The 68,208-nt window shown below is 51.4% G+C and overlaps 5 protein-coding genes and 1 long non-coding RNA gene across 7 annotated transcripts in view; 2 read left to right on the top strand and 4 right to left on the bottom strand.

Moving 5' to 3' along the window:
• Positions 1–2,791: 2,791 nt before the first annotated feature.
• LOC115385598 (uncharacterized) lies at positions 2,792–4,601 on the bottom strand. The gene is made up of 5 exons (XM_030087663.1): positions 4,467–4,601; positions 4,271–4,384; positions 4,038–4,196; positions 3,842–3,958; positions 2,792–3,764 (listed from the first exon to the last, which is right to left on the bottom strand). The coding sequence occupies exons 1-5, from the start codon at positions 4,513–4,515 to the stop codon at positions 2,974–2,976; spliced, it is 1,230 nt and encodes a 409-aa protein (XP_029943523.1). The 5' UTR covers positions 4,516–4,601; the 3' UTR covers positions 2,792–2,973.
• A 4,063-nt stretch (positions 4,602–8,664) lies between these two features.
• Positions 8,665–14,149, bottom strand: LOC115385599 (uncharacterized). The gene is made up of 5 exons (XM_030087665.1): positions 13,067–14,149; positions 12,790–12,923; positions 9,713–9,857; positions 9,312–9,611; positions 8,665–9,241 (listed from the first exon to the last, which is right to left on the bottom strand). The coding sequence occupies exons 1-5, from the start codon at positions 14,147–14,149 to the stop codon at positions 9,062–9,064; spliced, it is 1,842 nt and encodes a 613-aa protein (XP_029943525.1). The 3' UTR covers positions 8,665–9,061.
• Positions 14,150–19,511: 5,362 nt separating this feature from the next.
• On the top strand, positions 19,512–47,341 carry szt2 (SZT2 subunit of KICSTOR complex). 2 transcript variants are annotated; one of them, XM_030087644.1, is made up of 53 exons: positions 19,512–19,637; positions 19,769–19,894; positions 19,987–20,190; positions 21,286–21,456; positions 21,530–21,791; positions 22,362–22,679; positions 22,755–22,925; positions 23,026–23,257; positions 23,350–23,479; positions 23,546–23,679; positions 23,767–23,919; positions 24,687–24,801; positions 24,883–25,088; positions 25,336–25,545; positions 25,618–25,957; positions 26,034–26,151; positions 27,177–27,467; positions 27,582–27,652; positions 29,041–29,449; positions 29,575–29,749; positions 31,930–31,999; positions 32,110–32,199; positions 32,285–32,360; positions 32,444–32,707; positions 32,781–32,916; positions 32,991–33,126; positions 33,212–33,620; positions 34,773–34,832; positions 34,903–35,141; positions 35,236–35,356; positions 35,425–35,577; positions 35,655–35,939; positions 36,012–36,295; positions 36,373–36,457; positions 36,558–37,063; positions 40,568–40,829; positions 40,914–41,037; positions 41,105–41,235; positions 41,308–41,355; positions 41,439–41,596; positions 41,677–41,862; positions 42,311–42,566; positions 42,647–42,726; positions 42,806–42,922; positions 43,012–43,308; positions 43,444–43,524; positions 44,526–44,600; positions 45,367–45,432; positions 45,765–45,990; positions 46,071–46,744; positions 46,815–46,928; positions 47,005–47,073; positions 47,143–47,341. In XM_030087644.1, exons 1-53 carry the CDS (start codon positions 19,614–19,616, stop codon positions 47,287–47,289), a joined length of 9,885 nt encoding a protein of 3,294 aa, XP_029943504.1. In that variant the 5' UTR covers positions 19,512–19,613; the 3' UTR covers positions 47,290–47,341. The 2 variants fall into 2 exon arrangements, with proteins under 2 accessions (XP_029943504.1, XP_029943505.1); XM_030087645.1 differs by lacking the exon at positions 45,367–45,432.
• On the bottom strand, positions 26,391–26,792 carry LOC115385585 (uncharacterized). Its single transcript, XR_003931153.1, has 3 exons — positions 26,546–26,792; positions 26,455–26,487; positions 26,391–26,401 (listed from the first exon to the last, which is right to left on the bottom strand). It is a non-coding gene; the product is annotated as an uncharacterized LOC115385585 (long non-coding RNA).
• Positions 47,342–47,370: 29 nt separating the features above from the next.
• On the bottom strand, positions 47,371–48,900 carry hyi (hydroxypyruvate isomerase). Its single transcript, XM_030087647.1, has 8 exons — positions 48,625–48,900; positions 48,428–48,539; positions 48,218–48,332; positions 48,065–48,143; positions 47,944–47,993; positions 47,782–47,851; positions 47,560–47,694; positions 47,371–47,486 (listed from the first exon to the last, which is right to left on the bottom strand). The coding sequence occupies exons 1-8, from the start codon at positions 48,821–48,823 to the stop codon at positions 47,440–47,442; spliced, it is 807 nt and encodes a 268-aa protein (XP_029943507.1). The 5' UTR covers positions 48,824–48,900; the 3' UTR covers positions 47,371–47,439.
• A 2,083-nt stretch (positions 48,901–50,983) lies between these two features.
• ptprfa (protein tyrosine phosphatase receptor type Fa) overlaps positions 50,984–68,208 on the top strand; it is a 20,744-nt gene continuing 3,519 nt past the window's right edge. Inside the window, exons 1-22 of the mRNA XM_030087646.1 lie at positions 50,984–51,107; positions 56,503–56,655; positions 56,732–56,877; positions 56,949–57,096; positions 57,171–57,359; positions 57,814–57,924; positions 61,297–61,566; positions 61,665–62,246; positions 63,094–63,230; positions 63,301–63,445; positions 63,516–63,827; positions 64,059–64,640; positions 64,713–65,067; positions 65,164–65,233; positions 65,447–65,629; positions 65,853–66,016; positions 66,185–66,196; positions 66,477–66,586; positions 66,661–66,758; positions 66,819–66,942; positions 67,021–67,196; positions 67,284–67,403. Of these exons, the coding sequence (XP_029943506.1) occupies positions 56,577–56,655; positions 56,732–56,877; positions 56,949–57,096; positions 57,171–57,359; positions 57,814–57,924; positions 61,297–61,566; positions 61,665–62,246; positions 63,094–63,230; positions 63,301–63,445; positions 63,516–63,827; positions 64,059–64,640; positions 64,713–65,067; positions 65,164–65,233; positions 65,447–65,629; positions 65,853–66,016; positions 66,185–66,196; positions 66,477–66,586; positions 66,661–66,758; positions 66,819–66,942; positions 67,021–67,196; positions 67,284–67,403 (4,113 nt within the window). The 5' untranslated portion in view covers positions 50,984–51,107; positions 56,503–56,576. The remainder of the gene's footprint in view (positions 51,108–56,502; positions 56,656–56,731; positions 56,878–56,948; positions 57,097–57,170; positions 57,360–57,813; positions 57,925–61,296; positions 61,567–61,664; positions 62,247–63,093; positions 63,231–63,300; positions 63,446–63,515; positions 63,828–64,058; positions 64,641–64,712; positions 65,068–65,163; positions 65,234–65,446; positions 65,630–65,852; positions 66,017–66,184; positions 66,197–66,476; positions 66,587–66,660; positions 66,759–66,818; positions 66,943–67,020; positions 67,197–67,283; positions 67,404–68,208) is intronic.

Raw genomic sequence — 68,208 nt, 5'->3', positions numbered from 1 at the left:
CATTCAATGATTTAGAGCTCATCATTCATGCTTTTGTCTCATCCCGCTTAGACTACTGCAACAGCCTGTTCTCATGCATAAATAAGAAGGAGCTTTCGAGGCTGCAACTTGTGCAAAACTCTGCAGCAAGAATCTTGACCCGCACAAACAGATGGACCCGCATGTCTCCCAGTCTGAAGGAGCTTCACTGGAATTTATAGAGTCAACTTTAAGATTTTGGTTTTAACCTTTCGGGCCTTGCACAACCAAGCTCCTTCTTATATTGGCGACCTGCTCCAGCCCTACTCCCCTGTGAGGGCTTTAAGGTCTGCGGACCAGAATCTCTTAAAGGTGCCGCGTACCCGGTTCAGGACCAGAGGGGTCCGATCATTCCAGGCCGTTGCTCCCAGGCTCTGGAACGATCTCCCGCTCTCTCTCCGTTCAGTTGTGACTGTTGACACTTTTAAGACTCAACTCAAAACCTTTTTATTCTCTCAAGCATTTGCTTAGTTTTTCGGGCCTGTTTTGATCTCATTTTTAGTGTTGCTTATTTATCTATGTGTATTTAATTGTTGTCTTATTTATGTATGCTGTGAAGCACTTTGTGGCTTTTTGTCTGTGAAAGGTGCTGTATAAATAAACTTTACTTGCTTTACTTACTTATGGATGGATGGATGGATGTAATGATGGTCTTACCAAAACTTTCACCCATCCATCCATCCATCCATTTTCTACCTCTTATCTGGGACCGGGGCATGGGGGCAGCAGCCTCAGTAGGGATGCCCAGACTTCCTGTCTCCAGACTTCTCTGTGCCCAGACACTTCCTCCAGCTCTACCAGGAGGATTCCAAGGCGTTCCCAGGCCAGCCAAGAGACACAGTCTGTCTAGCATGTCCTGGGTCTTCCTCGGGTTCTCCTACCTTTGTGCGACATGCCAAAAACAGAGACGAAATCCTGTGGCTACCATCCCGACCCCATTCTGGCTCCTGGCTGCACCTAGAAATTCTGTCCATAAAGATTATGAACAGAACCGGTGTGAAAGGGCAGCCCTGCCAGAGTCCAACATGCACCGGGAACAGGTCTGACTAACTGCCAGCAGTGCAGACCAGACTCCTACTTCGGTCATACAGAGACCGGACGGCCCTTAACAAGGGGCCCCGGACTCCGTACTTACAAAGCCCCCCCACAAGATACCATGAGGGATGAGGTTGAACACCTTCTCCAAATCCACAAAACACATGTGGACTACTCAGCTCCCACGAACCCTCGAACACCCTATGGACAGTTAGGCCTTTTTCTGAGGGAAGGCTGATTTTCAATTTGCGGCACCTTAATTCCCAGGCCATCCACCAGGGGGCAGAGCGCCAGGTAGCCCCTTTCTGTAGCTTCATCTGCCGTAAAGGCGTGAATAGAGGCGTCTTCAGCAGGCCGTAAGGGGGCGTGATGTCCCATACTATATGTGTTGTACCGAGTGAATCGACTGAAAGGGAACCTTTGTGCAACAGGTGCTTCAAGCGCGATTGGTCAAATCTTGGTCAAATACTGGAACTACCTCCAGAAAGGACAGAAGTCAAGATCGCCACATTCTGAAATTCTCAAGACCATTCCTCCAGGAGAACTGGCTCATTTTCAAAGTTTTCCCAGCAGCCAGCCTGGTTACTACTCGGAAGACATGATAGAGCGGTTGTGAATGGAAATGCAATAAATCCAAAAGAGCTTGGTCAAACATACAAACAAACACTGCTTTCACTCTATACATCTTCATGACAGCAGTCAAACTGTAAACACACAGATGATGCTTCTGACTCATACTGAGATGAAATTCTGTCTCCTCAAATTCTGTTAAATTATCTGTCGACTGTGAGGCTCGGTTCTGGTCAGGGAGGGGGTTCCAGACCAGGGAAATGTCTTGATGGTGGTTCTACAGGAAGAACAGCCTTCACAAGAGGTGATGTTGTTGCAGTTTTGGGCCACTGGTGGGCGCTGTTGGCTCGCAGGTGGAGTTGAGAGAAGAAGAGTGGAAGACAATCCTTTTTGTGCTCATATGTCTCAGTGTGATTGATTGTTTTAAGGAACACAGGAATGATTTCATCCAATAGAATTCATTCATTTCTTTTAATTAAAAAGTTTAGACATTTCAAATTGCCTATCAACATTAGTTATTGATAATTCCCTGTTGTGATTTTAAGTCCTTTAAAGGTGCATTGAGGAGTTTTTCAACTTTAAAAATACTTATTTCCCACCATAAATATGTTACACATTTTTAATGATGTGTACAATGTGCCCTGACATATTCATTACAAGTACCTCTTAACAGCGGTAAATTGTCACTTGAAAGTTGCAGTGCCGGTCCGGTACAATTTGAAAGGAATGAAGTAATGCGCGCTCCGGCTGGCCTGATTTAGTTAGGTTTCATTTTGTCCGCCATTACTCCGCCAGATGCTTAGTGAGCAACAACTGAGCAGGATCTTCCAGAAAGTCAGAACAGACTGGCTTCTAGCACTGCAGCTCCACACAGACTCCACCAGGTAACAGAAACTTAGATCTTACTCGAGCGCTACTAAAAGTGCGAGGAAGGAGTTTCTCTCTTCCGTGCACGCGAGCCACAGGCACGAGTTTTTTACTAAGCTGCATTACGCCCAAGGCCTGCAGGGGGCGCTGTTTCACATAAAACGTGCAAACTCCTTAAGGCACCTTTAAAGGAACAACTGCTGTGTTTAAAACTATGAAAAATCCGCTTGTCTGGATCAGTATTGTAATTTATTGGACTTTATGATGAACGTGACGAGGAAAGAGACAGAAAAACATCAGGAGCAGTTTAATTTGCAGATGTAGATTTATTGATGAGTGGAATAAAAGACAGCAGCAGGTAGATGAAGGGATTGAGTGAAGTTGATTAGTTTCCCTCTGGAGTTAAATTTGACTCAAAGACACTGAAAGAAGGCTGATGATTGAAAACATTGTGATTACGGTTCTCTAACATTTGGAAGATGTCTACCCTTCCCCCACCACAGGTGTGGTGGTGGTGGGTTCCTCGGGGGTGGGTTTCCCGGGGGTGGGTGCCTCGGTGGTGGGTTCCTCGGGGGTGGTGGCGGAAACTGGTTGGGGGGCTTGATTGTAATAGTAGTGCATCAGGTAACCGTAGTAGTGGGGCAGTATGTGGCCGTGGTGATAGTGCAGCAGCTGTTGTAGCTGGTGGACATACACTTGCTGGTAGTAGAGGAGCTGCAGGAGGTGTTGCTGCCCGCTGAGAGACAGGTGGAGCTGATGGAGCAGCAGCTGGTGGTGGCTGACCAGCAGGCATTGCTGGTAGTACAGAGGCAGTTGGTGGTAGTGGTCGATGGGCAGCCCTTCCTGTTGGCTCAGCAGTTGCTGCTGGTAGTCCAGCAGCTGCAGATGCAGTTGGAAGAGCACCAGCTGGTGTTGCTGGAGCAGCTGGGCCAGCTGCAGCTTGATTGCAGCCGACAGAAGCTTCAGTTTAACCACCAGAAATTTGAATTTGGCCAAGAACGCCTTGGGGTCTTTTGGCATGTCGGTTGCAGGCGGCACATCGGTGGGTGGAGGCATCCCAAAAGTGGGTGGCTCAGTTGTTGGAGGAGTAGTTGAAGTTGTAGTCGGAGGAGTAGTTGTAGTTGTAGTTGTAGTTGTAGTTGTTATTGCGGTACACACCACATCGACACGGACAGCTCCCTCGATAAACGGCACCTGTTCGAGTTCGTTTGCACTGTCGCACACGTCGGAGCTTCCACATCCACCAATAGTCACGAGGGCTCCATTCCGTATAGCTGGGGATGAAAAGTTGGAGGTTTTCGGTCAAATCATGTCTCCATTAGTCGAGATGCTGGTGAGTTTGAGCACTGACCTTGTCCCAGAAAGCAGGTGTCCTGATTTCCTCGACACTGCACCACATCAGTGAAGGTGGCATCAGGAGGAGTCGTACCAGGACACGTTTTTCCATTTGGTTGCGGAGGATCGGGGACTGAAAACGACAAGAAAGCACTCAGTGACTTTTTCACAGTGTCTTTTCTTCACAACCGCTCTGATCCTGATATACTTACAGGTAAGATTGCCTCCATTGCAGTTATCTGAATCACAGCATTCCCGAAATGCAGCGACGGCCACCGCACCCACACTGGCTTCAACTAAAGTCTGGCCAAGATCTGGGCACAGTCCGGGTCCAGCACACCTCCTGAAGATCCTCTCATTTCCATCTTGATCTGTGGTCCAAACAAAGATTTTCAACTCTGAAGGAAGCCACAGCTCTGACGAGACGAGGGCAAGACGGCCATACCTGTGACGAATGCGTTGATGCACGCCGTTTCAGACCCCGTGCAGGTTTCAGTGGAAGGCAGCAGGCAGGTGGGGTTACTGGAGCTGGTGCACTGCAAGCACGTGAGAGCTCCGGCTGGAACGGCAAGAGACATGATGAAGAACGCGCCGGCAGCGGAACCTCCCGAGAGCCTGAAGCCAGAGCAGACTTTGGTTACCTGTGGCGGAGAGCGTGCAGAGCGCCAGGAGAGAGAGGAGCAGCTTCATCTTGACCAGGAGGCGACGGATGGAGGCTGTGTGACTGCTGCGTCCGACTCCCTCCTCTTTATATCCACACTGAGGCAACGTGTTAATTACAGGGTGGCTGTTCCTTCAGGGGGACACTCCCCCTCTGATCGCTGACACCATCTTTATAAAAATAGCAGGATTGTGAACTTACCTGTTCTTCTGGGAGCCGACTGGAGTCTATCAGGAGGACGACACGAAGACAGGTGTGGCAGCTCTCCATCTCTTCTGTTCCTCCACCCACACCTTGAATATCTCACATTTTTCAGCTGAAGACGACAACGTGATGCTGGCTGATCTGCTGGCTTCTCCACGGAACATTTACGTAACATCTGACCTGACGGTTCCGTCGTCCACGTAACGAGTCCAAAACACCGGCTCCCAACTGGAGGCCCAACTTACTGCACCAGTACCGGACAGGTTGAGAACAGTTCGACCATTGAGTGGAGCAGATAATGGAAAAATTGTGCAACTCATGACACAGCATGACATTTTGCCTGATTGTTCTTTGGGGCTGATCTGTCCTATTGGCCTCCAAAAAAATCCAGGAGGCCGGCCATTTTTCAAGATAGCCGCAATCTGACCTGCCGAAGTCACCTTTGGGCTCCGAAATGCAAGTATTTTAAAAAATTGGAATGGTCTTGGGGTCAGTTTGTCAAAAATCAAACATGCTAGAACAATTTGGCAATAGTTTACAGGGTTATAGGGTTGTGAAATGGCCTATTGAATGGAAAAACAACCAAGAACACCACTGATGAGTGGAACTTATCATCAGATTTCTCATTTTTAAAAAGATCTCAACATTACAGTACTAGAATGGAATCAATGATAAAAAAAAACAATAATAATATAGTTTTAACACTGAGCAGGAAAATATCTATCTTTAAGTCTGGGGATGGCAGGTTCTCCAAGGACTGCTGGTCTTGGTGTAACGGTGCTGTTTGACCTTTGTTTGGAAGTAAGTCTGGTTCCCTTCACTTAACGGCCAGTACAGTCATAACTTCAACAACCTCGTAATGACTGTTGTGTAAACTTGTAAATTGATCATTTCTAAACTTTATTCCTGTGATTATTCCAAATGACCATCTGTGTCGTTGGCCTTTATGATCTGTAATGGATTGTGTAAGAGCCTCCATTAGCCTTTGTTTGTTCCTCCATGTTCTCAGGATGACTGTTCAGACACTCCCTTCCCATTCTGTACAAACTTTATTAGTTGTTTTACATACTTGTTGACTCTGAACAATGACCGAAGAACAATCAACTCAGCTGACCTTTAAGGTGACAATAGAACCGGTGTTTGGACAGCTGAAGCAGACACTCCCTTGTTTACAGTGAAACCAGCGTTCTTCCTCATGGCTGGAATTTAACAGAAAAACGCTCAATTTGTGGGGCTCGGATCTGATCTGCTACGGTAGACTGATCTGCTACGGTAGACTCTCCATACCTTTATGGTTCTACGATCTGATCTGCTACAGTAGACCCTCCAGATCGCTATGGTTTTAGGATCTGTTCCGCTACGGTAGACCCTCCAGGCCTCTATGGTTTTAGGATCTGATCTGCTATGGCAGACTCTCCAAACCTATATGGTTCTACGATCTGATCTGCTGTGGTAGACCCTCCAGACCTCTGTTGTTCTACGATCTGATCTGCTATGGTAGACCCTCCAGACCTATATAATTCTACAATCTGATCCGCTGTGTGAGAGCCCTGTGCAGCAGTGGCAACTGTCCAGACCAGTCTGATTTGACGAGCTCATACTCAGCAGTGTTCAATTAGTTCGAGCCTGCCTCACTTCCGTCCCTCACAGACATTGTAAACGGTATGAGGACCACTAACTGCTCTTTAGACATCTTTCCAACCAAACTGCTGAAGGAGGTTTTTAACATTGTGGGGCCCTCCTTCTTGATCTTAATCAATACTTCTCTCAACTCTGGATGTGTCCCTGATGCTTTTAAGCATGCTGTTGTCCGACCTCTGCTAAAAAAGCCTCAGCTTGATTCTAGTATCTTATCTAATTTTAGACCAGTATCAAATTCGTCTTTTATTTCAAAGGTTCTTGAGAAAGTTGTTTTTACACAGCTCCATGTGTTTCTAGATCGTAATTCTATTCTCGAGAAATTCCAGTCTGGTTTTAGGTCAAGACACAGCACAGAGTCTGCCCTGTTGAAGGTTCACAATGATATCGCCCTCCCTGTTGACGCTAAAAGTCCTGTTGCTTTAGTACTCTCAGATCTAACGGCAGCATTTGACACTATTGATCACAGTATTCTTTTGTCACGCCTTGAGATGGTCGGCATTTGTGGTACTGTGTTGAAATGGTTTAAATCCTACTTATCAGACAGAAGTTTCTCTGTTAGGATCGGCAATTTGTCCTCTTCTGTTGCCCCTTCAACCTGTGGAGTGCCTCAGGGCTCTATTTTGGGTCCTATTTTGTTCTCTGTCTACATGCTGCCTTTGGGATCAATAATTGTGCATCACAAATGATCATTTCACTGTTATGCAGATGACCTGCAAATCTATTTGCCTGTGTCATCACGTACGAGTGATGCTGTCAAACAAGTAATGGGCTGCATATCTGACATTAAACAGTGGTTATGTCAGAATGTCCTTCATCTTAATGAAGCAAAAACAGACTGCATCTTATTTGGCGACTCCTTGCCTGGAGACTTTGGTGTGATGTCTGATCATTTTAAACCCACTGTAAGAAATCTCGGTGTTCTTCTTGACAGTGATTTTAGATTTGACAAACAGATTGACAGTGTGGTCCGAGCGAGTTTTTATCAGTTGCGTCTCCTGGCCAAGGTGAAGCCATTTTTAAACCGCTCTGACCTGGAAAAGACAATCCCTGCTTCTATCAGCTCCAGAATAGACTATTGTAACGCCCTTTACATCGGAGCATCCCAGTCTCGCCTGAATCGCCTCCAGCTGGTGCAAAACGCTGCAGCTCGCTTCCTAACAAACACGCCTCGCCGTGAGCGCTTTACCCCGGTTCTTCTATCACTGCATTGGCTTCCAGTTTCTTTCAGAGTCGATTTTAAACTCTTACTTTTTGTTTTTAAAGCACTTAATGGCCTTGCTCCCCCATACCTTACAGAGCTTCTCAAAGTTGGCAGTTCAAACAGGGCTTTGAGGTCATCAAACCAGCTCTTGCTGGAAGTCCCTAGAGCCCGATATAAACATTGGGGAGATCGGGCGTTTTCTGTTGCTGGGCCCAGACTTTGGAACAAACTGCCCCCCAACATGCCAACCATCACTGACCTGGGCCTTTTGAAATCCAGGCTTAAAACTCATCTATTCAGGCTGGCATTTAACTCTCAGCAGCACAGTGGCACTTTGGTTTAATTGTATTTTATTTGTTTTTATTTTCATAGCTCCTTTTAATTGATCATGGACAAAATTTCAATTTGTAAAGCACTTTTGTCACTGTTTGTGTGTAAATGGCTATACAAATCAAATTTGATTGATTGATTGATTGATAGTGGTAGACCCTCCAGACCTCTATGGTTCTAGGATCTGAGCTGCTACGGTACACCCTCCAGAGCCCTAGGGTTCTAGGATCTGATCTAGTACAGCAGACTCTCCAGACCTCTATTGTTCTAGGATTTGATCTGCTTACAGTAGACTCTCCAGACCTATATGGTCCTAGAATCAGATGTACTTTGGAAGTGTTTTGGTTCCCATGGAAATCAGCTACCATGATAACCGCCATATTTGGACAGCATCCTTCACGTTTTCGGTGTATTCTCTGCAGAACGTGTGTGTGTTTCTGTCACAATAAACGTCTCCAGACTGTTTCTAAAAGTGCGTGTGTTCATTCCAGGTTGCTCGGGGTTCTCCGTCACAGCATGACACAGCACGCATTCCAAACCTCGACAATGGAGCCTCAAACTAATCCGACCTGAACATGTTCTGTCACACCCGCTCTCTGTTCTCCCACACCCAAACATCAACAATGGCTTTCTAAATCAGGTCGCAATAAGCCACAGTCGTTGGTATGCTGACATATAAACACCTGTGCGTCTGGTTCTGCAGGGTTCTCCTCCTCTGAGTCTTGTTCTACCGAAAGCAACACGCTGAACAATCCAAACATTTAAAGATTCCTTTATTCGGTTTATAAAAGCTTCCGTGCAATTGATGCATTCAGTAGAATGAAAGGTGAAGGTTCCATTGTCGTGGCTTCCAACAATCAGAAACAACAGCCGGACCTGTTCTGCCTCATGTTATGCATCAATGTGATGAAGAAGAGTCAGTCGAACTGCTCCTGCTCAGGCCTCAGTTCAGCCGCCGTGTTTTCAAGTGAAAACACAAAACCACACGGAGAACGTTTAGAGAACGCTCCGACTCCGTCTCCATGGAAACGGGTGAAAACGCAACTTTTTCAATCATGGTCCTGGTCCTACTCATACTCCTGCTCCTACTCCTGGTCCTGATCTTACTCCTACTCCTGCTCCCGGGCTTGGTCCTGGTCCTACCCTTACTGCTGGTCGTGGTCTGACTCCAACTCCTGGCCTTGGTCCTGGTCCTACTCCTAGTCCTGCTCCTGGTCTTGGTCCTGCTCCTGGTCCAGAAGCCAGTGTTTGAGGGGACTGACTGAGGGGCAGCCCCCGCCGTCCCTCCGGAGAACGTAGTGACTGAAGTGAGATGAGTCTACGCCGCCGCCACAGGAGCCCGTGATCCAGAATCCTTTCTGCTGGAACCGCTCCAACACCTGCAGGAACATGGAGAGGAGACGTGAGAACCAGCCGGCAGGAAGCCAGCTTGTGGCATGAGGCGGTTACCTGGACCGAGCTCAGCTGGCAGTACGCGCTGAGAGGGAACCGGACCGCGTAGGCCGAGTCCTGGTTCTGAGAATCCAACATGGCGTCCCTCACCCTCACTTCTGGAAACACCTCCTCCATCACCGCCTGCTGGGTGCTCACGCTGATTCTCTCGCCCGGCTCCGGAACCACGTGGACAAGAACACACTGACAGTCGGAGACCGGCGGCTCGGGAACTCGCCGGGTTCTCCAGCGCTCCAGCTCGGCCTGCAGAGGAGCCAGCTGGAAGAACGAGGCCTCTTCGTACAGCAGGGAGTACTCCTGAGGGAACCAGGAAGAGGAGAACATGTTCCCCTCAGGAACCATATACATGAGATCAGGTTCCAATCAGGAACCACGTACGTTTGAAGGAGTTCCCAGACCTGGAAGTCGTCGGGGATGAGCAGCCTGGACGTCCTCAGGAAGTTGAGGATGTATCTGAACATGGGTCCGTCTCTGTTGATGAAGTAGTGCTGCTTCAGAGTGTCCAGCACGATGGGTTCCGTCCCGCAAAACAGTCGGCCGATCCTGTGTCGACAACAACCCAACCCGTCAACTATCCACAGCAACAATCCAACCCATCAACCATCCACAGCAACAATCCAACCCATCAACCACCCAAAGCATCAACCCAACCCATCAACCATCCACAGCAACAATCCAACCCGTCAACCGATTCTATCTACAACAACCAAACCCATCAACCATCCACACCAACAACCCAACCTGTCAACCGATTCTATCTACAACAACCAAACCCGTCAGCCATCCACACCAACAACCCAACCCATCAACCATCCACAGCAACAATCCAACCCATCAACCGATTTCATATACAACAACAATCCAACCCATCAACAACCCAAAGCATCAACCCAACCCATCAACCATCCACAGCAACAATCCAACCCATCAACCAATTCTATCTACAACAACCCAACCCGTCAACCATCCACAGCAACAACCCCACCCATCAACCATCCACAGCAACAACCCAACCCGTCAACCATCCACAGCAACAACCCAACCCGTCAGCCATCCATAGCAACAAACCAACCCGTCAACCGATTCCATCTACAACAACCCAACCCGTCAACCATCCACACCAACAACCCAACCTGTCAACCGATTCTATCTACAACAACCAAACCCGTCAGCCATCCACACCAACAACCCAACCTGTCAACCGATTCTATCTACAACAACCAAACCCGTCAACCATCCACACCAACAACCCAACCTGTCAACCGATTCTATCTACAACAACCAAACCCGTCAGCCATCCACACCAACAACCCAACCTGTCAACCGATTCTATCTACAACAACCAAACCCGTCAGCCATCCACACCAACAACCCAACCTGTCAACCGATTCTATCTACAACAACCAAACCCGTCAACCATCCACACCAACAACCCAACCTGTCAACCGATTCTATCTACAACAACCAAACCCGTCAACCATCCACACCAACAACCCATCAACCATCCACACCAACAACCCAACCCATCAACCATACACAGCAACAACCCAACCCATCAACCATACACAGCAACAACCCAACCTGTCAACCGCTTCATCTACAATGACAACCCAACCTGTCAACCATCTACAACACAACACAACCCATCAACCATCTACAACAACAACCCAACCTGTCAAGCGCTTCCATCAACAACAACCCAACCCTTTAACCATCTACAACAACAACCCAACCCGTCAAGCGCTTCCATCTACAACAACAATGCAACCCGTTGTTGGGACCTCAGAATTGAGCAGAAACATTTTGGTTATTTCGGCCTGCTTCACACCAGCAGTCCACCACCATCAGGACTCAGACCGGCTTCTGATTGGCTGAGCGACCGCCACTCAAAAATTGAGATCCCGGCCTTCATCTTCAGTCTACGGCCGACATCTATCGAGAGGACGCTGACCAACTGCGTCTCCTAACGGATTAAAACAGGCCTCAAAGCATCTTGCCGCTCCACCATACATACATACACACACACACACACACACACACACACACACACACACACACACAGATGTTTGCAATCTTTGAATATGTCCTGTTTTGTCATTAGATGTGTTGATTGGTCATAGACATTGTTAATACAATAAACGCTCATTAACTGAACTGGATGATTCATTCTTGTGTTTTTGGTGGTCTTGTGACTAAGTTCCTGGTTGTAACAGTCTGTGCTCGATCACACCCTTCTCTGATAATTTATCAGTTGTTTATCCAAAGATGAACAATTAACTAAATTTATGGATTAAATTTAAATTAATTCAATAAATCATAGGTTAATTCAATGCTTAATTTACAACTTCTCTCGGCTCATTTTCTGTAATTTACCCATTTCCAGGAATTGGTCATTTGTGGCATTATTGATTATTTAATAACACCTTGTTAATCAATGATTTGATGGTTACATCACTCTGTGGTCTACTCCATTCCCAAATAGCTGATTATTTAACATTATTAATGAATAAATAACCATTTATTCTGATTAATAATAATTGATGTTGGGTTACATTACTTGGTGCTTCACTTTAAACAGTTTATTATGCTGTAATTGATTGTTATTATTGATCCACTGTTAATGACCATCAATTATGAATTGGTAAATCACAATTTACACAAATTAATAAGTAACTAAATTACTTAAAGTAATCAATTACTCCCGGAAATCAATATTTTAGTAATTTATTGATAAACCGCAACGCTGTCAAACATGTATAACAGGGATGGGCAACATAAACAATGGAGAGGGCCACCATTTTTTTATCAGCACTACCAGAGGACCGCATCAGACCACACACTGAATCAGATCTGATAAAATTGCCATTTTACATGTTCGTATAATATATGTTTACTGGCCCAACACACAGTACAATAACTGCACATTTTCACGCTGAAATGCATGTATAAAAGTTGTAATCACCGTGACAAGTCTTTGTTTACCCCCACAGGGATTCGGAAAAACATTTATTGAGGTAAAAAAGTTGCGCGATTCTTCTTCAAGGGCCGTACGGAGTGAGGGTGTGGGCCGTATGCAGCCCACGGGCCGCCAGTTGCCCATCCCTGATCTATAACAACAAGCCAACCCGTCAATTCCACAATTCCACAATTCCACAATTTCATTTAGCGGACGCGTTTTCAACTTGTTGTTTATCCTCGTTGCCATGGAGATGGAGTCACTGTGTTTTCGAAAAGTCGCATTTCCTCCTGCTTCCATGAAGATGTAGTGTTAAAAAAAAAAAAAAGGTGTTTGCCCGTTACCATGGAGACAGAATCAGAGCATTTCCCCATTTCCATGGAGATGGAATGCTTTCAATCACTTGGCTGTGAGCCCCGTTGTCATGGAAACGGGTCCTCTGATTGATAAACCCCTCTTAAAATGTGATCTCAGGACAGTGTGTGTGTGTGTGTGTGTGTGTGTGTGTGTGTGTGTCACCTGGACTCGGGGTACTTGGTGAGCGTTGCCAAGCTGCTGGTGTACACGTGCCCCCCCACGTCGATGTGCACCGGGGCGTTGGCCTTGGTGAGCCTCGCCGGCGCCGGGACGCCGCACGGAGACGGCGAGGGGACCTGCTCACACACACACACACACACACACTTTTTTCACATTCCATTTGAACTCCAAGTCAAAATTCTGACTTTTGCATAAAGTTTAAAATAAACATCCTCCTCTCGTCCTTCCTCCCTCCTTTTCTTCCTTCCTTCCTTCCCACCTGTGCTGGACCTGACACCGGGGACCGGGACCGGGACCGGGACCGGGGGTCCTCCTTCTCCTCCACCTGCCCCCCTCCCGGGACGTCAGTCGCGGAGCCCTCGCGCACGCGGCGCAGGAGGCGTGTCCGCGTCCTGGCGGCGCCTCCCACCACGCCGTTGAGCGTTGCTATGGAGACGGCGCCGATGCAGTGGTTGGTGTAGGTCTTGGAGAGCTTGGCGGCGCGCGACAGCATCTGCATCCGCGTGCCCAGCAGGTTCTTCCCGATGGCTTTGTTCTCGAACCAGGTGGCGTCGCGCGCGCAGCAGTGGTCCCGCGGCCGCTGGAAGAAGGCCGCGCACAGCCGGTTCCGCTTGGACACGTAGCGCACGAAGCTGGCGTACGGACACCGATCCGTGCCCGTCTCGTACATGCGCGGCGGCGCGTCCTCGTCCGCGTCCGGACTCCTCCTGGCCCAGGCGGGGGAGCGCGACTTGTGGCGGTCCGGCCCGAGCGCCTTCAAGTACACGAACCTCCTCCCGCGCGCGTCCGCGGCCAGGCCGAACGAGTCCTCCTCCAACTCGCGCTGGTTCTCCCTCCCCCGCGTGCAGAAGTACATGCAGGTCTCGAACCAGACCTTGTTGAGCAGCCCGAACGGCGTGTCGGTGCCGAACACCGGGGACTCGTAGAGCCTGCGCAGGTCCGAGCGCGCGATGGCCTGCTTCTGCACCACGGGACCGGCGCCCTGCTCCTCCAGCCGGCGGATGACCGCGGCCAGGGCCAGGTTGGCGCTGCGCAGCTCCGGGTCCTTGGTGAGGTCCAGGGTGCGGCAGAACGGCGGCTCGTTCAGGTACCGGTTGAGGGAGCTGCGGATGCTGATGAGGGACGACTTGCTGTACAGCTGGCCGCTCTTGGAGCGCGCCTCCGCGTAAAAGGAGCGCAGCAGCGCGCACAGCGCGTCCTTGTCCAGAGTTTCGAAGTCCGGGCTCTGGGCTCTGTCGCTCAGGTACTCCCTGAAGATCCGGACCGCGTAGCGGGTCGCCAGCCGGGTGTTCTCACTCAGCCGGGCCCGCTGCAGGTCCGCCTGGAGCGGCTCCTTCCTCATGATGCTCCGGGACCCCCACTCCCCCCCCTCCCCTTCCTCCTCCCCCCCCTCCCCCTCCCCCTCCCCCTCCTCCACCTGCTCCCACTCTGCGCAGCCAGGCGCCCTCGCCATATTGCGGGTTTTATGAAGCTGCGCATGCGCACGAAAGCCTTTGATTTTTAAGTGACCTTCAGCCGCGCGCGAGGTTATTTTTTTGATTTTTTTATTTTTTTTCCAAAAGGTAAATATGGATGCAACCCCGTCTGTGTTGTGGTAAAGAAGCAACCCGAAGCGTGACTTTGTAAAAAAAAAAAAAGAAATAAAAAAATAATTTAAAAAAATAATTAATAATTATTTTGTTGATAAATGCGGCGGCTGAATTTGATCGTCATGTTACGCCCTGAAATATTCACTTTTCTGAAGCCCCGCCGCTGCTATGAAACCGGGAGGAATCTGTCTACAAGCCTGTCACTTACCTGTCAATCAAAAAAAAAAAAAAAAAAAAAAAAAAAAAAGGAAAGGGGCGGGGCTACAATAGCGCAACAACCAGTGAAAAAGACGCATTGTTATCACGTGAGTCTGCTGGAGAGGAGCGGCTTGGGGCCGATTTGACTGTGTCCCATGAATGAATGCCATTGATGTTTTTTTTGTTTGTTTGTTTATTTATTTAATTTGAAAGTCAATGTTGCAATCAAGCTTAGTTTGTTCCATCTTGTTTGAACTCCTTTGGGTCCAGTTTTTCAATAAATATCACTGTTGGCCCGCAACATTGTCTCAGTTTAAAGTTTTGGCCCACTGTGTATTTGAGTTTGACACCCTGCTGTAGTCTGTCACTACTTCCTGGTTCCTGTAGTCTGTCACTACTTCCTGGTTCTGGTTCCTGTAGTCTGACACTACTCCCTGGTTCTGGTTCCTGTATACTGTCACTACTTCCTGGTTCCTGTAGTCTGTCACTACTTTGTGGTTCCTGTAGTCTGTCACTAGTTCCTGGTTCTGGTTCCTGCAGTCTGTCACTACTTCCTGGTTCTGGTTCCTGTAGACTGTCACTACTTCCTGGTTCCTGTAGTCTGTCACTAGTTCCTGGTTCTGGTTCCTGCAGTCTGTCACTACTTCCTGGTTCTGGTTCCTGTAGACTGTCACTAATTCCTGGTTCCTGTAGTCTGTCACTAGTTCCTGGTTCTGGTTCCTGCAGTCTGTCACTACTTCCTGGTTCTGGTTCCTGTAGACTGTCACTAATTCCTGGTTCCTGCAGTCTGTCACTAGTTCCTGGTTCTGGTTCCTGTAGTCTGTCACTCCTTCCTGGTTCCTGTAGTCCATCACTACTTCCTGGTTCTGGTTCCTGTAGTCTGTCACTCCTTCCTGGTTCCTGTAGTCTGTCACTACTTCCTGATTCTGGTTCCTGTAGTCTGTCACTACTTCCTGGTTCTTGTAGTCTGTCACTACTTCCTGGTTCTGGTTCCTGTAGTCTGTAACTACTCCCTGGTTCTTGTAGTCTGTCACTACTTTGTGGTCCCTGTAGTCTGTCACTAGTTCCTGGTTCTTGTAGTCTGTAACTACTTCCTGGTTCCTGTAGTCCATTACTACTTCCTGGTTCCTGTAGTCCATTACTACTTCCTGGTTTTGTTCCTGTAGTCTGTCACTACTTCCTGGTTTTGTTCCTGTAGTCTGTCACTACTTCCTGGTTCTGGTTACTGTAGACTGTCACTACTTCCTGGTTCCTGTAGTCTGTCACTAGTTCCTGGTTCCTGTAGTCTGTCACTACTTCGTGGTTCTGCTTCCTGTAGTTTTTCACTACTTCCTGGTTCTGGTTCCTGCAGTCTGTCACTACTTTGTGGTTCCTGTAGTCTGTCACGAATTTGTGGTTCTGGTTCCTGTAGTCTGTCACTACTTCCTGGTTCTGGTTCCTGCAGTCTGTCACTACTTTGTGGTTCCTGTAGTCTGTCACTAGTTCCTGGTTCTTGTAGTCTGTAACTACTTCCTGGTTCCTGTAGTCCATCACTACTTCCTGGTTCTGGTTCCTGTAGTCTGTCACTCCTTCCTGGTTCCTGTAGTCTGTCACTACTTCCTGGTTCTGGTTCCTGTAGTCTGTAACTACTCCCTGGTTCTTGTAGTCTGTCACTACTTCCTGGTTCTGGTTCCTGTAGTCTGTAACTACTCCCTGGTTCTTGTAGTCTGTCACTACTTCCTGGTTCTGGTTCCTGTAGTCTGTAACTACTCCCTGGTTCTTGTAGTCTGTCACTACTTTGTGGTCCCTGTAGTCTGTCACTAGTTCCTGGTTCTTGTAGTCTGTAACTACTTCCTGGTTCCTGTAGTCCATTACTACTTCCTGGTTTTGTTCCTGTAGTCTGTCACTACTTCCTGGTTTTGTTCCTGTAGTCTGTCACTACTTCCTGGTTCTGGTTACTGTAGACTGTCACTACTTCCTGGTTCCTGTAGTCTGTCACTACTTCGTGGTTCTGCTTCCTGTACTTTGTCACTACTTCCTGTACTCCGTCACTACTTCCTGGTTCCTGTAGTCTGTCACGAATTTGTGGTTCTGGTTACTGTAGTCTGTCACTACTTCCTGGTTCTGGTTCCTGTAGTCTGTCACTACTTTGTGGTTCCTGTAGTCTGTCACTAGTTCCTGGTTCTTGTAGTCTGTAACTACTTCCTGGTTCCTGTAGTCCATCACTACTTCCTGGTTCTGGTTCCTGTAGTCTGTCACTCCTTCCTGGTTCCTGTAGTCCATCACTACTTCCTGGTTCTGGTTCCTGTATTCTGTCACTCCTTCCTGGTTCCTGTAGTCCATCACTACTTCCTGGTTCTGGTTCCTGTAGTCTGTCACTCCTTCCTGGTTCCTGTAGTCTGTCACTACTTCCTGATTCTGGTTCCTGTAGTCTGTCACTACTTCCTGGTTCTTGTAGTCTGTCACTACTTCCTGGTTCTGGTTCCTGTAGTCTGTCATTACTTTGTGGTCCCTGTAGTCTATCACTAGTTCCTGGCTCTTGTAGTCTGTAACTACTTCCTGGTTCCTGTAGTCCATTACTACTTCCTGGTTTTGTTCCTGTAGTCTGTCACTACTTCCTGGTTTTGTTCCTGTAGTCTGTCACTACTTCCTGGTTCTGGTTCCTGTACACTGTCACCACTTCCTGGTTCCTGTAGTCTGTCACTCCTTCCTGGTTCCTGCAGTCTGTCACTACTTCCTGGTCCTGGTTTCTGTAGTCTGTAACTACTTCCTGGTTCCTGTAGTCCATCACTACTTCCTGGTTTTGTTCCTGTAGTCTGTCACTACTTCCTGGTTCTGGTTCCTGTACACTGTCACCACTTCCTGGTTCTTGTAGTCTGTCACTACTTCCTGGTTCCTGTAGTCTGTCACTACTTCCTGGTTCCTGTAGCCCATCACTTTTTTTTTTTTAACTTTTATTTAACACAACCTCTGGTAGAGGACGGTAAACAAGAACAAAAAACAAACGCTAGGGGGCGTCACAACACAATAGATGAAATAATATACAGCAAGAGAAAAGATGAGAAGGCGGGAGCATACATATTAAATGATTAAATGATTTCTGGAGATCTGACTGCTGATGATCTGAGCATTTTTCCAGTCCTTAGGCGTCTCCAGGGAGCTATAATACAATTTGAAATCATTCAGAAATCATAAGATGGTTGCAAAAGGCACATGGGTCAACATTACTGTAAATTTAAACCTTCTTTCAAGAAACTGTCCAACAGGATAGATACTATTTATGATTTTGAAATGAGTCTCCTTCACTTTTGGAGAGATTGTCCATTTCATAAATTTGGAGTGAGCTTTGATTCGTAATGTCCTATCAATTGAAAAATCCAATCTCCTGAAAGAAGTTCTAGATAATATTCTTCATCCCTTCATTTATGAACTTATTGTTGCATTTATAGCTAATTAAGTCACATCCATTAATCTGTAGTTTGGGTCGGGAAATCGACAGATTGGAATACAAAAGTGTATTTTGAATTAATTGTATCAATGACTGTGGGATCGATCTACACACCTTGTTAAAAACTTTTTCTTCACATTCAAAATGATATTTTTCCACAAAAGATGCCAGATTAAAAAACATTACCATTTATATCCAATAAGTCATTCACAAATACAACTCCACTTTCGAACCAGTTTTGCATAAATATTGACCTTCTTTTTGACAGAATCGTTCTATTGTTCCACAGAGTTGAGTTATGTGGTGTAAAGTTATGGTTAAATATCATTTTCCAGAAATGAAGTATTTGTTTGTGGTAGTTCGATAGATTAAGTGGTATTTTGGCAACCTCAAAATCACAACAGAGCAGAAATTCTATTCCTCATAATATTTTTAAACAATGAATTCGGGATGTGGAACCACGTAGACCATCACCTGTTAAAAGACAGACAGAGACACCTGGTGGGTCTCTCTGGTACTGTTCTTAACTGGTTCAGTTCTTATCTCACAGATCCATGTTTTTATGCAAGGATGGACACATGGTCCTCAGGAACCCTTGAAATTAGGTATGGGATTCCCCAAGGCTCAATCTGAGGCCCCTTTCCTGTTAACCTTTACATCAGGGGTCTCAAAATCAGATCCTGGAGGGCCACAGCCCTCCTTAAATCACTTTATGTTGCTTTTATTACATTAAAAGGGCTTTATAAATGAAGGTTGATTTGATTAATTAAAAGAAAGTTCAATAAATAAATATCACAATGTAATAAAAAAAATTCAGAAAATAAACATAAACAAATAATACAGAAACAGTCTATAAATAATGAAAATCACTAAATATGAAAACAATAAAAATAAATAATGTCATCATCAAAGCTTTCTACGAAAGATAATAATAATGAACATTTCAGAGTAAAAGTGGCAATCAAGAAGCAGCGCTGAATGTGCTGAAGTAATCTTTTCTAAAGAAAGCAGGAAAGATTCCCTCAAAAAAGCGCTGTGTGCCGATTTAACTAAATTTGTCTATGTCTATCAGTCTACTGATGTACGCTTATTGTTCTTTTCTTTCGAATGTATACATGTCAACTGATGTATTCCTTTATTTCTACTTGTATATCAAGAGTTGATGTTATACCTACACACACTTTTTTGTTGTTTGTTTCTTCCGGACTACAATCAGAGACGGACATACTTCCGGATCCTATCTGGCGGAAGCTGAGTGAGATGCTCTTCAAAACAAATAACCTCAAATGTTAAACCAAAACGGTGTGTTCCAAAACAACCCACCAAAATAATGTTTCATCAGCCACAACTTTATTTTCAACATCTGGATCGATCCGAACCGGAAGTTCCGGATCACGGGATTGTTCCCGCCGGTGAAATAAAGGGTGGGATTATACTTTGAAAGGCGGAAGCGGAACTGTGTCGCGGTCTGCAGCTGGATATACTTCTTCGACTCGCGAGCAGCACAGAGAGAACCAGCTGGTTCTGCTGGTTCTGTCGGACCCCCACGGCGGTCCCGCGAGCCCCCCCCCACCCCCCACCCCCCCTTCAGCATGGCGGAGCGGCAGGACCACGAGGTGAGTGTGACTTTAAAACCTGGACGTACTGGACCCTAAAACCGAAACCGACATCCTTCCTTAGTGTTTTTTTCTTTACTGAAATGTGATCCGAGCTGGCTGACCCCGCCCCTAACCCCGCCCCCTCGCAGGTGGAGGAGGCGGACCACGTGTACCTGCTGATGAAGGAGGACTACCGGATCTCCAGGAACGTCCGTCTGGCCTGGTTCCTCAGTCGGCTCAACCAGGTGGTGTGTCCGGCCTCCGGGCCCCAAGTGGTGAGCGTTCAGACCGGGGGTCTCCCAGAACCAGAACCGGGACCGGGTTTCCATGGAAACGGAGTCACCATCACCTGTCCTTCTTCCCCCAGCTGACCTCGGAAAACGAGCTGGACCTGCTGAGCGTCTTACCCAAAGGATGGCAGGCGGAACTGCCCTCCTGCCCGGCCCCGCCCCCAGCCCCGGCCCCGCCCCCGCCCCCCTGCAGACTGACGCCGTCCACCCGAGCCACCTTCCTGGCCCGGCGGTACCGCTTCATCATCGAGCTGGACCTGAGCCCCTCCACAGGGATCGTGGTGGGTCCCCCCAGCGACAAGCTAAAGCTAACATGTAGCTACCAGCTAATGCTAACATGTAGCTACCAGCTAATGCTAACATGTAGCCACCGGCTAATGCCAACATGAAGCCACGGGTTAGTACTAACATGTAGCCTCCAGGCAGTGCTAATGCTGTAGCTTTAACAACTAAAGCTAACATGTAGCTACCAGCTAATGCTAACATGTAGCTACAAGCTAATGCTAACATGTAGCCACCAGCTAATGCTAACATGTAGCCACCGGCTAATGCCAACATAAAGCCACGGGTTAGTACTAACATGTAGCCTCCAGGCAGTGCTAATGCTGTAGCTTCAACAACTAATGCTAACATGTAGCCACCAGCTAATGCTAACATGTAGCTACAAGCTAATGCTAACATGTAGCCACCGACTAATGCCAACATGAAGCCACGGGTTAGTACTAACATGTAGCCTCCAGGCAGTGCTAATGCTGTAGCTTCAACAACTAATGCTAACATGTAGCCACCAGCTAATGCTAAACATCTCTCCTTCACCTCACACTAACATGTAGCCTCCACCTACCAATGACATGAAACCACCAGCTAATGCTAACATATAGCCACCAGCTAATGCTAACAAGTAGCGTTAACAGCTAATGTTAACATTTGGCCTCCAGCTAACAATAACATGTAGCCACCAACTAGCTTCCACCTAAAGCTAACATGTAGCCATCAGTTAATGCTACCGTATAGCTTTAACAGCTCATGCTAACATGTAGCCAGCAGCTGATGCTAGCATGTAGCTTCCAGGCAACTGTGTAGATTTAACAATTAATGCTAACATGTAGCCACCAGCTCGTGCTGAACATCTTGCCTTCACCTCACGCTAACATGTCGCCTCCAGCTAATGCTAACATGTAGCTTCCACCTATCACTAACATGTAGCCACTAGCTAACGTCGACCTGTGTCCACCTACCAGTGATAACTTGTAGCCTCCACCTAACTAACACGTAGACACCAGCTGATGCTAGCTTGTTGCCTCCTCTGAACACTAACATGTAGCTACCAGTTGATGCTAACGGTTACTCCCCCCCCCCCCCCCCTCCCCCACCAGGACGACAGCACTGGGGAGATGATCTTTGACGAGGTGTTCCACGCCCTGTCCCGGTGCCTCTCCGGCCTGGCCCAGCCGTTTCAGGTCCCCGGAACTGATCAGCTGTTCAAGCCCAAGATCTTCATCACCATCCTGGCGTACTCGTCCATCATCGGCCTCGCCTCTCACCAGGTGAGCGGCCGCGCGTTCCCCCGCCGAGTCCGGTCGGGTTCTGCCGTGGTTCACCTTCTGGTTTGTGGCCCAGGTTCTGGTCCAAGGGTGTCAGCTGGACCGGACGGACCTGGACGAGTTCCTGCTGCACATCTACCAGCAGCTCAAGGCTCTGGAGAGCAACATCGCCGACGTCCTCCACCAACAGCGCGAGCACGCCGCCCCCGCCAACGCCGACGACCCGCCGCCGCACAGGAGGCAAGGCGTCGCCATGGTACCCGCCGACATGGGGCTCGTCAGCATGGTCCGACAGGGGATCCTCGCCCTGCAGCTGCTGCCCCCCAACTCCAGCGCAGGTACCCCAAATTAGCTTGTAGCAATATGTTTAGCATTAGCTTGTCACTACAAGTTTATTGTTGACTCATAGCTACATGTTAGCATCAGCTTGTAGCTGCATGTTTAGCATTAGCTTGTGACTACACGTTTATTGTTAGCTCATAGCTACATGTTAGCGTCAGCCTATAGCTATATCTTAACATCAGCTTGTAGCTACATGTTTAACATTAGCTTGATGCTACATATTTATTGTTAGCGCATAGCTACATGTTAGCGCCAGCTTATAGCTATATCTTAACATCAGCTTGTAGCTACATGTTTAGCATTAGCTTGATGCTACATATTTATTGTTAGCACATAGCTACATGTTAGCGTCAGCCTATAGCTTTATCTTAACATCAGCTTGTAGCTACATGTTTAGCATTAGCTTGATGCTACATATTTATTGTTAGCGCATAGCTACATGTTAGCGTCAGCCTATAGCTTTATCTTAACATCATGTAGCCATGTGTTAGCATCAGCTTGTAGCTACCTATTAGCAGTAGTCGGTGGCTACATGTTAGCGTTCCCTAACGCTCCGTGTCCTCCAGGCGTCATCATCATCACCGACGGCGTGACGAGCGTCCCCGACGTGGCCGTTTGCGAGGCCCTGCTCAACCAGCTCCGGAGTGGAACCATCGCCTGCTCGTTCGTGCAGGTGGGCGGAGCCTACTCCTACGACTGCAGCTTCGGCTACATCCCCAACGTGGAGCTGATGAAGTTCATCTCGCTGGCCACCTTCGGCTCGTACCTGGCCAGCTGCCCCGCGGTGGCGCCGGGCAGCCGCGACATGAACGCCTACCACCGGGCCTTCCTCACCTACTCCTTCCTGAAGACCCCCGAGTCGCTCAACGCCGAGTACTTCTGCGGTGAGCGGCCCGCCGCCGCCAGCTCACGCTAACAGGGAGCCGGCAGCTGACGCTAAACATATATATCCCCAACAGTCCCCCAGCACAGGCTGTTCAACGAGCACCTGGTCTCGGCCAGCGGGAACCCGGCGCTGGTCATGAGGCGGAAGAAGCACACGGAGAAGGAGGTCCACGCCCACCTGGTCAGCGTGGTGTCGGTGCGCCTGAGGGAGGGCTACACCATCAGGGAGATCAGCCTGGCCAAAGGTAACCGCTAACATGTAGCTTCCAGCTAAAACTAAAGGGGGGTACCTGTTGTGGAGTGTCGGCGGTGACCACGGAGACGCCTTGCTTCCCGTCCTGGCAGGCGGGACCCAGCTGGAGGTGAAGCTGGTGCTGCTCTGGAAGCACAACATGCACATCGAGTACCTGGCGGCGGCGCCGTGGCCGCTGGACGGCGGCCAGCGCAGCACGCGGGTGGAGGTGACCATGGAGGGCAGCTACGACATCCTGCACGACATCAGCTGCACCCAGCGCAAGCCCATCACCAGCCCCTACCGCACCTCGGTCATCCGCCGCTTCTGGAACACGCTGCAGAGGTGACCCCAACCCGACACCGGATCCTACACCCCCACCATAGATCAGATGCTGACACCCCCCAACCCCCTCCCCCCCCCCCCACCCCCCCCAGTATAAACCAGACGGACCAGATGCTGGTCCACCTCCAGTCCTTCAACTCGGCTCCAGAGAACTACACCCTCCCCGAGAGCACCAAGAATGGCGTCCCGCTCTTCTACATCCCCCCCGGCTCCACCACCCCGGTGGGTATCCCTCCGGCTGCCTCGTGTAGCCCCACCCCCTCCCTGACCTCTCCACCCCCCCCTCAGGTGCCGTCCCTGCAGCACAGCGGCTCCCAGTCCCAGTTCTCGTCCTACTGGAAGCCCATCCTGTCCATGGACGCCACCTTCTGGCAGCGCTGGCTGCACATGCACCGGCTGGCCCTCATCCTGGAGCACGACACGTGAGGGGAACCCCCGCCCGAGCAGCACCGCCCCACACCTCCCCCCCCACCCCCCCCTCCTCACCGTGTGCCTCTCTGCCCCGGCAGGCCCGTCCCCAAGCACCTCCACACGCCGGGGAACAACGGGCGCTACGGCACCATCCAGTGCCGCATCGCCCACTCCGCCCTGACGTCGCTGCTGAGGGACTGCAGCAGCTTCGTGCTGGTGGAGGGCTACGCCTACGTCACGCTCATCTGCAGGTGCAGCGCCGCTCAGAGCGCTCAGGACGAACACTGAGAACCCAGACATGCTACATGTTAGCATGAGCTTTTAAACCTATGTGTTAGCATTAGAGGTTAAAGTTACACGTTAGCATTCATTTTTAAACCTATGTGTTAGCATTAGAGGTTAAAACTACATGTTAGCATTAGCTTTTAAACCTATGTGTTAGCATTAGCTGTCGAACCTATGTTAGCTTTAGTGGTTAAAGCTACATGTTGGCATTAGCTGTTAAACCTATGTGTTAGGACTAGCGTTTGAAGCTATATGTTAGTATTAGCTTTTAAATCTATGGGTTAGTATTAGTAGTTAAAGCTACGTGTTAGCATTATTAGTTCAAGCTACATGTTAGCATTAGTAGTTAAAGTTACATGTTAGCATTTTTAGTTCAAGCTACATGTTAGCATCAGTTTTTAGACCTTTATTATAGCACTAGCACATGAAGCTACATGTTGGCATTAGCTGTTAAACCTATATGTTAGCACTAGCGGTTGAAGCGACATGTTAGTATTAACTTTTCAACCTATGTGTTAGCATTAGTAGTTAAAGTTACATGTTAGCATTATTAGTTAAAGCTGCATGTTAGCATTAGTAGTTAAAGCTACATGTTAGCATTAGTTGTTAAAACCGCTTGCAGTAGTGGATAAAGTTAAACGTTAGCATTAGCTCTTGAAACTATATGTTAGCACTAGCGGTTAAAGCTACATGTTAGCATTAGCTGATCATCTGTCCTTGCCTCCGCCCCCAGCTCCCCAGATCAGCCCCCCAGCTCCTTCTACCTGGTCCGCCTCATCTCCAAGACCCCCTGCATGGTTCTCCGCCTTGGGTTCCCCATCGGAACGCCGGCCCACATCAGGAACAAGGCAGGTTCTCCACCCTGCTTCGTCCGCAGCGGCTCCCAGCTAACTCTACAGCTAACTCCTGCCCCCTCCCCCTCCCCCCAGATCGTGGACGGGCTCCGGGAGCAGATCCTCCAGCTGCGCTTCCCCCACCGCGTCCAGAGCAAAGAGGCCACGCCCAAAACCAAGAGGAGGGCGGGGCCCCAGCCCTCCCCCTCCAGGTCCCCCTCCGCCCCCCCCCTCAAGCCGCCGCTGTCCGACCGGCCCTGTGTGGTGGTCCTCAACAAGCCCCTGGAGAAGCTGCTCATCAGGTCAGCCCCCTGTTAGCGTTAGCTGGGGGCTATGCTCGCATTCCCCTGGAGTTACGTATTAGCATCTAGCTAGATCTATGCTAGCACTAGTCATAGCGCCATGTTATCATTAGCCGTAGCTCCATGTTAGCATTAGCCATAGCTCCATGTTAGCATTCACCGCTAACTCCATGTTAGCATTCACCGCTAACTCCATGTTAGCATTAGCCTTATGGCGATGTTGGCGTTAGCATGCTGCTGTCTCCAGGTACGAGAAGCTCCCGGCGGACTTCCGGACGCCGTCCCTCTTCAGCGCGGACAGCTGCCCCGCCCCCTCCGGCCGCGCCGCCTCCTCCACCCTGGCGTCGCTGTCGCGCTACTTCCTCCACCGGCGGTGGGTGTGGGCGGCGCCCAGCGGGCCCGGCCCGGCCGCCGCCCACGTGCACGCCGCCGCCCACGTGCTCGCCATGCTGTCCGAGTGAGTGGCGGGACCGACGCCGGTAGCGCCGTATCGGTACAGGTATCGGTACCACCGTGACCTCTGTTGCAGGATCCGCCTGTCGGAGGGATTCCACTTCGCCTCCAGCGCCGAGGGAATCATCAACATGGTGATGGAGCTGCCCATGGAGGCCGACGCCTCCACCCGGCCCGCTCCCGCACCCCTCCCGGACCGGGAGCAGCACCTGTGCACCGTGCAGTACGTCCTGTTCCCGCCGCACGCCGCCTCCACCAAGGACAGCTTCTCCACCGACGAGGACGACGGCGGCGAGGCGGACGCCGCCGACGAGCTCAGCCTGGTGACGGAGTGCTGGGTGGAGCCGCAGAGCGGGACGGCCACCGACCGCCACCGCCACCTGGAGGGCCTGGAGTACCACCAGATCCCCGATGCGGTTTGTTGTTTTCGGGGGGGGGGATTCTTTCTCTAGGGGGGGTTCTGTGGGACTGACGGGGGCTGTCCGGTTCCAGATCTTTCCCAGAGACCTGGTCTGCATGTCGACCCTGATGACTTTCGAGTACCTGAGCCAGATGTGTCACTTTAAGGATCACAGCTGTGCTCCGCCCACAAGGGTCAAGATGACTTCAGGTCAGTCCCCCAGCATCCAGGGCTCCGTCTCCACGGCAACCCAGAGGGAAGACGCATCTACGATGTACTGGCCTTTAGCTATGAACATACCGATACCAAGTACCAATACCCTTACAGCTACCTACTGATACTGAGCACCGACACCAGTACTAACCTTTAGCTACCTGCTGATACTGAGCACCGACACCAGTACTAACCTTTAGCTACCTGCTGATACTGAGCACCGACACCAGTACTAACCTTTAGCTACCTGCTGATACTGAGCACCGATACCAGTACTAACCTTTAGCTACCTAATGATACTAAGCACCGATACCAGTACTAACCTTTAGCTACCTAATGATACTAAGCACCGATACCAGTACTAACCAGTAGCTACCTACTGATGCTGAACACCGATACCAGTACTAACCTTTAACTACCTGATACTGTGCACCGATACCAGTACTAACCTTTAGGTACCTACTGATACTAAGCACCGATACCAGTACTAACCTTTTGCTACCTAATGATACCGAATACCGATACCAGTACTTACCTGTGGCTACCTACTGATACTGAGCACCGATACCAGTACTAACCTTTAGCTACCTACTGATACTGAGCACCGATACCAGTACTAACCTTTAGCTACCTACTGATGCTGAACACCGACACCGGTACTAACCTTTAACTACCTGATACTGAGCACCAATACCGGTACTAACTTTTAACTACCTGATACTGAGCACCGATACCAGTACTAACCTTTAGCTACCTACTGATGCTGAACACCGACACCGGTACTAACCTTTAACTACCTGATACTGAGCACCAATACCGGTACTAACTTTTAACTACCTGATACTGAGCACCGATACCAGTACTAACCTTTAGCTACCTACTGATACTGAGCACTGATACCAGTACTAACCTTTAGCTACCTACTGATACCGAATACTGATACCAGTACTGGCCTTTCCATGGAGACAGAGTTGGAGGGTTTTCCATGAGTCGTCTTGGCAACCCCATTCTCCCCCTCCCAGACTCCGCCCACCCAGACGACAGCATCCACACGGTGCCGTTCCAGTTCAACCTGATGCAGCTGCTGCCCAGATGTCAGCAGGCGGAGCTCCTCTTCGCCACCTTTGGCCCGCCGTCGGATGGCGGCGAGCCCCCGCCCGCCGAGCCCAACGAGCTCCTGCTGGCGCTGTTCCACGGCAGCGTGGAGCGCGAGCTGAGCGACCGCCGCGTGCCGCTGGCGGACGGCGATCACGCCGCCCTGGTGCGCCACATCGTGGAGCGGGAGCGGGACGGCCACGCGCCGCCGTTCGGAGGTCAGTCCCCCCCCCCCCCCCCCCCCCCCCCCCCCCCAAAAAAAAAAAAGAACGCGCCCCCCCCAACCCCCCACCAGGTCAGACGGTCCTCATCTCTGATTGGTCTGTTGGCAGACGACGCCGTGATGTCATTCCACACCGCAGGAAGCTGTAAAGAGGTCATGGGGTCAACCAGCACGCTGCAGGTAAAGCAAGCTGTCAGCTAGCGGCTAATGCTAACAGGCGCTCTTTAGCAAATTCGAATATGTAGTCTTTGGCTTACGTTAACACGTAGCCCCCAGTTAATACTAACATGTAGCCTCTTGGCTACTGCTGACAAATAGCTTTTAGCTAATGCTAACATGCGTCCAATAGCTAATGCTGACATCTAGCCTTTAGCTAATGGTAATATGTTACCTGTAGCTAATGGTAACATGTAACTTTTAGCACATTCAAATATGGACCCTTTGATTGTTGTTAACATGTAGCCTTTAACTCATGCTAGCATTTATCCACTAGCTAATGCTGACATGTAGCCTTAAGCTAATGCTATTATGCAACATTGAGGTAATTCTAACATCTGTCCACCAGCTTTTAGAAAATTTTATTATGTAACCTTTAGCTAATGTTAACATGTAGCCTCTTAGCTAATGCTAACGAAAAACCTTCAGCTAATGCTAACGTCTGTCCACCAGCTAACGCTAACATGTAGCTTTTAGCAAATTCTAATATGGACCCTGACTATTGTTGACATGTAGCCTTTAGCTATGGCTAATATGTAACCTTTAGCTAATGCTAATATGTAGCTTTTAGCAAATTCTAATATGGACCCTGACTATCGTTGACATGTAGCCTTTAGCTATGGCTAATATGTAACCTTTAGCTAACGCTAACATGTAGCTTTTAGCAAATTCTAATATGGACCCTGACTATCGTTGACATGTAGCCTTTAGCTATGGCTAATATGTAACCTTTAGCTAACGCTAACATGTAGCTTTTAGCAAATTCTAATATGGACCCTGACTATTGTTGACATGTAGCCTTTAGCTATGGCTAATATGTAACCTTTAGCTAATGCTAATATGTAGCTTTTAGCAAATTCTAATATGGACCCTGACTATCGTTGACATGTAGCCTTTAGCTATGGCTAATATGTAACCTTTAGCTAACGCTAACATGTAGCTTTTAGCAAATTCTAATATGGACCCTGACTATTGTTGACATGTAGCCTTTAGCTATGGCTAATATGTAACCTTTAGCTAATGCTAATATGTAGCTTTTAGCAAATTCTAATATGGACCCTGACTATCGTTGACATGTAGCCTTTAGCTATGGCTAATATGTAACCTTTAGCTAACGCTAACATGTAGCTTTTAGCAAATTCTAATATGGACCCTGACTATCGTTGACATGTAGCCTTTAGCTATGGCTAATATGTAACCTTTAGCTAACGCTAACATGTAGCTTTTAGCAAAATCTAATATGGACCCTGACTATCGTTGACATGTAGCATTTAGCTAATGCCGACTTGTATCCACCAGCTAATGCTAACATGTAGCCTTTCGCTAATGCTAACACGTAGCTTTTCCTTCAGAGTTGCAGCGATGGCGTCCGGCTGGAGGAGGAGACCGGCTGCCCCGCCCCTCAGTGGCGGTGCTACGTCAGGGCGGTGGGCCCCCAGCAGCTCCTGCTCACCTTCCTGCCCTCCACCTTTGCGGACGTGGTGGCGCTGGCGGAGTCCCGGCCGGAAGCGGAGGCGGAGCCCCGCCCGATTGGGCGGGGCCTGCTCACCTGCCCGGTCTACGTCTACAGCTGCCTGCTGGAGCAGCTGAAGGAGCAGTTGGTGCAGCCCGCCTCCGCCCGCCGGCCTCGGGACGTCTTCTTCAGGTCTCCGCCCCTGGAGCGCGGCGGGCCGCCGCCCTGGAGCGACGCCCACAAGCAGAAGGAGCCGGCCAACCACTGCAGTCTGCTGACGGAGCACTTCCACCACAGCTATGTCAAAGGTCGGCGCTCCACCCGCCCTCCGCCCTCTCTCCGGCCGCGGGCCACATTCCGCACCTCTCATCGGGGAGGCGCTTCAGGCTCCGCCCCCTGACTCAGGCTCCGCCCCCCCTCCCTCTGTCCTCAGGGTTGTACCGGAGCCTCCAGCAGGGCCTGGCCGTGGCTCCCCAGGACGTCCTGGTGGCCGTAGACTACTGCGAGGAGTCTCTGCAGGAAGTGGACGTCGGCGCCTTCCTGCGGGCGCTCTGCGGACACGCCCGCCACGGTAGCGGCGGCGGGGGCGAGTGGCGGCGAGCTGCAAGGTTCCTCACAACTCTTTCATGTTAAACGAACGTGCCAATGGAAAAAAATGTGTAAATTATGAAACGTAAACAGTTTAAATAACAATTTTTTACGAAATGTTAAAAACTATTACCAAAACTATTACCAAAACTACCATCACTATTACCAAAACTATTACCAAACCTAACATGACTATTACCAAAACTATTAGCAAAACTACCTAAACAATTACTAAAACTACCATAAGTATTACCATAAGTATTACCAAAACTATTTCCAAAACTACAATAACTATTACTAAAACTACCTTAACTATTACCAAAACTACCATCGCTGTGACCAAAACTATTACCAAAACTACTGTAACAATTACCAAAACTACCTAAACAATTACTAAAACTACCATAAGTATTACCATAACTATTACCAAAGCTATTACCAAAACTACAATAACTATTACTAAAACTACCTTAACTATTACCAAAACTACCACCGCTGTTACCAAAACTATTACCAAAACTACTGTAACAATTACCAAAACTACCTAAACAATCACTAAAACTACCATATTACCATAACTATTACCAAAACTATTACCAAAACTACAATAACTATTACTAAAACTACCATAACTATTACCAAAACTATTACCAAAACTACCGTAACTATTGACAAAACTACCATTGCTATTACCAAAACTACTGTAACAATTACCAAAACTATTACCGAAACTATTACCAAAACTATTACTAAACTACCAAAGCTATTACCAAAACTGCCAAAACTATTACCAAAACTATTACCAAAACTACCATAACTATTGACACAACTACCATTGCTATTACCAAAACTACTGTAACAATTACCAAAACTATTACCGAAACTATTACCAAAACTATTACTAAACTACCAAAGCTATTACCAAAACTGCCAAAACTATTACCAAAACTACCAAAACTATTACTCAGCTACCGAAACTATTACCAAAACTACCATAACTATTGACACAACTACCATTGCTATTACCAAAACTACTGTAACAATTACCAAAACTATTACCGAAACTATTACCAAAACTATTACTAAACTACCAAAGCTATTACCAAAACTGCCAAAACTATTACCAAAACTACCAAAGCTATTATCAAAACTGCCAAAACTATTACTAAACTACCAAAACTATTACCAACATACCAAACTATTACTGAACTACCATGACTATTACCAAAACTATTACCAAAACTACCAAAACTATTATCAAAACTGCCAAAACTATTACTAAACTACCATAACTATTACCAAAACTATTACTGAACTACCAAAACTATTACCAAAACTACCAAATCTATTACCAAAACTGCCAAAACTATTATCAAAACTGCCAAAACTATTACCAAAACTATTACTAAACTACCAAAACTATTACCATAACTACCAAAATTATTACCAAAACTACCATAACTATTAACAGAAGTATCATAATTTTGACCAAAACTATCATCAAAACTACTGTAAGTATTACCAAAAGTACTATAACTGTTACCACAACTATTACCAAAAGTGCCATAACTGTTACCAAAACTACCAAAACTTTTACCAAAACTATTAACAAAAGTACCAAAACTTTTACCGAAACTATTATCAAAACTACTATAACTGTTACCAAAACTACCAAAACTTTTACCAAACTACTATCAAAACTCCAACTATTAACAAAGCTATTACCAAAACTACCATTACTATTACCAACATTATAACTTTTACCAAAACTATTGTCAAACTATCATAACTACGATTACCAAAACTACTATCAAAACTAGCATAACTATTACCAAATTATAACTACGACCAAAACTATAAAAAAAAAAAAAAAAAAAAAAAAAAAAAAAAAAAAACTGTTGCCAAAACTACCATAGCTATGACTTAAAGTGTTACCGTAACTTTTACCAAAACTATTATCATTTGATCTTCACTCTGAGACACTTGGACTTTGGAATCCATGTAGATGTAGTATAGATGTAGATGTTGCCATGCTTCTGTGTAGATATAGATGTATTATGGATGTGTACATGTAGATGTATTATAGATGTGTACATGTAGATGTGAGCTGATCAGGCCTTCCTTGTATGTACTTTCTATTAAATCAATTTATAAAGTAAAAAAAAAAAAAAAAGTTAATAAAAATCCCGGTTCCTCTCAGTGAGCCGGACGTTCCCGAGGTTCCGCTGCCCCGATGCGAAGCCTACCCCAACCTGCACGCCGTCATCCAGGTAACCGGCGCGCCGTTTCCGCGGCGACGCCCGATTGACGTCTCCAAAGCAAGGGAGCGAGACGCCGCCGGAGGCCATTACTGTAACACCCCCCCCCCCCACGTCCACAGGACAAGTTCTCGTCCATCCTGTCCCGGTTCTTCCGGAGCGTTCCGTCCAGTCCTCACTTCTTCTTCTACTGTCCCCCGTCCTCCAAGAAGGTTGGCAGCCCTCCGCTGTTGCGCGCGGTCGTTTCCGGTTCTCCGAGGTTCTTCCTGGTCCTATGTGGTTCTCTCTCCTCGCCAGGACTCGGAGGACGGAGAACCTTGCTGGCGGCCCGGCGAGGAGCCGCTGTCCGAGGCGGAGCCGGCGACCGAGGACGGTGAGAGCCCCCCGCCCACTGCTCCACCCGCACCGCGCGGCGCTGCCATGTTGTTGTTGTTGTTGTTGTTGTTTTGGCGACAGAAAGCCCGTCCGGCGGCGGCGTGCTGACGGAGAGCGACACCGAGCTGGTGGTGGAGTACGAGGACCTGTCCCGGTCCCCGTCGGAGTCCGACACCGTCCACCGGGACCAGGACTCCTTCAGCAGCCCGGACGGGGAGGCGGAGTCTCTGCTGGAGGCGGAGCCTCCGCCCGACCTGCCGCCCATGTTCCTCCACCTCACCTGCTCCGTCAGCAACAAGAGCCGCCACGGCTCCGCCCCCGTCCGGACGCTGCCCACCTGCCTGGGTGAGTCTGGCCCCTGCTGGCCCCGCCCCTGCTGGCCCCGCCCCCTCCGGCTGACTCCCTCCGCCCCCTCCAGGCGAGCTGATCTCCGGCCTGGAGAACGCGGCGGCGTTCGGCTCGGCGGACCCGGCCGAGCTGTCCGTCACGCTGGACGTCTACGTGCTGACGCTGCCGCCGGAGATCGAGGCGACGTCCGACTTCCACCACGACAGGCGAGTCCCCGCCCCCGCCTCCACCCCGCCCCCCGTCGCCACGGCAACCCCCTTCACCGCGATTCTCACCGCAGATACCCGTCAGAGAGCAGCGTGTCCCTGAACCGCTCGCCGGGGCTGGAGGAGGGCGGAGCCGACAGCGTCTCGGCCGACCCCTTCTCCAGGCTGCCCCTCCCCCACAAGCTGGCGGTCCTCGCCACCACGGACGAGGTGAGGCGGCGCGTCGCCACGGTAACGGCCCTGCTCTGTCCCCCTCTCTCTCTCTCACACCCCTCCCTCCCACCCGTCCCTCCAGATCCGCTGGCTCCTGGAGGACGAGATGGTGTCGGCGCTGCGGCGCCCGCCGGCCGCCGTGGACGCGGCGGCGCTCCGCACGGTGGCGGAGCACATCCTGCGCTCGGCCGGCCGCCCCCACTGCCGCTGCGAGGACGTCCCGCTGCAGTTCGTCTTCGGTTCCGAGCAGTCCCTGGAGAAGTTCAAAGAGGAGTTCCGCCGGCTGGCGTTCCCCGGCTACGCGCTGAACGGCGTGGAGGAAGGGTTCTACTACATGTCCCGCCACCGGATCCACAAACACGCCGCCGTCGCTGCCCCCCCGGGGTTCCCCGAGGCGCCAGATGCCGTCGTCGTCCCCGCCGAGCCCACTTCGCCTCCCGAGACGCCGTCCGGCGCCGGCCTGGCCGAGGTGGTGCCGTCCGCCTGTCATGGTGAGGCTCAAGAAAAATTTTCAGTTTGTTTCCAGACTGAATAATGTTATCAGTCTGCTTCCTTATATGGTCATGAGCGTCACATGACCCGGCAGAAAGAAAACTACATCTTTAATCGGTATTGAAACTGTCTCTAGAGGGTTAAAACTGTCTTTAGGGGGGATTGAAACTGTCTCTAGAGGGTTAAAACTGTCTTTAGGGGGGATTGAAACTGTCTCTAGAGGGTTAAAACTGTCTTTAGGGGGGATTGAAACTGTCTCTGGACGGTTAAAACTGTGTTAGGGGGGATTGAAACTGTCTCTAGAGGGTTAAAACTGTCTTTAGGGGGGATTGAAACTGTCTCTAGAGGGTTAAAACTGTCTTTGGGGGGTTAAAACTGTCTTGGGGGGGATTGAAACTGTCTCTAGAGGGTTGAAACTGTCTGTAGGGGGGATTGAAACTGTCTCTAGAGGGTTAAAACTGTCTTTGGGGGTTAAAACTGTCTTTAGGGGGGATTGAAACTGTCTCTGGAGGGTGAAAAATGTCTTTCGGGGGGATTGAAACTGTCTCTAGAGGGTTAAAACTGTCTTTCGGGGGGATTGAAACTGTCTCTAGAGGGTTAAAACTGTCTTTGGGGGGTTAAAACTGTCTTTAGGGGGGATTGAAACTGTCTCTGGAGGGATAAAACTGTTTTAGGGGGGATTGAAACTGTCTCTAGAGGGTTAAAACTGTCTTTCGGGGGGATTGAAACTGTCTTTAGGGGGGGATTGAAACTGTCTCCAGAGGGTTAAAACTGTCTTTCGGGGGGATTGAAACTGTCTCTAGAGGGTTAAAACTGTCTTTCGGGGGGATTGAAACTGTCTCTAGAGGGTTAAAACTGTCTTTGGGGGGTTAAAACTGTCTTGGGGGGGATTGAAACTGTCTCTAGAGGGTTGAAACTGTCTGTAGGGGGGATTGAAACTGTCTCTTGAGGGTTAAAACTGTCTTTAGGGGGGATTGAAACTGTCTCTAGAGGGTTAAAACTGTCTTTCGGGGGGATTGAAACTGTCTTTGGGGGGGATTGAAACTGTCTCCAGAGGGTTAAAACTGTCTTAAGGGGGGATTGAAACTGTCTCTAGAGGGTTAAAATTGACCTTAACCATCTGGTTAAGACTAGTAAACACTCTGGTTCAGGCCCCAGCAGGCTCCAGAGCGTGGTCTCCAGCCAGGGCAGCGTGGACTCCGACATGCAGGGTGAGTTCCCCCGTCCCGCTGCCGCCGCGTACACGCCGGCGCCCCGCTCATCCCGTCCCGCTCCCTCAAGGCTACGACGGCGGCAGCAGCGACTCGGACGGCGGCAGCCCGGCGCCCGACGAGCCCGACTGGCGCTCGCCGCCCATGCCCGACTTCTGGCTGATGGTGGAGATCCTCCAGGACCGGGTCAAGGTCTACTCCCACTCCAGGAGCTCCGCCCCCCAGGAGGCGGAGCCTCCGGCCGAGCACCTGCAGCTGCACCACGCCGTGGTGCGCCGGGTCGGGGACATCTGTCGAACCGTCAATCAGGTCGGACGCCACGCGCGTGTGTGTGCGTGTGTGTGCGCGTGTGTGTGTGTGTGTGTGTGTGTGTGACTGTGTGTGTGTGTGTGTGTGTGTGCAGATCCTGCTCCTGCAGGACCTCCATGACAGCCACATCTGTAACACCCTGCTGGTGGCCGAGAGCGAGGACGACATCTGGAAGCCCGAGTCTGTGTACCGGCAGAGGCTCAACGTGTCTGACGGTGAGAGACCCGAGCCGGGACCGGGACCGGGTCTAGACCCTAACCCTGCCCCCCCCCCTCTGGTGTAGACTACAGCGCAGAGGAGAGCTACCCGGCCCGGGACTACCTGGCGGCCACCATGCAGTTCATGCCGGGACACTTCTCCTGCGACGTGGTGTGGAGGACGGTCATCCCCGTCCACCCCCGCCTCAAGATGTCGCCCAACATGGCCGTGCCCAGAGGTGAGGCCCCGCCCACCCGCCGCCTGTCATCAGGACCCAGCAGACCCGCTGATCTCCGCCCCCCCCCCCCCCTCCAGCCATGCAGGCGCTGCGCTCCGTCCTCAACTCGTTCTGCGTGGTCAACAGGAAGAACATGTTCGTCTACCAGGAGCGCTCCACCAAGTCCGTCTTCTACCTGCGGCTGTGCGAGACGTCGCTGCCGGAGGCGTCCCCCGACGCCGACGCCGCCCCCCCGCCGGGGCCCCGGTCCGGCCTGGCTCGGAGCCAGGAGCCGTGGAGTCCCGAGGAGCCGGACGGGTCCCGCTCAGTCGGACAGGTGGACAAGCACATCCTGCTGCTGGTGCACGGCGTGGGCAGCGCAGGTCAGTGGGCGGGGCGGCGCCGCGGGCGGGGGGGCCGACGCAGGGACGGCGTGGTGACCCGTGCGGTTCCAGGTCCGGAGATCACCGACGAGCTGCTGAAGGTCCTGCGGAAGCGTCTGGACGAGACCACGCTGGACATCATCACCGTCATGCTGGTCCGCAACTGCAAGCTGACCCCGGCCGACGTGGAGTTCATCCAGCCGGCGGGCTCGCCGTCCACAGAGGTCATGACCTTCCGCCTGCCGCCGTGGCTCCGCCCCCGCCTGCCGGCCGCGGCTCACTACCTCCGTCAGAACCTGCTCATCTTCCTCCACCTGCCCAAGTACACCGACAACAACACGGCGCACCACTTCAAGGTATCCGGGGGGGCCAGTGACGTCATCCGGATGTGGGAGGGGCCTAATCCCCCCCCCGCTGTCTGCCCCGTCTGCAGCATTACCTCCACCTGAGTGGCGACGCGGCTGACGGGAAGATCTTCCTGTACAACAAACCGGGAGGCCAAGGAACCGGAGGGAAAGGTAACATCCGCCTCCATCAGGACTCGAACCAGCAACCCTGAAAGGCAAGCCACTGGTTGCCATGGGAAAGAGGATTTGACCGCCAGCTCCTGTCTTCCAGGCATCGCGTGCATCACCCTGTCCTTTGTTGACGCCCACGGCCGGCCCCTCCAGGACGCCGCCCCCGCCCAGAGGCCGGAGCGCGGCGCCGCCCCGCTCCACCCGGACCACTTCGAAGAGCTCACCGCCGTGTCGGCGGCGGCGGCGGCGGCGGCGGCGGACCCGGCTGACGGCGAGCTCCTGGTGCGCTTCGATGTGTGGGAGCAGGGGAACGTCAGCCCGTCGCAGCTGAGCGAGAAGCTGCAGGCGGCGCTGCGCCACGCCCTGGCCGACCTGGTGATGGAGCTGCGGGTGCTGCCCCACCCGCTGTGCACGGGCGCAGGCCAGAAAGAGGTCAAAGGTCACGGCTCGCCCGAGGACCGAGACGGGAAGGAAGGCCTCCAGCAGCGGACCGGCTCGCGGATCATCCAGCCGGCGGGGGCCGGACTCTTTGTCGGGGGCGGGGCCAATCCCGAATCGACCACGCCCACTGGGAAGAGCACCCGCCGGAGCTTCTGGGACATCCTGGTACGTCTGCACCGTCAACACCGAAAACTGTCTCCGTCAATACCGCAAAACACCACTCGCGAAATTCCCTATAAAATGGCGGCGGAGACCGATTGAGATGGAATCTCCGCCGGTTTAGGCGCCATATAAGCAGGTCCTTACCGCCTGTTGGCTTTTTTTTTATCATGAAATTGCGTCGCTTCTCTTTTAATGAATCAATCAGAACCAACACGCCTCGTAACTCTGGGATTCCATGTTTGCATTCTTCTTCTCTGTGCTTCACGCTGCACTATGCATCTAACAACCACAATGCGCCCTCTGCTGGATTGAAGGAGGTACTGCTTGATTCAGGCACTGCTGTGAACTCCAAACAACAAATACTTGAGAACACAATGACAGCAATGGGTGTAAACAGTAGTAACTGTAAATATGCAAATCTGCCAAAACAGTTATTGATTTACTGCGATACTACAGTTCTACACCTCTGAATGAGGCCGTCACAGCTGCAGAACAACATCCATGAACATCAGTGAGAGAGGTCCTCTAGGGTCTGATACATACAGAGACAAAACCTGGTCAGATTAAGAACTGAATAGAATCAGAGTCTACACTAACATTCACAGCCATCAGCAGGATGTTAGCTAAAATATTTAGTTTCAATTTGGTGCAGCGACATTATGTGAAATGTGATTTGTGCTGGTATGGGTTCTAGGGTTAATGTGCCGCCACCACCAAAGGGACTTGTCAAAGCTGGGATGCTTCAATCAGCAATGAGCAACATGCATACCTGCAACAAAATAAATAAAAATCATTTTATAAATTTGCAACTTAGGGTGAGCCCTATAGCATAAGAAGATATACCATCCCAGACACAGAGCAGCAAATAGACATAAACAGAACTAAACAAGCACAACAAAATACAACAGTTAATTAAAAAATTATTGTTGGATCCTGTTTTTGATCAGCATTTTACAAAATTGAAAATTAAGGACCTGTTAAAACTTGTGAGGACCTGTTAAAATTTTCTGAGGACCTGCTAAAAAAATTTGGAGGGCCTGTTAAAATTTTGACGAATTTCATGCCCTGTATGTTTTTATTTTTCTGAAAAATGTTTAACTTTCACTGAATCCATTGTAATATATCGTATCGATATCGAGATATCTGGCATGGATATCGAGATATGAAATTTTGCCCATATCGTTCAGCTCTAGTCAACACCCCAAACTGTCTCCGTCAACACCCCAAACTGTCTCCGTCAACACCGCAAACTGTCTCCGTCAACACTCGATACTGTCTCTGACAACACCACAAACTGTCTCCGTCAACACCGCAAACGGTCTCCCTCAACACCGCAAACTGTCTCCGTCAACACCGCAAACTGTCTACGTCAACGCCGCAAACTGTCTCGGTCAACGCCGCAAACTGTCTCCGTCAACACCGCAAACTGTCTCCGTCAACACCGCAAACTGTCTCCGTCAACACCGCAAACTGTCTCCGTCAACACCGCAAACTGTCTCCGTCAACGCCGCAAACTGCCACCGTCAACACCCGATACTGTCTCTGACAACACTGCAAACTGTCTCCGTCAACACCCGATACTGTCTCCGTCAACACCCCAAACTGTCTCCGTCAACACCCGAAACTGTCTCCGTCAACGCCGCAAACTGTCTCCGTCAACGCCGCAAACTGCCACCGTCAACACCCGAAACTGTCTCCGTCAACACCGCAAACTGCCACCGTCAACACCCGAAACTGTCTCCGTCAACACCGCAAACTGTCTCCGTCAACACCGCAAACTGTCTCCGTCAACACTCGATACTGTCTCTGACAACACCGCAAACTGTCTCCGTCAACACCGCAAACTGTCTCCGTCAACACTGCAAACTGTCTCCGTCAACACTCGATACTGTCTCTGACAACACCACAAACTGTCTCCGTCAACACCGCAAACTGTCTCCGTCAACACTGCAAACTGTCTCCGTCAACACTCGATACTGTCTCTGACAACACCGCAAACTGTCTCCCTCAACACCACAAACTGTCTCCGTCAACACCGCAAACTGTCTCCGTCAACGCCGCAAACTGTCTCGGTCAACGCCGCAAACTGTCTCCGTCAACACCGCAAACTGTCTCCGTCAACACCGCAAACTGTCACCGTCAACACCGCAAACTGTCTCCGTCAACACCGCAAACTGTCTCCGTCAACACTGCAAACTGTCACCATCAACGCCGCAAACTGTCTCGGTCAACACCCCAAACTGTCACCGTCAACACCGCAAACTGTCTCCGTCAACACCGCAAACTGTCTCCGTCAACACCCGATACTGTCTCTGACAACACTGCAAACTGTCTCCGTCAACACCCGATACTGTCTCCGTCAACACCCCAAACTGTCTCCGTCAACACCCGAAACTGTCTCCGTCAACGCCGCAAACTGTCTCCGTCAACGCCGCAAACTGCCACCGTCAACACCCGAAACTGTCTCCGTCAACACCGCAAACTGCCACCGTCAACACCCGAAACTGTCTCCGTCAACACCGCAAACTGTCTCCGTCAACACCCGAAACTGTCTCCGTCAACACCGCAAACTGCCACCGTCAACACCCGAAACTGTCTCCGTCAACACCGCAAACTGCCACCGACAACACCGCAAACTGTCTCCGTCAACGCCGCAAACTGCCACCGTCAACACCCCAAACTGCCACCGTCAACACCGCAAACTGTCTCCGTCAACACCGCAAACTGTCTCCGTTAACGCCGCAAACTGCCACCGTCAACACCCCAAACTGTCTCCGTCAACACCGCAAACTGTCTCTGACAACACCGCAAACTGTCTCCGTCAACACCCGAAACTGTCTCCGTCAACACCGCAAACTGCCACCGTCAACACCCGAAACTGTCTCCGTCAACACCGCAAACTGCCACCGACAACACCGCAAACTGTCTCCGTCAACGCCGCAAACTGCCACCGTCAACACCCCAAACTGCCACCGTCAACACCGCAAACTGTCTCCGTCAACACCGCAAACTGTCTCCGTCAACGCCGCAAACTGCCTCCGTCAACACCGCAAACTGTCTCTGACAACACCGCGAACTGTCTCCGTCAACACCCGAAACTGTCTCTGACAACACCGCAAACTGTCTCCGTCAACGCCGCAAACTGTCTCCGTCAACACCGCAAACTGTCTCCGTCAACGCCGCAAACTGCCACCGTCAACACCCCAAACTGTCTCCGTCAACACCGCAAACTGTCTCTGACAACACCGCAAACTGTCTCCGTCAACGCCGCAAACTGCCACCGTCAACACCCCAAACTGTCTCCGTCAACACCCGCAACTGCCTCTGACAACACCGCAAACTGCCACCGTCAACACCGCGAACTGTCTCCGTCAACACTCGATACTGTCTCTGACAACACCGCAAACTGTCTCCGTCAACGCCGCAAACTGTCTCCGTCAACACTCGATACTGTCTCCGTCAACACCTCAAACTGTCTCCGTCAACACCTCAAACTGTCTCCGTCAGAGCAAACCCGAGTCGGCAGAACTGGGCAGTCCGAAGACCACCGATGACATCGTGCCGGAGCGAGGCGAGGAGGGCCGAGCGGCGCGGCGGCGCCACAAGACGGAGAGCGTGAAGCAGCAGTGGAGCCTGGAGAGACCGGTGGAACCGGAGCAGAACCAGCGGCGGGCCAGCCGGACTCTGCTGGACCAGGGCCTCACCGGAAACCTGCACCCGGTCTACCAGGACACCTGCGAGTCCTGGATCACCTTTATGGTGAAACTCGGTATGATTGACTCGGGGGCGGGACGTCTTCCCGGGTTTCCATGGAGACGGAGCTTCACTCTCTCTCTCTCTCTCTTTCTCTCAGGGTGTCCCTCCATCCAGCACTGCTCCACTCAGGTCTCTGCTCACTTCCTGGTTCCTTCAGTCCTCAGCGAGATCATGAGTCTGGTCTCTTCTCTGGCCGGTGACACCACGGTCAAGGCCTTCAGGTGAGCCCCATCGCAGAGCATCTTCCTCCTGTGACGTCAGATCATCGAGCATCTTCCTCTCCCCCAGTGCTCCTCCGTCGGCGGGCGTCTTCCTCCCGTTCTCTCTGGACCAGAACCCGGTTCTTCCCCCTCTCTCGCCCCAGAGCGTCATCCTGATCGGCCGTAACTTCCAGCAGTGGTCCTGCAGCTCGGAGCCAGGTAGGAGTCGGGGCCGACGGTTCGACGGCCCGGCCCGGCCCGGCCTTAACCCGGTGTGTCTTCCTCCGGCAGACGACAGTCCGGACGAGGAGAACGCCGCGGCACACCATCGCTTCATCCGTACGTGTGATTTTGTTGGCGGCGGCGAGGTCACGGAGGTCACGGAGGTCAAAGTTCTCACTGAGATTACCATCGGTTTTCAGCTCATAAAGGTCTACAGCGCTTCGAGGCTCTGGAGCACTGCGACGGACCGGGACCGGGACCGGGACCGGGACCAGGACCGGGACCGGGACCGACGCCGACCGGGGAATCATTCGGGCCCAGGCAGCGCTTCCTGTTCATCAGTGTCCGCAACAAGAAGGTGATCCACAAGTTGGCTCCCGCGTAGCGACGGCTGCCAGGGCGGCTGTGACCGCCGCTGCTTTCACCCGTCCCCTCCAGGTGGCGCTGTACAGCTACAACTGGTCGGTGGACCTGGGCGTGTCTCTGAACCGGGAGCTGGCGCGCCTGGTGAAGTGGCAGAACGCCCGGGCCCACGTGCTGCACTGCCTGCTCCACCAGAAGATGGGGCTGTTCCACCACTACTGCTTCTCCGACGCGCCCGCCCACCACATCCACTCCGAGCAGGTACCCCCCCCCCCCCCCCCCCGCCGCCCCCGGCGTCTTTCCCTTCCGCTCCGCCTCCACGGGCTGGCGACAGAAGGCGGAGTCGAAGCGGCGGAAAATCGGCCCCCGTCTGTCGAGGTCCCGGCGGCGCACGGTTCGAGCCCCGGGCACGGCGACATGTGGACGGCCGAGCCGCTCCGCTGAGCTGACTGCGCCCGCGGCGGCGGTGGCGGCGGCGGTCGGGACCGCTTCCTCCACCGCCTGTCGTTCCTCGCAGACAGACTCTTTCCTTTTCTTCGAACTTGCGCGGCGAAGCAGCAGCTGATTCGAGCGTAACGAGCGTCAATCAGATTATGGAGGCGGAGCCGCGGGATTTCACCGCCGGCTCCGCATCAACACACGAGCAAGAGCAGTGGAGGAGGAGGGTCTGAATGTTAAACCCGTGGCCCGTGTCCCTCCTTGCGTGCAGGACCCCAATCCGTTCCTGGGCCCCTCCATGGAGCCGGACGCCCTGCTGCGCAGCGCCGTGCCGCCGCTCCCCAGCAAGGACCCGGGCCGGCTGGCGGCGGCGGGGCGGAGCCTGGCGCCGCTGCACTTCCCGTCGGAGCTCCTCCCCTTCGACGAGGCGCTCCGGGATGTGTGCGCGGTGCGCGGCCTGCCGGACGGCGACGCCGTGGCCCGGCACGGAGGCCAGCTGCTGGAGACCAAGGCCGCCGAGCGCAGAGGTGAGCGGCCGTTTCCGTGACGACGGGCGGGCGGGCGGGCGGGCGCCGGTCGCTGGCTGACGGTGCTTGCGGTTGCGCAGAGCTGGAGAAGCAGATGAAGATCGAGAACCTGTTCGTCACGTGGCAGCAGCGGTCGGCTCAGTCCAACATGCCCATCTCGGTGAGTTAGCTCCCGGCTAACGCGCATGGGGAATGGCATTGGGGCGCTAGCAGTTAGCATGGTGTTTGCGTGTGTCCAGGCGGCAGACCTGGAGACCCTGAAACAGTCGTCCAGGCTGGTCCACTATTGCGCCACGCCCCTCCTGTTTGACCCCGCCTTCCGCCGGCAGATCCAGGAGGAGCAGGCTCCGGGCAAGGTGAGGCCGTCTTCCCCTCGTCTCCATGGAAACCCCCGCCATTCCGTCCTCGGTTGTAACCCGGGCGTTCTCCGTCTGGCGCTCTCCAGAAGCGTCACCGGTCCAACGACTCGGCGGCGTCGGGCCGGGACCGCAGCCACAGCGGCGACTCCGGCGACATCCCGCCGGGCCGGCCCAAGGAGGAACCCTGGCTGCTGGAGATCTGCTCCACGTTCCTGCAGCAGTACGTCCAGTACCTGCAGAGCCTGGGCTTCATCCTGGTCCAGGTCCGGCCCCAGAGCCCGGCCCGCAGCATCGCCCGAGCCCGAGCCGCCCTGCTGAGCTCCACCGAGGGCCGCATGTCGTTCTCCTACGTGAAGCAGAAGAGCGAGGAGAGCAGCCCCAAGGCGAGACGCACCACGGCGGCACAGCGTCAACCGCAACGCGACGGGCGGCCGTCACGGCAACGCCGCCGTCACTCAGCCCAGTCTTGGTGGGACCGGCCGCGACCGTGACGTTGTCCTGTGGTTGGATCGTTTCAGATGACGGTGTCGGGCACCACCGCGTATCACCTCCAGAGGGCTCTGCCGGGCGGCATCGTGCTGATGGAGTTAGCTTTTCAGGTGGGTTTCCATGGCAACCCAACTGACGGAAGTGTGGAGACAGGAAGTATAGAAACAGAAAGTCTGGAAACAGGAAGTGTAGAAGTAGGAAGTCTAGAGACAGGAAGTCTAGAGACAGGAAGTGTAGAAGCAGGAAGTCTGGAGACAGGAAGTGTAGAAGCAGGAAGTCTGGAGACCGGAAGTGTAGAAGCAGGAAGTCTGGAGGCAGGAAGTGGAGAAACAGGAAGTCTGGAGACAGGAAGTGTAGAAGCAGGAAGTCTGGAGGCAGGAAGTGGAGAAACAGCAAGTCTGTAGACAGGAAGTCTAGAGACAGGAAGTGTAGAAGCAGGAAGTCTAGTCATTTTATACGTCATTGGTAGAAGGAGGAAGTCAAGAGACAGGAAGTGTAGAAGCAGGAAGTTCTGGAGACAGGAAGTGTAGAAGCAGGAAGTTCTGGAGACAGGAAGTCTTGAGACAGGAAGTGTAGAAGCAGGACGTTCTGGAGACAGGAAGTGTAGAAGCAGGAAGTTCTGGAGACAGGAAGTGTAGAAGCAGGAAGTTCTGGAGACAGGAAGTGTAGAAGCAGGAAGTTCTGGAGACAGGAAGTGTAGAAACAGGAAGTCTTGAAACAGGAAGTGTAGAAGCAGGAAGTCTGGAAACAGGAAGTGTAGAAGCAGGAAGTCTGGAAACAGGAAGTGTAGAAGCAGGAAGTTCTTGAGACAGGAAGTGTAGAAGCAGGAAGTCTGGAGACAGGAAGTGGAGAAACAGGAAGTCTGGAGACAGGAAGTGGAGAAACAGGAAGTCTGGAAACAGGAAGTGTAGAAGCAGGAAGTCTGTAGACAGGAAGTGTAGAAGCAGGAAGTCTAGAGACAGGAAGTGGAGAAGCAGGAAGTCTGGAAACAGGAAGCGTAGAAGCAGGAAGTCTAGAGACAGGAAGTGTAGAAGCAGGAAGTCCGGCCAATCCTGATCCCTCCTTCTCTCCCGGTTGTCGGTTCTAGTCCCTCTCGGTTCTGTGTTCTCAGGGTTCTTACTTCTGCGTCAAGCAGTACGCTCTGGAATGCTCCCGCATCCCCATGGGCCAGACGGTCAACTCGCAGGTGAGCGCCGCTCGCCCCTTCCGTCAGGGAGGGGCTGTCGATCACCCCCACCCCCCGCTTCCCCTCCAGGAGGTTCTCCCCGTTCTCTAGTGAGACGTTCCCGAGCATGGCGGAGGGAGCGCCACGACCCGAGGCTCACGTTTGGTGTTTACACTCTCATTTGCGTTTTCGCGTTTTCCCCTTTAGCGTCTCAGCATTTCCGCGTTCGTCCCGTTTTAACAGCTAACATGTCAGCGTTAGCTTTAGCGCTTTAGCATTTACGTTTCAGCTTTTCAGTTTTAGAATTGAAAAGTTCCGTGTTTAATATTTTAGTATTCGTGTTGCATTTTTCTTTTGTTGTAGCGTTTTTTGCATTTCCGTTGTTTCCATTTTTGCGTTTTTGTTTCAGCATTTTAACATTAACATTTTTTTTTTAGCATTGTCACGTTTGCCTTTTTATTTTAGCAGTTCCGATTTTACCATCTCCATTTCAGCATTTTCGGAGTTTTCCTTTAGCATTCCTGTTTGAGCGTTTCTGTTTTAGCATCTTTGTTTTAGCATTTTAGCTCTCCAATTTTAAACATTTCCATTTTAGCATTTCTGCTTTAGCATTTTGGATTTTTTGTTTAAGCGTATTCATTTTAGCATTTGTGCATTTTCTTTTTTGTAGCGTTAGCCGCGTCGCGTTCCGCTCTGCGTTTTTTTGCCGCGCCCCCCCCCCCCCCCCCCTTCCCGCCCAGACTCCATGTCTTCCTCTCCCACCCACTTCCTGTCATCTCTCCATCAGGGCGGCCTCCTCGCCAAACCTCGTTGCAAGCCGTTCCCGGACGGCGCGCCGGTGTCTGACTGTGCGGTATGTCCCGCCCACACCCTCGCCCGGGGAGGGGGTGTCGCCCTCCAATCAGGCCACGCCCCTCCTCCTCCTCCTCCTCCTCGCCCGCTTGCTTTGCCGCCGTGGTTGTGGGTGTCTGTGCCGCCTGCTCCCTCTTGCCTCTTTCCCTCCCATCTCTCTCGGTCGTTCGATCGGCGGGGGGAATCGAACCGGGACTCCTCGGGGTCTGCTGCTAACGCTGCTCGCTACCACATGATCCAGCCTTCAGAATAAGAGTCGGGGGAGAGAAGAGATCAGATGAGGGAGGAAGCTGCCTCCACATGGTTCTCACTCTGCACCCCCCGTCCCTCCAGCTGTCCATGATCTTCACCGAGGAGTGCGACCGGGTCCGGGACCTGATGCACCTGCACCCCTTCAGCCACGACTTCCACCTGCGGGTGGCGCACCAGCACCTGCTGGGCCTGCAGCCGCTGCGGCCGGGCTACCAGCTGCACCTCTTCCTGGACCACTTCCTGGAGCGGCCGCCCGACGGCGGCGGCGGCGGCGGGGCCCGCTTCTCCAGGAACCACGTCTGCCAGGGTGAGAACCGCCGAGAGCCCCCGAACGCGTAGCGGCAGAGCCGGCGCCAAGGTGACCGGCGGGCCCCCGTGTCCCCCCAGGAACGTTCTCCGCCTCCACCGGCTCCACGTCGGCCCACCAGCTGTACAACTACGTGACGGACCACGCCGGCTCCTACGGCCTCAAGCCGCTGCGCATGTCCCGGACGTCCGGCGGCGCCGACGGGAAGAACGAGTACGCGCTGGTGTCCCTGTGGACCAGCTCGGGCTCCTACCGGGACCCGGAGGGCCTGCAGAACCACGACGACTTCGACGTGTCGCTGGTGGCGTTCCACGACGCGGCGCCCTTCGAGGAGCAGGCGGACGGCGAGCGCAACCTGCTCCGGCTGCGGTTCTACGTGGTCCTGACCAGCCAGCGGGAGCTGTTCCCCCGCCTGACGGCCGACATGCGGCGCTTCCGGAAGCTCCCCGTCCACCGCGAGGAGAACCCGGAGAGCCCGGACCCGCCCCCGGAGGGCCGGTCCCGCGTGCCGCCGCCGCCACCGCCGCCCACGTCCCCGCTCCTCCAGAACGAGGCGGCGGCGGCGCGGCGCCTGATCCAGGGCGCGGTGGAGCAGGCGCTGGGCCACTGTCGCCGCGACAACCTGTGGAGGCGGCTGTTCCACGGAGAGCACGCCCCGGAGCGCCTCAAGCTGCACCGGCTGACGTTCGGCGAGCTGCAGGAGCTGCTGGAGAACGTCCAGAGCTGCTCGGTGGGGGACGTCGACCCGCAGCTGGTGAGGCTCCGCCCCGCCTTCCCCCCCGCCACGGCGGGTCAGGACCTGAAGGGTTCCGTGTCTCTTGCAGGAGGGGTTCCTCACCATGAACCCGGCCTGGTACCAGAGCCTCATCAAGGTCCTGCTGAACCGGTTCCCTCAGAGCTGCAGACACTTCGACGACGGCGGCGGCGTGCAGTACCTGGTGAGCACCGCCCCCCCCCCACCCCCCGCGTCCTCGCGCTCCCTCTAAATCCCGCCGGGTTCTGTGGGTTTTTCAGGCCGTGCTGAACCAGAAGTTCACCGACTGCTTCGTCCTGGTCTTCCTGGACTCTCCGGCGGGGAACACGGTGAGTCCCGCCGTCCGGGTTTTCCCCACCCCGGCCCCCCCGCTGACGGTTCCCCCTCTTCCCTTCCAGAGCCTGAAGGTGGTGTTCCGCGAGCCGCTGCCGCCGCCGCCGCCGGCCCCCGGGGGGAACCCGCCCCCCCAGCTGGTGTCCATGTTCCACCACCTGGAGTCCGTCATCAACGCCGCCTGCTTCAACCTGTGGACCGGCCTGCTGTGAGCCGGCGCCGGTCTCCCCCCCCTCCCCCCGGCTGTGTAGATATTTATATATAAATAAAAAACTCAATAAAGACTGAAGAACCACATGTGTCGGCGTTCCGACAGGAGCAGGTGTTTATTCGAAGGTTTGCGGGATTGTTCTCAGGACTCCTCAGCTCAGGTACTGCTGGATCCAGGCCAGACCCTCCACGGTGGAACCTGCGGCCAAAAAGAAAAATCGGCGATCGAGAAACGACGACGCGGGGCAACGCGGTGCGGGGGGGACCCTGACCTCGGGGTTTGTACTCGCAGCCCACGTAGCCCCGGTACCCGAGGCGCTCCAGCGTTCCCAGCAGGTAGCGGAAGTCCAGTTCTCCGTCGCTGTCGGGCTCGTTCCGGCCGGGAACCTGAGCGATCTGGACGTGACCTGCGGGAGGAACCGGGCAGACCGGGTTCTCCAGAGGTTCCAGAAGCTCGGGGGGGGGGGGGGGGGGGACGTCGGCGGGACACTCACCAATCAACGGGAGGTACTTGCGGATGTTCTCCGTCAGGTTCCCGTCCATGATCTGCCAGTGAAAGACGTCCTGGAACAGACAGGACCCGGTTCAGTCCGGTTCCAGGTCCGGCCGGGTTCTCCGGGGGGGGGGGGGGGGGGGGGGCGGGGGGGGGAACTCACCATCTGCAGCCGGATGTTCTCCTTCCCGAGCTTCTCCAGGATCTCCGACGCTGCACCCAACACAGAACCCAACTGGGATTCAAACTACAGGCCGGCCAACGCCGACGGCGGAGCGCCTCACCTTGATGAGGGGAGTCCAGGAAGTAGCGCGGTTCCGTGATGCGCGTGTTGATGGGCTCGATCAGGCCCGTCATGCCCTCCTGCGGCGGAACGTCAAGGTTGAGCTGGCGCCCCGCGGCGGAACGTTCCGGTCGGGCCGGCGCGGAGGGTCTACCTTCGACAGAACGTCCGCGGCGTAGCTGAGGTTCTGCAAGAACACCGCCTCCATGTCTCTGTAGACCAGGGTTCTGTCAGAACCAGCGGGGACCCGGCCCGCCATCAGGTGGATCCTGAGAGGAGAACGGCGGCCCGTCATGAGAACCTCCCTCTGGAGGGTCCGCGGGCCTCACGTTGGACCCCCGCCGGCCCGGGTTCTGGCTCTCACCTGCTGCAGTCCAGAGCTCGTGCGTACTGCACGGCCAGGTCCAGGCCCCGTCTGAAGTCCGCCTCCCTCCCAGGAACCGCCCCCAGGCCCAGGTCTCCCCGGTCCAGGTCCCCTGAAAGACCCAGCACAGCTGCCGTGACCCGGATCCTCCACCCCCGGACTCCCCCCCCCCCCCCCCCCCCCCCACGCTTACCCACCTGGAGGGGTGTTGATGAGGACCACCTCCACCCCCGCGGCCCGCCGGGCCCTCTGGAGCTCCAGCGGGTCGGAGTCGTACAGCCAGGCGGCCTCCACGGCCCGGAAGCCGGCGGCGGCGGCCGCGTGCAGCCGCTGGCCGAAGTCCGGGAGCTCCGTGAAGAGCCACGACACGTTGGCGCAGAACCTGAGCGGAGCCATGACCGGAAGTGAGCGGAGAGCGCGGGACCGAGAGGCTAACGACCCCGGGGACGGGGCCGGCGGGGCGGATTGTTTTGGTCACGTGACGACGGAAGTGGGTCAAACATCCGGGTATCTTTTTTTTTTAATTAGTTTTCAATTTTTTTTTTCTTTTTTTTGTTCGAATAAAACTAAAATGCTTACAAATATTTCAGGAAAATACTTAGAAAATAAAGTACTTATAAAAAAGAAATACGATATTAAAAATGAAATAGTTTTGAAAACTAATTTAACGCACTTAACATATTTTTGAAAGTATTTTATTTCTAAATTTTATATACTTTTTTGTTCGAATAAAACTAAAATGCTTACAAATATTTCAGGAAAATACTTAAAAAATAAAGTACTTATAAAAAAGAAATACGATATTTAAAATGAAATAGTTTAGAAATAAAATACTTTCAAAAACATGTTAGTTCAATTAATTTTCAGAATTTTATATATTTTTTTGTTCGAATAAAACTAAAATACAAATATTTCAGGAAAATACTTAAAAAATAAAATACTTCAAAGAAAAATCAACAAAGTAAGATGCCTAAAATGAAATAGTTTAAGAAATAAAATGTTAAAAAAATGTGGATATTATGACAAAAACGTTGTCTTGTTCAGTTAAAAAAAATATTTTTTCATTTCTAGACAATTAAGAATCATTACTGAATATATTAAATTTGTAAATGTTAAAGAGGCTTTTGTTTCAAAATAAAGCTCACCAGTTTTGTTCAAATATTGCATGTACTTGAGTCAAGCTTCGCTGTGACAGTGTCTCACTGAAAGACTTTCGGGGCTTTGGAGCTTGGAAACAAGCGAACCGTCTCATCTCCTGGCAACGCCGCATCTAAGCAACAACCGGCGCGTGTCGGCCCGAAGGCCGCGTTAGCTCCTCGTTAGCGCGCTGGGCCGGAGGAGAAAGACCTTAACAGTCCAAGATTGATTCTAGACCAAGACCTTAAGAGACCAAGACTGAGTCTAGATGAAGACCTTAAGAGACCAAGACTGAATCTAGACCAGGACCTGAGCTCGGTCTCTTAAGTTCTTGGTCTCAAGTCAGTTTTGTCTTTCTGGTCTGGACTGGGTTTAGTGTAGACCCGGTCCTTGTCCCACTTGTGGGTGGATTGAGTGTAAGTCCTGTTCCCGGTCCTGGTCGTGGTGCTGGTCCAGGTCTTTGTGCTCTCATCCTGGACTGTGGACTCAGTCTAATATTAGCAGGTTTTCCCGGCGTGAGTGTTCAGAACCACCGTCCTGGCGGGACACCATCTGCTGGTCCCTGGAGGGGGAGGGGGGCGGGGGGGACTCGCACCACAGTCCTGTCCCCTCTATTGGTCCATGTGGATCACATGACTCATTCCTTCACATTCCTTCTTCTGCCATGCCATGCATCTCCAGACCGGGTTGCCGGTTCGATTCTCAGCGGACGGATGTAGAGAACCACTTCAGCCCACGGCGTTCCCACAGCGAGGGGCCAGAGCGCTGAGCCGAGTGGGGCCGGGGGGGGCCGGGGGGGGCCGGGGGGGGGGGGTGCGGGCAGTGCAGACCCTGCAGGGTCCACCAGCAGTCCAGATCCAGTCATGTAGATCTGATGTCCCCCCAGGACTGAAGTCACATTAAGTCCACTTTCTTATTTATAGGAACACATCCAGAAATCTTTCATGCTGGAAAAATAAAAAAACATTATTATATAATAATAATAATAATATTATATAATAATAATAATAATTATTATTATTATTATTATTATTATTATTATTATTATTATTATTATTATTATTATTATTATTATTATATTGTATTTTTCGTAAATCAACTGTTAAACTGTTAAACTGTGAATCAGCGGACTCTTCCGGAACAGAACGAGCGGAGCCGGAATCTCTCGAAGCGGAAGGGATTGGCGGAAACGCCCGAGCGGAGCCGAGCGGAGCCGAACGCCTCCGAAGCTGCTCAGGAACGCCGATCTCAGTAGACAGAGCCGAGGTGAGCCGAGCGGAGCCGAACGCCTCCGAAGCTGCCCAGGAACGCCGATCTCAGTAGACAGAGCCGAGCGGAGCCGAGCGGAGCCGAAGCTTCCCGAAGCTGCGTGCGGGCTGTCCGCAGCTCATTGACAGAGCAGCGTGCGGGCTGAGCGGGAGCGCAGTGCGGGATTTAGCCTCCTCTCGAGCATTTTCACATGTTTTCACCCTCTTCTGGATTAAGGATTAATTCTCGACACCTCAGTCAGAGCCGACGGGAGCTCAGAGAGCTCACAAACATGGTAAGAAGCATAATTTCACTTTTTCTTTTCAGAATAAAGGATTAAATTCACAATTGCACTTTGAAACCTTCCATGAAGTAACCACGAGCAGTTTAAAGTGCATCACAAATTCTAAAAGTTGGATTTCAGTCACATTAAGACTCTTATTTGTACATTTTAAAGCTACTTTTTCGGGATTTTTTTTTTTAAATCTTATTCAGGATAAACAATTTTAAAAGTGTTTGAGGTCTGAACTTAAAAAATAGATGTTTGTAGATAAACTAAAAAATAAACACTGAACCGGTGATATGAAGATTTATCAGTCATCTTTTTTTGTTTGTTTTTCAAATTTAAAGCTTTGGTTTCTTTCAGCACATATGGTTTTCGTGGTTGTCTGCTGATTTGTTCCTTGTCTCCCGGTTATCCCGCTGTGTTCTGGCTCATGGGTCTGTGGAGCGGCGTCAGTGCGGGACATGTCAATAAAAATAAAACCGAGGAAAGAAAAGAAAAAGAATTAAGAATTTCTGAGGGACGAGGAAAATAAAAACTAAATACCGGATGAACATTAAAAAAAAAAGATTGCCCAAGACAGGAAAAAAATTATTTAAAAAAAAAAAAGCAATAAAAAATGAGAGGAAGGAGAAAAAGATGAGGGAAAATAAATCCCAGAGCGGAGAGAACCCGAGTTAAAAAAAAAAAAAAGGACAAAAAATTTATTTCAAAAATATCAGAGGACGGAATTTGAAAATATAACAAGAAAAGTTTAAAGAAAGCAAGATTTTCTTTTTTTTAATTTTCCAAAATTAATTAAAAAAAATAACTGATCGAGGAAATATGAACAAAAACAGGCAGGAAAAAATATTTGGAGGAAATTAATTAACGACTAAAACGAAAAACAAAGGAAAGAACACATACACACACACACACACACACACTCGCTCTCTCTCTCTCTCTCTAAGGGAGGAAAGATTTGGCCTGAGTCCAGATTTGAGTCCAGAATGGCCGTACGGACCCGCTGCCGTCACCGCGGGAAAACAAAACGCCAACATGGCCGCCAGCAGAGTGACGGAGTCAGCAGAGAGATAACCCAGGAACCCTTTGAAAGCAGTCTTCTACGGACCGGCGTCTTATTTTGAAAACTGAGGAGTAGTGTTTTAAAATAATCACAGGACTTTCTAAACGCCTTTAACATGGAATCCAATGGGAGACATAATTCAGCTGATTACCAGCCCTTATTTTGAAATGGCCATTTTACTCCTAAATAATTACTACTACTTCCTGGTTCCTGTAACCCATCGCTACTACTTCCTGGTTCCTGTAGCCCGTCACTACTTCCTGGTTCCTCTAGTCTGTCACTACTTCCTGTACTCTGTCACTACTTCCTGGTTCCTGTACTCTGTCACTACTTCCTAGTTCCTGTAGTCTGTTGCTACTTCCTGTAGTCTGTCACTACTTTCTGGTTCCTGTCGTCTGTCAGTACTTCCTGGTTCCTGTAGTCTGTCACTACTTCCTGGTTCCTGTCGTCTGTCACTACTTCCTAGTTCCTGTAGTCTGTTGCTACTTCCTGTAGTCTGTGGTTCCTGTAGTTTTTTTTTTTTAATTGAACCAAGGCAACATCAACAGTCGTACAAAGAGGTACGAAAAGTAACACAAAAAGTCATACAAGATAGAAAGAAGAGAGCAAATAAAATAAAACCTATAAAATAAGAGGGATCTGTCCACATGAAAGTCCGATGGGTTAGGGGTTGTCCATGAGTTTGATATCTTCAATCATCTTTAGGTAGTCATGAGTAGGCGATAATTCACATTTACTGAAATTTAATTTTAAACTAGACGCTTTACAAAAAAAATCAGCAGAATCAAAGATTTTTGGCAGTTGATCAGAGTTTTTCATGAACGTGTCTGTATCATCAGCCCACTGACTGATGGTTAGTTGTTTCCCTAGAATAGTTAATTTGTCAAAGTCGGATTTTTTCATTAGAATCGAGAGCATCTCAGCTGCTGCAATGAACAGTAAGGGCGAGACAGGGCAGCCCTGCTTTATTCCCTTATTAACTGAAAATCTTGGGGAAGTGCCCTGTGGTAGTATAACGGTACTGTTAGTGTCCGTATATATTAATTGAACCAAATCTATGAAGTGATTTCCAAATCCTAGCAGTTCTAATGTTTTAAACATGAATTGGTGCTCTAACAAGTCAAATGCTTTAAAGAAATCTCGACATGTCGTTAATTAAATCCTTGTAGTCAATCAAATCAAGAATAAGTCTTATATTATTGTGAATTCAACGTCACTTAATGAAACCAGATTGAGTTTCCGATATAATGTCTCCTGGTTCCTGTACTCTGTCACTACTTCCTGTAGTCCGTTAATACTTCCTGGTTCCTGTAGTCTGTCGCTACTTCCTGCAGTCTGTCAATACTTCCTGTAGTCTGTTAATACTTCCTGGTTCCAGTAGTCTGTCACTACTTCCTGTAGTCTGTTAATACTTCCTGGTTCCAGTAGTCTGTCACTACTTCCTGTAGTCTGTTAATACTTCCTGGTTCCAGTAGTCTGTCACTACTTCCTGTAGTCCGTTAATACTTCCTGGTTCCTGTAGTCTGTCATTACTTCCTGTAGTCCGTTAATACTTCCTGGTTCCTGTAGTCTGTTGTTGCTTCCTGCAGTGTGTCACTACTTCCTGTAGTCCGTTAATACTTCCTGGTTCCAGTAGTCTGTCACTACTTCCTGTAGTCCGTTAATACTTCCTGGTTCCAGTAGTCTGTCGCTACTTCCTGTAGTCCGTTAATACTTCCTGGTTCCAGTAGTCTGTCGCTACTTCCTGTAGTCCGTTAATACTTCCTGGTTCCTGTAGTCTGTTGCTACTTCCTGTAGACTGTCACTACTTCCTGGTTCCTGTAGTTTGTCACTACTTCCTGGTTCCTGTAGTCCCAGGTTCCTCAATTAGCGGACCGCGGTCCACGACAGGACCGCGGCATACCTCCCAGCGGACCCAGGGCAAATGGCACTTTTCCACAAAAAAAAAAAAAAAAAATCTTTCTTCAAAAATAGATTATTTTTATTAATCACCAATCTATCGCTATGCGCTACTATTCTATCGCTAATTTTTATTTAATATTTAGTCAGATATCTCTCATGTTCCCACTTCCGTTGTATTCAATCACTCAGCGCCCTGCGTGCTGTGTGTGTGCGTGTGTGTACGTGCATGCATGTGTGTGCTTGAGAGAAGAGGGAGACAGCGCTGATTGGCTGTTGCCTGGGGGACAGGATATTATGGGCTGTCATCTCTATGACAACGATGCGCTGATTGGCTGAGAGAGCGTGCATGCTGCTTAGCAAGACGGGACGGACAGCACCTTCGACCTGCCTTGTACATGACCGACATGAATAAATGGACCCAGGGCCGGTCCCAGGCACAGGCCGACTAGACGGCAGGCCTGGGGCGCAATGTACGGGGGGTGGGGGGGGGGGGGGGGGGGGGAGGGGAGTGGCTGTACAAGGACCGCCCCCATGCGCCGTGTTCCGTGTTCTCTGCGGCACCCCGCACTGTCCGGCATTGCTCGGTATCGCTTGGTATCGCTGGTATCGCTAAGTATCCCCCCCCCCCCCCCCCCCCCCCACTGGGTTCCTACAGGGTGCTGAAGCCCAGACCCATGCTTGTATGGAAAAAACAAATGTGGACCGTCCAGATTTGTATTTGAGGACCCCTGCTGTAGTCTGTTGCTACTTCCTGCTTCCTGTAGTCTGTCACTACTTCCTGCTTCCTGTAGTCTGTCACTACTTCCTGTAGTCTGTCACTACTTCCTGCTTCCTGTAGTCTGTCACTACTTCCTGTAGTCTGTCACTACTTCCTGCTTCCTGTAGTCTGTCACTACTTCCTGTAGTCTGTCACTACTTCCTGGTTCATGTAGTCTGTTACTACTTCCTGGTTCATGTAGTCTGTCACTACTTCCTGGTTCATGTAGGCAGTCGCTACTTCCTGGTTCTTGTAGTCTGTCACTACTTCCTGGTTCATGTAGTCTGTCACTACTTCCTGGTTCCTGTTGTCTGTCACTACTTCCTGGTTCTTGTAGTCTGTCACTACTTCCTGGTTCATGTAGTCTGTCACTACTTCCTGGTTCATGTAGGCAGTCGCTACTTCCTGGTTCTTGTAGTCTGTGACTACTTCCTGGTGCTTGCATTCTGTCTCTACTTCCTGGTTCTTGTAGTCTGTCGCTACTTTCTGGTTCCTTTAGTCTGTCACAACTGCCTGGTTCCTGTAATTCATCACTACTTCCTGGTTCTTGTAGTCTGTCACTATTTCCCTGTTCCTGTTGTCTGTCACTACTTCCTGGTTCTGTAGTCTGTCGCTACTTCCTGGTTCCTGTTGTCTGTCACTACTTCCTGGTTCCTGTAGTCTGTCACTGCTTCCTGGTTCCTGTTGTCTGTCACTACTTCCTGGTTCCTGTAATCTGTCACTACTTCCTGGTTCCTGTAATCTGTCATTACTTCCTGGTTCATCTAGTCTGTCACTACTTCCTGGTTCATGTAGTCTGTCACAACTTCCTGGTTCTTGCAGTCTGTCGCTACTTCCTGGTTCTTGTAGTCTGTCACTACTTCCTGGTTCCTTTAGTCTGTCACTACTTCCTGGTTCTGTAGTCTGTCACTACTTCCTGGTTCTTGTAGTCTGTCGCTACTTCCTGGTTCCTGTAGTCTGTCACTACTTCCTGGTTCTGTAGTCTGTCACTACTTCCTGGTTCCTTTAGTCTGTCACAACTGCCTGGTTCCTGTAATTCATCACTACTTCCTGGTTCTGTAGTCTGTTGCTACTTCCTGGTTCCTGTAGTCTGTCACTACTTCCTGGTTCTTGTAGTCTGTCACTACTTCCTGGTTCTTGTAGTCTGTCACTACTTCCCTGTTCCTGTTGTCTGTCATTACTTCCTGGTTCCTGTTGTCTGTCACTACTTCCCTGTTCCTGTAGTCTGTCACTACTTCCTGGTTCCTGTCGCCCGTCACTACTTCCTGACTCCTCTAGATCTGGACATATATATCTATAATCTTCGATTCATCCACTCTGTTCTCTTAATCATCTTGTCTTGAGTCTTTTGTCTCGGGCGGCCATTTTGGAATCGGACAATGGGATTACTGGGATGAAACATTCAGTCTGGTCCTGGTCTGTCAAAGTTCTCTCTCTGGTCCTGATCCCGGTCTGTCGAGATCTCTCTCTGGTCCCGGTCCCGCTCTCAGTGTTCCTGGCAGCCGTTCTCCACCATCTGTTCCCTCCTCCATGTTCTAGTGACGCTCGCTGACAGGAGGTTTGGCCTGCGGCCCGGCCGGAGCTCCCCCAGGAGCTGGCCCGGGTCCCGGTCCTGGTCCCGGTCCCAGACATGTTCCACTCCACCTCTGATCTGAATCAGTTCCACCATGTTCTGTTGACAGATGTTCCAGATGTTCCAGATGTGGGTGGAGTAAACCCCCTGGGGGGGGGTGGGGGGGGGGGCGCGCGGCTCAACATGGAGCTGGGACTGAGCAGGACCGTTCTGCACCTGCTGCTGCTGCAGAGCGGGCTGCTGCTGCCGTCACGCACGCAACGTAAGAACCTTCGTCTCCCTTGTTTCTATGGAGACGGCGTTTAGTACCGGGCTGACTGTTGGACCTGATCTTCTAGGCCCACCCAGCTTCACCCAGGCCCCTGACGACCAGACGGGTGTTTCTGGGGGCGTGGCCTCTCTGGTGTGCCGGGCGGCGGGTGAGCCCAGGCCCCGGATCACCTGGATGAAGAAGGGGAAGAAGGTCAGCTCGCAGCGCTTTGAGGTAAACCGCGTCCTCAACCCCGGAACGCCCGCCCGGTGGAACCGCTCCTCCAGCTCTTCTTCTCGGCCCAGGTGATGGAGTTTGACGACGGTTCCGGTTCCGGGTCCGTGCTGCGGATCCAGCCGCTGAGGTTCCACCGGGACGACGCCGTGTATGAGTGCACCGCCGCCAACGGGGTGGGGGAGATTAGCACCAGCGCTAAGCTAACAGTCCTGGAGGGTGAGAGCGGAACCAGACCCGGAGGACGGTTCTAGCAGGTCTGGATTCCGACGTGGTTCCATGTGGGTTCACAGAAGACCAGATCCCTCACGGGTTCCCCGCCATCGACATGGGGCCCCAGCTGAAGGTGGTGGAGAGAACCCGGACCGCCACCATGCTGTGCGCCGCCAGCGGGAGCCCGGACCCCGAGATCCGCTGGTTCAAGGACTTCCTCCCGGTGGAGACGGAGGACGACGGCGGGCGGATCAAGCAGCTGCGCTCAGGTGACGCTCACACACACACACACACACGCACACGCACACACACGGATCCCCCATCTGGAATCACAGACCGCTTCCCGTCGTGAAAACATAATAGAATTCTATTATTTTTCACCAACAAAAGCTTGAAATCTGACATGAGTTGAGTCATGACGGGTCTCACGGCTGCTCCCCTCCGGTGGCCGTTGCTTCTGTTTGCCCCCCCCCCCCCTTCCGCACTAACGGTTCTCTCTGGTTTCATTTGCATTGAAATGACCTGACAGGTGGTACACCGATCAGAGGTAAGAGCGCCAGGTCGTCCTCCGCGCTGCCTGCTCCGTCACCTCCTCCGTCATATTTCAGGACCCCTTCCTGAAATATGGACGCCTCTTCATTGCATGCGGCTCGTCTCGCCGTGGGGTTTTTTTTCCTTTTGGATTTCGTCAATCTGACAGACGGCTGTGGACTCCGTCCTCAGGGGCGCTTCAGATCGAGAACAGCGAGGAGTCGGACCAAGGGAAGTACGAGTGCGTGGCGGTCAACAGCGCCGGGACCCGTTTCTCGGCCCCGGCCAACCTCTACGTCCGAGGTGAGACCCCTCCCCCAGAACGTGCTGGACTCCAACGACTGATACGTACGACTGCTGTTCCTGTTTTACTGTCTCCTCTTCTTTATTTTCCCTCCTTCCCCCAAAAAAAACCTAAACCAAACGTTGTAACTTGACGGCTCAGATCAGCGTGAAGGTTGGTTCTCTCAGGCCCGGAGGACTGGAGCCGGGCGGCGCCGGCGTCTTGCCGCTCGCCCCAGGCCCGTCCCGGCACCTCCGCCCCCCCGAACGCCCCCCAAACTCTAACTTGGACTCACTTCACAAACCGCCAGTCCTGCATGAAGATCATGACTCAAAGGCATGACCTCCAGTCCCTTTACTCACCACTTTGTTAGCAATACAACAGCCATAGATTAGCCACAGGTTAGCAAAAGATAAGCCACAGTTTAGCCATAGATTAGCCACATATTAGCCATAGATTAGCCACAGGTTAGCTATAGATTAGCCACATGTTAGCCATAGATTAGCCACATATTAGCCATAGATAAGCTACAGGTTAGCCATAGATTAGCCACAGGTTAGCAAAAGATAAACCACATATTAGCCATAGATTAGCCACAAGTTAGCCATTAATTAGCTAGAGATTAGCCACAGATTAACCAAACATTAGCCGATAATTAGCCTCGGATTACCCATATATTACCCATAGATTAGCCACAGATTAGCCATAGATTACCCTCAGGTTAGCAAAAGATAAACCACAGTTTAGCCATAGATTAGCCACAGGTTAGCCATAGATTAGCCACAGGTTAGCAAAAGATAAACCACAGTTTAGGAATAGATTAGCCACAGGTTAGCCATATATTAGCTACAAGTTAGCCATTAATTAGCTAGAGATTAGCCACAGATTAACCAAACATTAGCCGACAATTAGCCTCGGATTACCCATATATTACCCATAGATTAGCCACAGGTTAGCCATAGATTAGCCACATATTAGCCATAGATTAGCCACAGGTTAACTAAAGATAAACCACAGTTTAGCTATAGATTAGCCACAGTTAAGATATAGAATAGTCACATATTAGCCATAGATTAGCCACAGGTTAGCCATTAATTAGCTAGAGATTAGCCACAGATTAACCAAACATTAGCCGATAATTAGCCTCGGATTACCCATATATTACCCATAGATTAGCCACAGGTTAGCCATAGATTACCCTCAGGTTAGCAAAAGATAAACCACAGTTTAGCCATAGATTAGCCACACGTTAGCCATAGATTAGCCACAGGTTAGCAAAAGATAAACCACAGTTTAGGAATAGATTAGCCACAGGTTAGCCATAGATTAGCCACATATTAGCCATATATTAGCTACAAGTTAGCCATTAATTAGCTAGAGATTAGCCACAGATTAACCAAACATTAGCCGATAATTAGCCTCGGATTACCCATATATTACCCATAGATTAGCCACAGATTAGCCATAGATTAGCCACAGGTTAGCCATAGATTAGCCACATATTAGCCATAGATTAGCCACAGGTTAACTAAAGATAAACCACAGTTTAGCTATAGATTAGCCACAGTTAAGATATAGAATAGTCACATATTAGCCATAGATTAGCCACAGGTTAGCCATTAACTGGCTAGAGATTAGCCACAGATTAACCAAACATTAGCCAATAATTAGCCTCGGATTACCCATATATTACCCATAGATTAGCCACAGGTTAGCCATAGATTAGCCACATATTAGCCATAGATTAGCCACAGGTTAGCCATTAATTAGCTAGAGATTAGCCACAGATTAACCAAACATTAGCCGATAATTAGCCTCGGATTACCCATATATTACCCATAGATTAGCCACAGGTTAGCCATAGATTACCCTCAGGTTAGCAAAAGATAAACCACAGTTTAGCCATAGATTAGCCACAGGTTAGCCATAGATTAGCCACAGGTTAGCAAAAGATAAACCACAGTTTAGGAATAGATTAGCCACAGGTTAGCCATAGATTAGCCACATATTAGTCATATATTAGCTACAAGTTAGCCATTAATTAGCTAGAGATTAGCCACAGATTAACCAAACATTAGCCGATAATTAGCCTCGGATTACCCATATATTACCCATAGATTAGCCACAGATTAGCCATAGATTAGCCACAGGTTAGCCATAGATTAGCCACAGGTTAGCCATTAATTAGCTAGAGATTAGCCACAGATTAACCAAACATTAGCCGATAATTAGCCTCGGATTACCCATATATTACCCATAGATTAGCCACAGGTTAGCCATAGATTACCCTCAGGTTAGCAAAAGATAAACCACAGTTTAGCCATAGATTAGCCACAGGTTAGCCATAGATTAGCCACAGGTTAGCAAAAGATAAACCACAGTTTAGGAATAGATTAGCCACAGGTTAGCCATAGATTAGCCACATATTAGTCATATATTAGCTACAAGTTAGCCATTAATTAGCTAGAGATTAGCCACAGATTAACCAAACATTAGCCGATAATTAGCCTCGGATTACCCATATATTACCCATAGATTAGCCACAGATTAGCCATAGATTAGCCACAGGTTAGCCATAGATTAGCCACATATTAGCCATAGATTAGCCACAGGTTAACTAAAGATAAACCACAGTTTAGCTATAGATTAGCCACAGTTAAGATATAGAATAGTCACATATTAGCCATAGATTAGCCACAGGTTAGCCATTAACTGGCTAGAGATTAGCCACAGATTAACCAAACATTAGCCAATAATTAGCCTCGGATTACCCATATATTACCCATAGATTAGCCACAGGTTAGCCATAGATTAGCCACAGGTTAGCAAAAGATAAACCACAGTTTTGCCATAGATTAGCCACAGTTTAGCCATGGATTAGCCACAAATTAGCCATTAATTAGCTAGAGATTAGCCGCAGATTAACCAAACATTAGCCGATAATTAGCCTCGGATTACCCATATATTACCCATAGATTAGCCACAGATTAGCTATAGATTAGCCGCTGGTTAGCCATAGATTAGACACAGCTTGCCCAACTGTTAACTAGAAAGCATGTTAAGCTGCTCCCTGCTGTCCCTCAAGTGTATCTTCATAATTCTAAACTTACCCCCCCCCCTACCCCACCCCGGCATGAGACATGAAGATCCAAGCTTTCCTGTATGCTAACTGCTCACTATCATTTCTTCTGAACATCACTAAGTCCATCATAACTTCCTACTATCTCGTCAACTAACAAGACAGCGCCCAGCACAGTTGGACCCGTTGCCATGGAGAAAGAGCCCAAAACTTTTCAGGACGTTGTATTTACTCCCGTTTCCATGGAGACAGAGCCCACACCTTTTCAGGATTTGTTTTCTCGCTTCACCCCGCCTTCTTTCTGCCCCTGCAGTTCGCCGTGTGCCCCCCCGTTTCTCCATCCCACCCAACAACCACGAGCTGATGCCCGGCGGGAGCGTCAACCTGACGTGCGTGGCGGTCGGCGCCCCCATGCCCCACGTCAAGTGGACGAGCGGCGGCGCGGAGCTGACGCAGGCAGACGAGATGCCGATTGGCCGGAATGTCCTGGAGCTCACCAACATCCACCAATCCGGAAACTACACCTGTGTGGCGGTTTCCTCCCTGGGCACCATCGAGACCACGGCGCAGGTCACCGTCAAAGGTCAGGAAGTGGTTGCAGGATTCAGGTCCTGGTTCAGGCAGAGGTTCAGGATTCAGGTCCTGGTTCAGGTAGGCGTTTGTGTCTCTTCTGTCCAACAGCCCTTCCTCGGCCGCCCAGTTCTCTCACCGTGACAGAAACCACAGCCACCAGCGTCACCGTCACCTGGGACTCTGGAAATCCTGAACCCGTGTCTTACTACGTGATCCAGTACCGCACCAAGCTCTCGGACAATGGTTTCCAGGAGGTGGACGGCGTGGCGACGACCCGGTACAGCGTCGGTGGCCTCAGCCCCTTCACGGAGTACCTGTTCTGTGTCATGGCGGTCAATAACGTGGGCCGGGGGCCTCCCGGCGCCGTGGTGGCGACCCGTACGAGTGAGCAGGCCCCGTCGTCTCCGCCCCTCCACGTGCGGGCCCGCATGCTGAGCTCCGGAACCATGCTGGTGCAGTGGGACCCTCCAGAAGAACCCAACGGGCAGATCCAGGGCTATCGGGTCTACTACAGTCCCGACCACGAGTCCCCGCTCGCCACGTGGCGGAAGCACAACGCCGACGACGGGCGGTTTGCCAGCATCTCAGGGCTGGTTCCGGACATCACGTACAGCCTCAGAGTCCTGGCCTTCACCTCGGTGGGGGACGGACCCCCTTCTGAAGTCCTGCAGATCAAAACCCAGCAGGGAGGTGAGGACGCGGTCCACTGCATGCTTCAGACTTCATGGATCCTATTTTCTTATCTGCTGTTGTAGAACTCGTCTTTCATCATTCTAGATCCTGTCTTTGATTGTTCTAGAATAGATACTGTTTTTGACCGTTGTAGAGCTCATTTTTGCCATTCTAGATCTTGTTTTTGGCTGTTGAAGATCCTGTCTTTGAAAGTCTAGGTCCTGTCTTTGACTGTTCTGGATCCTGCCATGCTGAATCCGACCATTCTACAGCTTGTCTTTGATATTTTAGATTCTGCCTTTAACTGTTGTAGATCATGTGTTTGACTTGTCGAGATCCTGTTTGACTGTTCAAAAGCTGTTTTGTTTGCATTGTAGATGTTCTCTGACTGTTCTAGATCTTGTCATTGATATTCTAGATCCTGTCTTTGACCGTTCAAGAGCTCGTCTTTGACTGTTCGAGAGCTCGTCTTTGACCGTTCCAGAGCTCGTCTTTGACCATTCTAGATCCTGTCTTTGACCGTTCGAGAGCTCGTCTTTGACTGTTCGAGAGCTCGTCTTTGACCATTCTAGATCCTGTCTTTGACTGTTCGAGAGCTCGTCTTTGACCATTCTAGATCCTGTCTTTGACTGTTCGAGAGCTCATCTTTGACCATTCTAGATCCTGTCTTTGACCGTTGTAGATCCTGTGCTAGAGATCGTCCTTGACCTAGCTCGTCTTTGATGTTCCAGAGCTCGCCTTTAACATTCTCAATCCTTTCTTTGGCTGTTCTGGATCTGCCTTTGATCATTTTAGAGCCTGTTTTTTTGTTTTTTGTTTTTTTTCGTCCGTCCTAGATCCCGTCTTTGACCTTTGACCGTTCTAGTTCCAGGTCAGCCGGCAGCCCTGGAGGCCGAGGCCGAGCTGGACTCGCGGATCATGCTGTCCTGGCTTTGGCCCCTTCAAGACGACGTCATCGGCTTTGAGCTGGTCTACTGGGAATCGGACAATCCCTCCGACAAGGTGACTGTGACCTCCTGTCCGGCGGGCAGCTCTCCTCGGCTGTCCTCTGATTGGTGGGGTGTCTCCGCAGCGTCACGTGTCGCTGGCGGCGACGGGCTCCTTCGCGGTGGACGGTCTGAAGGAGGACACGTCCTACACGTTCTCCCTGGCGGCTCGCTCGGAGATGGGTTTAGGAGTGTTCACTCAGCCGGTCCAGGCTAGAACGATCCGGTCCAGTAAGTCCAGTAGACCGTCTGCCCATCGCCATGAAGCCCCGCCCCATGCAGCAGCGCTTCTGTTTTTCAGTGTCTGGAGCTCCGCCCAGGAAGGTGGAGGCACAAGCCGTCAACTCCTCCGCCCTCAGGGTGACCTGGAAGCCCCCGCTGGCCCCGAAGCCCCACGGCCAGGTCCAGGGCTACCGGCTGGTCTGCAGCAGGTTGGAGAACGGAGAACCTCACGGCCAGCCGCTCGTGCTGGACGTGTCCTCCCCGGACGCTCGGGACGCCGTCATCGCCGGCTTGCTACCAGAGACCACTTACTCTGTGACTGTGGAGGCCTACACCACCAGGGGGGGCGGAGCTCCGAGCAAGGCCAAGGTGGCCTCCACCTCCGGGGCAGGTCAGTGTCTTCAACACAAGACCAAGTGAAGACCAGGACCAGGACAAAATCAGGACCTCTTGCCAGTCTTGACCAGATTTCTTGTCTCCGGACTCTCTATCTATGTTTCTTGTCTACAGACTTCCTGTCCCCAAACGCCCTATCTCTAGACTTCCTGTCTTCAGACTTCCTGTCCCCACACTTCCTGTCCTCATACCTCCTGTCTGTCATGTTCTTTATACGATGTTCCAGTCCCTGGGAGGCCCACCATGATGATCAGCACCACCATCGGGAACACGGCCCTGATCCAGTGGCAGCCCCCCAGGGAGCTGGCGGGGGATCTGGTGGGCTACCAGCTGCAGTACAAGAGGACCGAGGAGGAGGCCTTCACCACCAAGGACTTCAAGAAGACCGACGATCACTTCACCGTCACAGGTCTCCACAAGGGGGCCGTCTACACCTTCAAGCTGTGCGCCAAAAACCGGGCGGGGACCGGGGAGGAGCACGTCAAGGACATCAGCACCCCCGAAGACGTTCCCTCCAGCTACCCTCAGAACCTGAGCGTGGCGGGCCTGACGGCCACGTCCGCCGGTCTCACCTGGGACCCCCCGCCTCTGGCCGACCGGAACGGAAAGGTGGTCGAGTACGCGGTGGTGTACCGAGACATCAACAGCCAGCAGAACCACACCGTGGTCACCGCGGATACCGGGGTGACCGTCCGAGACCTGCAGCCCGACACCACCTACGACATCAGGGTTCAAGCCTTCACCAGCAAGGGGGGCGGACCGCTCAGCCCCAGCATCCAGAGCAGGACCATGTCCGTGTCCGGGCCGGGTAAGAACTCATCTTAACAAGGAACCGAGAACGAGGCGGCGTTCTGCCGTTAACCACCTGTTCTCCCCTCAGCGTTCACCAAGAGCTTCGGTGTGAAGACGGTGACGAAGACCTCGGTCCTTCTCACCTGGGAAATTCCCCAAACCTTCACGTCTCAAGGTCCTCTCAAGATTTTCTACAACCAGCAGAGTGTGGAGGTTCCAGGAGACCTGCAGAGGAAGCTGATCCGGCAGCTGGAGCCGGACACAGAGTACTCCTTCGTGCTGATGAGCCGGGGGGACGGCGCCGGGGACGTCCAGCAGCAGGTGTCCGTCCGAACGGCGCCCGACCTGCTGACCGCCAAACCGGTGGTGTACCAGCACCCGGGGGACGACGGCGGGACGGCGACCGTCAGGCTGCCTCAAGTCCCGGCCGGATCCTCGGTCAGGTCCGTAGGAATCCGCTGTCCTGGGATTCAGGAGGACAGGAGACCACACTCCAGTCTGGACCTTAGTCTAGACCTTGATCTGGTCCTCTTCTGCAGGTGTTTCTACATCGTTGTTGTTCCTGTGACTGCAGCTCTGAAGACTCCTGAAGACCTGGACCTGCTCCAGGTCAGTCCACATCAACGTGTCCACCGTTTCCATGGAGACAGTGTTGTAGCATTTCCAAAAAGTTTTTACTTCGTCTGACTTGGTAGTCGTGGAAACAGACCGTCAAAACGGTCAGGCAGTTTGACATTTATGTCCTCAGTGTCTTGTCACAATGCTCTGTTTCCATGGCAACGGCCGGCGCTCCTGTAACGGTCTGCCCCGTTCCACCTCCAGCTCCTCCAAACGGACCAGGACCAGGACCAGGACCTGGACCTGGACTTCCTGCGGCCCCACATCGCTGCCAAGCTGGACGTTCTGCCGGAGACATTCACTCTGGGCCATGAGGACAGACTCACCGGCAGCGGGCGGCGGCTGTACCGATGCTTCCTGTTGGCCGACCTGACTGACCATGAGACTGTGAGTGACCTCTGACCTGGAGTCTGAGGATGACCTCTGACTGACCTGGTTTTGGAAAGCTCTGGTCTTGGTCTTAGTCTTGGTTTTGGAAGGTATTGGTCTTGGTCTTGACTCCTTAAAGTCCTGATCTTGGTTTTTGAAGGCTCTGGTCTTGGTCTTGACTCCTTAAGGTCTGACATTTGGAAGGATCTAGTCCGGGTCTTAACTCTGTCCTCCTTTGCAGCAGCAGACCTTGACGTTCAGCCCCCTGTCTGAGGCCTTCCTGCTCGGGTCCAGCTCGGTGGTCCAGCACCCCCAGGAGGACCCTGAGCTGTTGTGGGTCATGGGTCCAGTCCTGGCTGTGGTCCTCATCGTCGTCATCGTCATCGCCATTCTACTCTTCAAGAGGTGGGTGTGGATAGGTCTCTGGGGTGGGGGGCTGTGTGGTGGGGGCGGGGCTATGCGGTGGGGGCGGGGCTGTGCGATGGGGGCGGGGGTATTGGTTCTGTCGCTGCCAGTATCTAGTAAATGAACCCTCTCTCTTGTCCTCTGGTCTCTGTTCTTCTCTGGATCCAGCGAACAGGAAAGGTCAGTGGTCTTCGTCCGCCCCCCCCCCCCCCCCCCCCCCCCCCATGAGACCCAGTCCTCATAGCCGCCCCAGACCAGGACCAACAACAGAACCCTCCAGACCTCTACATCTGACAGTGATGGTCCTAGGCTCATACAGAGAGGATGATCTACTGATTGTGGTTTTTGTCCCCCGGATGATGCCTGTCTTGCTTGCAACCTCTGTCCCCTCTGTCCCCTGTGTCCCCTGTGTCCCCTGTGTCCTCTCTGTCCCCTCTGTCCCCTCTGTCTGTCCTCTCAGGAAGCGAACTTGTCCTACAAAGGATGACCACATGGTGGGGCTGAAGGACTCACTGCTGGACCACTGCTTAGACCCTGTAGAGGTTAGGAGGCTCAACTATCAGACTCAAGGTACACACACACACACAAACACACACACACACACACACACACTAGAACTCCTCCGTGTGTGTGTGTGTGTGCAGGGATGAGGGAACATCCTCCCATCGCCATTTGCGATCTGGCCGATCACATCGAGAGACTGAAGGCCAATGACGGACTGCGCTTTGCCCAAGAGTACGAGGTAAGTCCAGCTGCAGGACCAGAGGTAAGAGCCCGGTTCACCCTGTCCCTGTCCCGTCAGTCCATCGATCCGGATCAGCAGTTCACCTGGGAGCACTCCAACCTGGAGGTCAACAAGCCCAAGAACCGCTATGCTAACGTGGTGGCGTACGACCACTCCCGGGTCGTCCTGGCCCCGGTTCCCGGTGAGGACCGCCCGCAGGACCCGCGCAGCACACGTTCTGCCGGGATCCGCTCCGTGACGCTCTCGTGCCTTGCTCCAGGAGTCCCGGGCAGCGACTACATCAACGCCAACTACATCGACGGCTACAGGAAGCAGAACGCCTACATCGCCACGCAGGGCCCACTCCCCGAGACGACGGCCGACTTCTGGAGGATGGTGTGGGAGCAGAGGACCGGCACCGTGGTCATGATGACCCGGGTGGAGGAGAGGTCCCGGGTGAGGACCGTGGAACGGTCCCCGTCTCCTTGGAAACGGGGGAAATCTTAGATGAGTAGTAACCTGGCGTTGTGGTCTCTGGAACAGGTGAAGTGTGACCCGTACTGGCCCGGCCGGGGCTCGGAGACCTTCGGGACGATCCGGGTCACCTTGTTGGACTGTGTGGAACTGGCTTCGTACAGCGTGAGAACCTTCGCCCTCGTGAAGGTGAGACTCGGATTCCACTGTGGAGTGTGTAATCCTCAGCGTTGTCATCCTCAAACCTCAAAATTGGTTAAAATTGACTTTGTGGGGTTAAAACTGTCTTTAGGGGGCATTAAAACTGTCTGTAGAGGGTTAAAACTGGCTTTGGGGAGGTTAAAACTGTCTTTATGGGGAATTAAAACTGTCTCTAGATGGTTAAAATTGATTTTGGGGCATTAAAACTGTCTCTCGATGGTTAAAATTGACTTTGGGGGGGTTAAAACTGTCTTTGGGGAGCATTAAAACTGTCTCTCGATGGTTAAAATTGACTTTGGGGGGGTTAAAACTGTCTTTAGGGGGCATTAAAATGGTCTCCAGAGGGTTAAAACTGTCTTTGGGGGGATTAAAACTGTCTTTGGGGGGTTAAAACTGTCTTTAGGGGGGGTTACAACTGTCTTTAGGGGGAATTGAAACTGTCTCTAGAGGGTTAAAACTGTCATTAGGAGGTTAAAACTGTCTTTGGGGGGGGGGTTAAAACTGTCTATAGATGGTTAAAATTGACTTTGGGGGGTTAAAACTGTCTTTAGGGGGAGTTAAAACTGTCTTTGGGGGGTTAAAACTGTCTTTATGGGGGAATTGAATCTGTCTCTAGAGGGTTAAAACTGTCATTAGGAGGTTAAAATTGTCTTTGGGGGGGGTTAAAACTGTCTATAGATGGTTAAAATTGACTTTGGGGGGTTAAAACTGTCTTTAGGGGGAGTTAAAACTGTCTATAGATGGTTAAAATTGACTTTGGGGGGTTAAAACTGTCTTTAGGGGGAATTGAAAC

This window comes from Salarias fasciatus, unplaced genomic scaffold (genome assembly GCF_902148845.1).
Source record: "Salarias fasciatus unplaced genomic scaffold, fSalaFa1.1, whole genome shotgun sequence".
Taxonomy (NCBI): Eukaryota; Metazoa; Chordata; class Actinopteri; order Blenniiformes; family Blenniidae; genus Salarias; species Salarias fasciatus.
Note: the sequence above shows the minus strand (reverse complement) of the source record. Positions and strands in the feature narration are given on the sequence as shown.

Excerpts from the sequence above, each read along its gene's own strand:
- LOC115385598 (XM_030087663.1), bottom strand. The coding sequence starts at position 4,515 with ATGAAGCTGCTCCTCTCTCTCCTGGCGCTCTGCACGCTCTCCGCCACA. Across the intron at positions 4,385-4,466 it reads CTGCACGCTCTCCGCCACAG|CCGGAGCTCTCACGTGCTTG; the intron begins GTAACCAAAGTC and ends TTGCCGTTCCAG. Across the intron at positions 4,197-4,270 it reads CATCAACGCATTCGTCACAG|ATCAAGATGGAAATGAGAGG; the intron begins GTATGGCCGTCT and ends TTTGGACCACAG.
- LOC115385599 (XM_030087665.1), bottom strand. The coding sequence starts at position 14,149 with ATGAGGAAGGAGCCGCTCCAGGCGGACCTGCAGCGGGCCCGGCTGAGT. Across the intron at positions 9,612-9,712 it reads TCATCCCCGACGACTTCCAG|GAGTACTCCCTGCTGTACGA; the intron begins GTCTGGGAACTC and ends TGGTTCCCTCAG. Across the intron at positions 9,242-9,311 it reads GCCAGCTGAGCTCGGTCCAG|GTGTTGGAGCGGTTCCAGCA; the intron begins GTAACCGCCTCA and ends ATGTTCCTGCAG.
- szt2 (XM_030087644.1), top strand. The coding sequence starts at position 19,614 with ATGGCGGAGCGGCAGGACCACGAG. Across the intron at positions 25,958-26,033 it reads ACCACCAGATCCCCGATGCG|ATCTTTCCCAGAGACCTGGT; the intron begins GTTTGTTGTTTT and ends GTCCGGTTCCAG. Across the intron at positions 42,727-42,805 it reads AGTCCAACATGCCCATCTCG|GCGGCAGACCTGGAGACCCT; the intron begins GTGAGTTAGCTC and ends GCGTGTGTCCAG.
- hyi (XM_030087647.1), bottom strand. The coding sequence starts at position 48,823 with ATGGCTCCGCTCAGGTTCTGCGCCAACGTGTCGTGGCTCTTCACGGAG. Across the intron at positions 48,144-48,217 it reads CCGCGGACGTTCTGTCGAAG|GAGGGCATGACGGGCCTGAT; the intron begins GTAGACCCTCCG and ends GTTCCGCCGCAG. Across the intron at positions 47,852-47,943 it reads AGAACATCCGGCTGCAGATG|GACGTCTTTCACTGGCAGAT; the intron begins GTGAGTTCCCCC and ends TGTCTGTTCCAG.